General features: G+C 36.1%; 5 protein-coding genes, 1 long non-coding RNA gene and 1 pseudogene across 48 annotated transcripts; 6 read left to right on the top strand and 1 right to left on the bottom strand.

Moving 5' to 3' along the window:
• Nucleotides 1–5,726: 5,726 nt before the first annotated feature.
• Nucleotides 5,727–9,713, bottom strand: LOC110879047 (ubiquitin-like-specific protease ESD4). 19 transcript variants are annotated; one of them, XM_022127451.2, is made up of 11 exons: nucleotides 9,477–9,709; nucleotides 8,618–8,722; nucleotides 8,331–8,463; nucleotides 7,954–8,108; nucleotides 7,296–7,820; nucleotides 7,030–7,077; nucleotides 6,618–6,719; nucleotides 6,428–6,535; nucleotides 6,283–6,352; nucleotides 6,065–6,163; nucleotides 5,727–5,918 (listed from the first exon to the last, which is right to left on the bottom strand). In XM_022127451.2, the coding sequence occupies exons 6-11, from the start codon at nucleotides 7,032–7,034 to the stop codon at nucleotides 5,820–5,822; spliced, it is 483 nt and encodes a 160-aa protein (XP_021983143.1). In that variant the 5' UTR covers nucleotides 7,035–7,077; nucleotides 7,296–7,820; nucleotides 7,954–8,108; nucleotides 8,331–8,463; nucleotides 8,618–8,722; nucleotides 9,477–9,709; the 3' UTR covers nucleotides 5,727–5,819. The 19 variants fall into 19 exon arrangements, 14 of the variants coding, with proteins under 14 accessions (XP_021983143.1, XP_035833624.1, XP_035833632.1 ...); XR_004867589.1 differs by having other exon boundaries at nucleotides 5,727–6,163; nucleotides 6,428–6,515; nucleotides 9,477–9,708; XM_035977731.1 differs by having other exon boundaries at nucleotides 6,618–7,077; nucleotides 9,477–9,711.
• Nucleotides 9,714–24,451: 14,738 nt separating this feature from the next.
• On the top strand, nucleotides 24,452–29,417 carry LOC110879049. Of its 25 annotated transcripts, XR_004867585.1 has the most exons (14): nucleotides 24,453–24,773; nucleotides 24,866–24,996; nucleotides 25,183–25,241; nucleotides 25,349–25,387; nucleotides 25,542–25,639; nucleotides 25,721–25,844; nucleotides 25,938–25,992; nucleotides 26,086–26,141; nucleotides 26,457–26,600; nucleotides 26,702–26,773; nucleotides 27,575–27,645; nucleotides 27,806–27,903; nucleotides 28,486–28,611; nucleotides 29,191–29,417. XR_004867585.1 is itself a non-coding variant. In XM_035977729.1 (6 exons), the coding sequence occupies exons 3-6, from the start codon at nucleotides 25,510–25,512 to the stop codon at nucleotides 26,479–26,481; spliced, it is 483 nt and encodes a 160-aa protein (XP_035833622.1). In that variant the 5' UTR covers nucleotides 24,456–24,996; nucleotides 25,183–25,241; nucleotides 25,349–25,509; the 3' UTR covers nucleotides 26,482–26,536. The 25 variants fall into 25 exon arrangements, 1 of the variants encoding a protein (XP_035833622.1); XR_004867580.1 differs by having other exon boundaries at nucleotides 27,575–27,989; XR_004867583.1 differs by having other exon boundaries at nucleotides 24,454–24,996; nucleotides 27,757–27,903.
• Nucleotides 29,418–31,032: 1,615 nt separating this feature from the next.
• LOC110879050 (protein trichome birefringence-like 19) lies at nucleotides 31,033–34,606 on the top strand. The gene is made up of 2 exons (XM_022127459.2): nucleotides 31,033–31,631; nucleotides 33,588–34,606. The coding sequence occupies exons 1-2, from the start codon at nucleotides 31,107–31,109 to the stop codon at nucleotides 34,392–34,394; spliced, it is 1,332 nt and encodes a 443-aa protein (XP_021983151.1). The 5' UTR covers nucleotides 31,033–31,106; the 3' UTR covers nucleotides 34,395–34,606.
• An 18,715-nt stretch (nucleotides 34,607–53,321) lies between these two features.
• LOC110874785 lies at nucleotides 53,322–55,167 on the top strand. The gene is made up of 3 exons (XR_002556217.2): nucleotides 53,322–53,454; nucleotides 53,966–54,031; nucleotides 54,996–55,167. It is a non-coding gene; the product is annotated as an uncharacterized LOC110874785 (long non-coding RNA).
• Nucleotides 55,168–58,897: 3,730 nt separating this feature from the next.
• On the top strand, nucleotides 58,898–64,345 carry LOC110879053 (annotated as a pseudogene).
• LOC118482171 lies at nucleotides 63,298–64,340 on the top strand. Its single transcript, XM_035977728.1, has 4 exons — nucleotides 63,298–63,324; nucleotides 63,426–63,534; nucleotides 63,656–63,747; nucleotides 63,846–64,340. The coding sequence occupies exons 1-4, from the start codon at nucleotides 63,313–63,315 to the stop codon at nucleotides 64,005–64,007; spliced, it is 375 nt and encodes a 124-aa protein (XP_035833621.1). The 5' UTR covers nucleotides 63,298–63,312; the 3' UTR covers nucleotides 64,008–64,340.
• A 2,861-nt stretch (nucleotides 64,346–67,206) lies between the features above and the next one.
• LOC110879051 (transmembrane protein 33 homolog) lies at nucleotides 67,207–69,783 on the top strand. Its single transcript, XM_022127460.2, has 9 exons — nucleotides 67,207–67,491; nucleotides 67,716–67,824; nucleotides 67,946–68,037; nucleotides 68,235–68,360; nucleotides 68,441–68,561; nucleotides 68,656–68,740; nucleotides 68,810–68,923; nucleotides 69,020–69,059; nucleotides 69,398–69,783. The coding sequence occupies exons 1-9, from the start codon at nucleotides 67,324–67,326 to the stop codon at nucleotides 69,548–69,550; spliced, it is 1,008 nt and encodes a 335-aa protein (XP_021983152.1). The 5' UTR covers nucleotides 67,207–67,323; the 3' UTR covers nucleotides 69,551–69,783.
• Nucleotides 69,784–71,784: the final 2,001 nt, after the last annotated feature.

Here is a 71,784-nt window from a genome sequence, read left to right as displayed (position 1 = left end):
TGAGTTCCATCGTGATAGATTCGTTCTTTCTTCAACGTACGCTCGTTAAAGCAAGCGTGTTGTGCTTCGCGGATGAGAGCTTCGAGGTTATACTGAGCCTGGATGTTTCGAACACCTATCACGTAATTCCTTCTGCTGAGGGCGTCTGCAACTACATTCGCCTTGCCTGGGTGATAACGGATCTCACAGTCGTAATCGTTGAGAAGTTCTACCCATCGGCGTTGACGCATATTGAGTTCTCTCTGGTTAAAGATATGTTGTAGGCTCTTGTGATCGGTGAAGATCGTACACTTTGTACCATACAGGTAGTGTCGCCAAATCTTCAAGGCAAAGACAACTGCGCCTAGCTCGAGGTCATGGGTTGTATAGTTCTTCTCGTGGGTTTTGAGCTGTCGAGATGCGTAAGCTATAACCTTGTCTCGTTGCATGAGAACACAGCCAAGTCCAAGGTTTGAAGCATCACAATAGACAACGAAGTCATCGCTTCCGTCCGGCAGTGTAAGAACTGGTGCATGGCACAGCATGTGTTTGAGGGTTTGGAAAGCAGTCTCCTGCGCGGTTCCCCACACAAAAGGCTTGTCTTTATGAGTAAGGGAGGTAAGTGGTACAGCAATCTTTGAGAATCCTTCGATGAATCGCCGGTAGTAACCGGCTAATCCGAGAAAAGAGCGAACTTCTGACGGATTCTTTGGCGTAACCCATCCCTTGACTGCCTCAATCTTTGCAGGATCAACGTGTATACCCCGACTATTCACAATATGACCCAGAAATTGAACCTCCTCCAACCAGAATTCACACTTGGAGGATTTGGCGTAGAGCTGGTTTCCCTGAAGCAACTCGAGAACCAATCGCAAATGCTGCGCGTGTTCGGCCCTCGATCTGGAATAGATCAGGACATCGTCGATAAATACAATGACGAAACGATCTAAGAACGGTTTACACACGCGATTCATCAGATCCATAAAGACCGCGGGTGCGTTGGTCAAACCAAAAGGCATGACAACAAATTCGTAGTGGCCGTATCGGGTTCGAAAAGCGGTTTTGGGTATGTCTTCCTCTTGAATCCGCAACTGATGGTAGCCTGAACGTAGATCAATCTTGGAGAAACACTGAGCACCTTGTAGTTGGTCAAACAGATCATCGATTCTTGGTAAGGGGTATCGGTTCTTGATGGTCAGCTTGTTCAATTCCCGGTAGTCGATGCACATTCGGAACGACCCGTCCTTCTTTTTGACGAAAAGGACTGGCGCGCCCCATGGAGAAGTGCTCGGGCGAATGAAGCCTTTTTCAAGTAACTCTTGGAGTTGGTTTGAGAGTTCTCGCATCTCAGATGGAGCGAGTCGATACGGGGCTTTGGCCACTGGGTTGGCTCCTGGAATAAGGTCGATTCGAAAGTCGATATCACGGCTTGGAGGTAATCCAGGAAGATCATCAGGGAACACCTGAGGAAATTCTCGGACAACGGGAACATCCTTGACTTCAACTTTCTTTTTCTTGTCCGTCTCTGCTACAACAATGTTGGCCAAGAAGGCTCGATATTCCTTGCGGAGATATTTGCGAGCTTGAAGACAGGACATGAGCTTGAGATCTTTCGCAGTAGTTTCACCATAAACACATAGAATATCACCACTAGCTAGCACAAAACGAATCATCTTATCGGCACACACAACTTCAGCATGGTTTTCACGAAGAAAGTCCATGCCTACTATGACATCGAAACTTCCGAGCTGCATTGGAATGAGATTAATCGGGAATATATGATTGTTGAGCTCGAGAGTACAATCACGGAGCACAGAATTGACAGCAATGGTTCTTCCGGTAGCGACTTCTACTTCGAAGGGTGTCGAAAGATAAGAGCGCTTACGTCTAAGAAGTTTCTCAAACTCAAATGACACAAAGCAGTTATCGGCTCCAGTATCAAACAAACATGATGCATATATACCATTCACAAGGAACGTACCATTGACCACGTTGTTATCAGCTTGAGCCTGGCGTGCGTTGATGTTGAAAGTTCTGGCGTGAGCGGCTTGTTGTTGAGGCTGCTGTTGTTGTTGCTGGGGTTGTTGAGCTTCTTGTTTCACCACCCTGTTCGGGCACCGGTTTGCGAAGTGGTTAGGGTCACCACATGCAAAGCAGGTCCGAACATTGTTTGCCGGGGCCTGTGCAGCTTGAGGAGCTTGAGGAGCAGGTAGCAGGGCTTGGTTAACAGCGGCTTGAGCTTGCGTTTGACGAGGACCATAGCGGCAGTTTGCAGTGAAATGCCCGTAAACGTTGCAGTGGGCACAGTAACGGCAGGCCACACCCACCGGGTGATGATAAGAACATGTAGCACAGAGTGGGTGGGGGCCGGTGTACGCACGCTTAGCCGGCGGCGCATTGATCACTGGCGCAGTGCGCTGTGGTTGCTGCTGTTGTGGCGGTACTGACTGAAGAGGAGCAGCATTGGTTGCGGCAGCACAACCCTTGTTCTTCTTTCTTCTTCTTGAGGACTTGGAAGCTTGAGCAGTAGGGTTGTCGGTTGATGCGGCAGTAACTTGATGCAACGACTTGGATGGCTTATCCCAGACACCAGCCTTAACTCGCTTGTCGTTAATCTCAGCAGCGAGTAGGTAGGTTTCTCGATTGATGCGGGTTTGGCGGCGAACACATAATCTGCAACACAATCCGGAAGAGCACGGATGTATTTCTTGATGGTCATCTCGGGAGTCTTGACCTGGTCTGGACAGATAATGCTCAGTTGTTTGAAACGGGCGGTGAGACCAGCATTGTCTCCCTCCTTTTGCTTGATACTCCAGAACTCATCCTCCAACTTTTGGCGTTCGTGGGGAGGACAGAACTCGTCCATCATGATCGCTTTCAATTCTTTCCACGTCAGCTCGTATGCAGCGTCGTTCCCGCGCTTGTTCCTTTCTGCGGTCCACCAGTCCAAGGCTCGCGACTGGAAGACACCGGTAGCATTGAGAGTACGGAGGTGATCTGGGCATCCGCTTTGACGAAGGGTGACTTCTACCGAGTCAAACCAATGAAACAGAGCCGTAGGGCCATCTTCACCGGTAAACTCTTTTGGCCCACATGCCTTGAATTGTTTGAAGCTAAAAGTAGCTTTGTTGGAGTCTTTGGGCGTGAGGGTTCGGGATTCCTCAGATGACTTGCTTGCGTTCTCGAACACATCACTGACGGCTTTTGCCACAGACCTTGAGATGATCGCGGCGAGACGTCGATCTCTCTTTTCCTGACGGGTAAGAGGTTGGCGAGGCCTTGATGATGACGACATGGTCTGCAATAGACATCGCCATAGGGCTCAACACAACGAATTCGAATCTCGCACGTCTTAGTTTACTAAAGCTTAGAATCACGTCGCATCTCACGTCACGTAACACATATAAACACATAAGCACATAATCATAGAGGCACATAAGCACAGAAGCAATTAGAGCACATAAGCAATTAAGCAAATAGAGCACTTAATTTCCTAAACACGTACGAAATTTTATCACAGAGGTAGTCAGAAAACAGAAACCTATAACCACAAGTCGAGTGTCGTTCGTTTTGCGTATCGGAAAGCATCACATTGTATCGTCTAACTTAGTCGTATAGCGTAGCATGGCACACTGGTTTCGCTTAGATCACATCAACAGGGATTTGAATCGAGATAGGATAGCAACAAAAGTCACGCAGATCGACAACAAATGGAGTAACCAACAAATCTTAAAATACGTAAACAGGTAAATCATATAAAATCAACGAAGCAATACTCAAGATCGGAAAATGGATTGTCTGCGGCTACTAGACTTTGACTAACCATGGCAATTTAACTATTCACAGTTGACTTGTCGTCACTTTCGACTCTAGGGGACATGTTTCTGCCTCGATTCTTGGGCATTATGCATGCGCATTCTAGGCCATACTTGTGAGTTCAGGTCGTTGGAGTCCGTCAATTGCCTTGGCGAGATAAAATAAAGTCGGAATAACTGCCAAGGTTAGGGTTTCACCCCTAGCTCGGCAATTTCTTCCTTGTTTTAAGAAAATCTAGAGGAAAATTTTCATCAAATTACGGGTTTCAGCCCTAATTTGGTATAATTCTCCCCCGTTTGTTGATAGAAAATTGCACAAAATAATTGGCAAAAATTTGTAATTTAGGCAGGAATTCGTGGGTTTCACTCCTAATCCCGTCCAAATTACAAAATTTGGCTCGGAGTTCGGATGTAATGATAGAATAGAAGGAAACAACATAAAATAAGCACATAAACTTGGTCTCTTGGTTCCTAACTATAGTCTAGGTCTCTAAGACAGCGATCCGGACTAGATCGTGTCTAACCTAATTCCCTATAGTTATGGCTCTGATACCAATCTGTCACACCCCAACCGATGGCGGAATCATCGGGGCGCGGCACTGAGCGAAACAGATTGTTCAGAAGTTTCCACAACAACTATCATACAATTCAGTTATATAACACGTCCCATACCGTGTCCCAAATAATAACAAGTTATCATAGAAATCAACTAAACAATATGGGAACTGTTCCGACAACTCAAATTCTTAATTATTACAGACCGAAAGTAAATATTGTTTTAAGACTTCTAGACGGCTAACTATAGATCTTACTGACTACAGGTGCCAGTACAAGATCTACAGATAATTATGACCCTGGAGCAGGTATATGGACACTGTCCTAAGGTCACTGGCTCCTAGAAGCTTATTATTGCCTCGCTTCCCTAGCACGCTAGTAGCTTAAACACCTGTCACATACGTTAAAATAAAAGTCAATACATATAATGTAAAGGTGAGTACACAAGTTTGATATAGCATATAGAGTTCGAAAAGTTTACGCATAACCAAACACGTACACAAGGGCAAACGATGCATGTAAATTATCAACATGGGACCATCGATACCAATGACTTCAAGTTGACTGTCCGAGACAGTTCGCAATACATGATTACCACCGTAATCCATGCAAGTAATTGTCCTTAGCAACCCCCGTGTGAACGGGTGCTGAGTCCAAACTATAGTACTACGTTGCTAAAGCAGGCAGATAGCACTCCACGTGTAAACATAATAAACAGCATTCATTTAGACAAGTAATACATGCAAGTAGGTTAGCGTTCAAATAGTTTGTGTTGTTTGTGAATTTGATAGATTACGTATGTAACACCCAAAAGTGCTGAAAGCAAAAAGGGATCGAGTATACTCACAGTGGTTGATTGTGGATTGAAGGGAGCACTGAGAATAGGTTAGCCTGAATAGTTCGATAACACAACGATGAGTAACGCGGAAAAAAGTAAACAATGTACTTGGATCAAGTAGGCCATTCGATCGGACAGCAGTTCGATCGAGTGGGCCACTACTAGAAAAAACACCTTTCTTGACATGCATTGCGTGTCATAAAAGGGTCTTTATGACACGCAAATGCGAGTCGTTGATTGAGGAGTCATAAAATTAACATGACATGCATTTGTGTGTCATGTTTTTATGACACACATTTAATGACACATTTAATGACACGCATTCATGACACACATTCATGACACTCATTTTATGACACTTTTTAATGACACACGTTCATGACAAGCATTTATGACACATACGTATGACATTCATTTACGCGTGTCATGTTTTTAATTGTATAAATTTTTTTATAAAATTACTAATTTGCCCCGGATACATGTATAATAACAAAAACAATAAATCTTTTTCATAAAACAAATACACACACATATATATATATATACCAAAACAATCCATTACATAATCATTTGTCAAGTATACTACAAATATTTTAACGTTAACAAAAAAAGAATTGTTTGTCATTACATTATCAACACCTAAAATACGATTTATAACTTAAAAATAGAGTTAACCGCATAAGTCGACCAATCTTCACGATTGCCATCCATATCCGCAGCCGAGTATTCTTCTACTCCTTTCCCAGCGTGAGATAACAATTAAATAAAATAAATCTTAAAAATCAGAATTTAATCCTAATATATGAATTTAAGCATTTGTTTGGATATATAAGTACATATTTCTCTAATATACAGACTTAAATATGCCTAAACTTACATTATCATTGTCAAGTATTTCAACCCCTTCGTAAGCTATCTCCTTCATGAACTTCATCACATAGTAGCCGCATTCAGTACCTCCTGGCTGACGTGGACACTACCACAATTAAAAATATCAAGAAATGTGAAACCATTGCGATTTAAGTTTAAACTAAAGGGTGTCAATATTTACAATATCATTACAACCACAATTTACATAAGGGATTAAGTGCTTACCCTAGCGTTAATCCATATGAGTTTAACCCTTATGTTGGCACCACTTTCTGAAGCATACACGGCCATTGCCCTGTAAAAAATCAAAATTATATCAAAGTATATTCCAACTCTTTTATCATCCATTATGATAATTTGTATTACTTACATATCAATAATTTGCCTCAACTGCTCATCAACACTTCTAGGCCGTAAGGAATCAAGATAATAGCAAGTAGTTGTTTTCAGATTTAGTACTGCCAACACCCAATGGTTTCTTCAAAATCCAAAATTCAATCAAAATAAATTAATTAAGATAATAGGTCTTAACAGATACTTATTTAAAAGTAAAATCAAACCCGGGATTGTAGGGCAATAGGATGATATCATTGCCCGTTCTTTCATACAATCGATCTGCAACCGCTCTACGTGCATCCTCGATGTGTTGCTCAATTTCGTACCTGTTATCAAGAATAACAACAAACTGAGACCATAACCTCGTACGACCCAAACCAAACGACCCCTTTTTTAAACCAACCCGTTTTGACCTCTGGTTGGAACTCATTAAGACCCGAACCTCCTACGACCTGGTTACCACGCCCAACGCTATGAACAAGGTGCATAAAGCCTCTTAAATCATTTCACTCAAAACATTAGATTATTGCTAAAATACATTACTTTTTGCGTCATATTTGACACTAATTAATCATAAGAAATAATAATAGAAAAGTTAACAAAACTTAATATTATAACAAAAGAACAGAAATTTACACCATCAAAAGAGCATTCTCAGCCACTGGCTACTATAGCAGCTATAACCTATAAAAACATAACACAAAATTAGTTAACAACCTATTTTTAATAAAAAGCATCAATGTATTAATAAATGTTTCAAGTCTAATCTTAAATGCCAATGTGCCTAAGCTTTCACAATTCTGAGGAACATTATTGCAGATAACACCACTTATTGAAGCAGAAGTTGAAAAATGACCGATAATTAAAACACAAGACAAATGAAAATAAAGACTGAATTTAACCTGTCTCAATTCTTGTGCCTTATTTTTGTCATGGTCTATGAGATACCTACATGCATATGAACCACAGAAAAATGAAGGTCCAATCATGGCTAGCCACATCACCCCACCACCCGCCCCGCACCAGGCTCCACAGCGACGCCAAAAGGGCAACGCCGACACCAACGCTGGCCCGGAGTGGCTTAGCCAGCGTTGGCTGGGTTCCCCCGCCCAAACAACGCCACCACTCCCTGCGGTCTAATGACAAACAAAGAAAAGCCTGTAAAGAAGCCGTTTCTATATTCTATAATAACTTCAAGGTAAATACAACACACGACGACCCAATACTGTAACCAAGAAAGATAGTGACAAATAACGAAAAAACTATAAAAAGCCACTTTTGTGTTCTAAATAAATCTTTAACTTTGTACCAACATCTAGTTACTTTGGTTTTGTTCTCCTATGCCCTAATTTCACAGGTCCTGTGTAATAATGAACAAATAATAACATATCTGCAACAAAACCATTCCAGGTTTCTTCTTTCACCATCTGCAAAAAAACAGAAGCTATATAACACCACTTCTGAACTAAATTATTTATCAAAGAAGTATATATAACACCATCACAGGTTGATTCACTGGTTATCTAAAAAAATAGTAAACAGAAAGTAGGAGAAGTATACTCTATAACTAACTTGCTAGAAGGTGTTTCAGCAAGCCACTTCACAACTACAGAATATACGTCAGCTGCTTCCCCATTAAGCTTGTAACTTTCATATATATGTTTTGCAAAATTAATTGCCATTTCATGCTGACCTTGCGCTCGCAGTAGCTTATTCTGCCAAAGTTACAAAATGTGTTGGGTTGGGTCAAAATGAGTTACTCTTCAATACAGGGCATGCACTAAAACTTTGAGTAGTCTCAAATAGAATTACAAAAATGATACATCACTACTATAAGAATCTCCTATTTTAATAAAATGTTTTATGTTGGTATAAGCATCAAAATCAGCATAAATGGAAATAACCAGTAATGCTAAAAATTTACACAAGGAAGTTACCATCTCTAGTTGGGAGAAATTTGGATCTGGACTCCCTAATGTGAGGCAGTAAAATGTTCTCGCTCCCATATATAATACCGCAGTGAAGTATAAGCCGTAGCCCTACCAATTGTCGTGGGAAGCAAGTCACAAACTGGTAATAGCAAATAAGATCTGGATAAGTTTTTTTCCTTATTTTATACATAATTTAGCATCACGAGGGATTGTATGGGTGGGTCAGGCCGGGTAGATAAGCCAAAACTTGTAAGTAATTGATGTATGAAATATAGAAAGATCACGAAATTTACCTTTGTTCTTGTTCTATGTCCATTTGCGCCACTTCAAATGTAAGGTTCAACAACATTTGGAAATAAAGAGGACGCACAAATGTCAAACTGTAGACAAAGTTGCTGCTACAAAATATCAACAATATTTGGCCTTTAGATGCCAACATTAGATTTAAAATCTATCAAAACAAAATAATTTCACAGTTAACCCATTGGTGTCCGTTTATTCATATTGAGAAGCCATGTTAAATCAACTTAATGAAAAACAACTTTCTAGTTTGTACATAAGTAAATAACTGTAAAACAAAATAAGTATGTGCATCCTTAATGGAGGCAATTCATCGAACAGTTTGTGGGCATGTAGCTCATTGCTTGTTAACAATCTAAGATCAACACATCGATTTCCACTACATGTAGGGATGAGCTCGGTACCGTCCGGTACTGAACCGGTATCGAAAATCCCCAAAAGTGGGTACCCGTACCGGTACCGAATATAACCGGTTCGGTACCGGTATTTGAGAGTAAAAACCGGTACCAAACCGGTACCGAAAATGCTAAAAGTCAGTACCGAATCGGTACCGAAAAAGTACCCGGTTCGGTAAATTCGGTACCGGGTACCGGGAACGATTTGCTCATCCTTAATTTCCAGCCATACAATACTTCATGGTTAAGTTATAAACATATACTAAATCACAACATAATAATGAATGACTACCAATCGAGTTGATAGAAAAATGCATAAGAAACACAACAAGTTGTTAAAGAATCCTAACTATTATGTCCATGATACTACTCAAGGACAGTCCGAAAATAATCTAATCAATCATTAAACAAAATTTTTTAAAAACACGTAAGAAATATCCAAATTGAGGATACTAACCTGCGCCCAACAAGTGAATTGGACACCAGACCTTAGAGTTTTTCAAATCGAAGGTTTCTTTTGCTAAAATGAGTTTATGGCGACATTGTCTCTAAGTGTGAGAAACTTGAAGTAGAGGGGATATGGATAAGATTAAGTATAACTAAATATAGAAGATGAAATTCATGGAGGGATTTGGGGGCGGGAATGAAAATTTTAGGATCTAATAAAAATTTTTGAATTATATGTTGACTAATAATTTGAATCTGGTTGAAAAAAGGTTATGGATGCTTAAACATACACAAGGGGGAATGAAAATTTTGGGAAAATGAAAAAAAAAAAAAAAACTTTTGATAAAAATATGGAGTCACATGTTTTTTTATAAATATATTTTTTTTTAAGACCGTGGGGTATGGTGGGGTGGGGGTTGGGCTTGGGTTGGGGCATTAGTTGACACGTGGCTTGGGGGCAGACATGGGCTAACCCACATTCAACACGGTATGGTGGGGCGGGGGTTTGGGGCGTGGGTTTGGTGGGCTTCGCTGGGCTGACCCGCTGGGCTATTTGAATATTATTTAAAACAACAAATTTAATTTTTTTAATATTTTTAAATAAAGAAAATTACAAAAAAATGCCTAACTTTTATATTTGTTTTTTATCTCTTCTATCATCGCTAAGATTAGTTGTAACTCTTCACCCTTTAGGTGATCAATGGGTTGGGATAGAAATTTCAAATCATCCTGTTTTTGTTTCTGGGCATCTCTAGCGGCATCTCTAGCTTCTTTGCTATTTCGTATTTCGGCCCTTTGTTGTTGGAATACGTTGAATGTTTCCAACTTGCATGAAATGTCATCCAACTGCTCGCTGTATATTCCCCTACGCGAGCCCGAACTCCCAGCTGAAGGCGATGCCGTACCAGATCTTGATTTTTGAGCACGCCTTCTTGTGGCATTTCTTCCATACTCAGGCAGGTTTGGGCTTGGCGAATCATCCAAAAGGTCCTCAAACTCTTGATCTCGTGCATCAGATTGGGCTTGGGACGAGGCCCTTAACCTTTTGGAAGATGAGTTAGTTTCGCTATCAATGGGGATATTCGCCCACTTTGGATGGAACTTACGAATCTCCCAACAATGCATGAAACGGAAGTCGGTCCCCACATTTGATTTGAATGTGACCACTGCATTTGTCACAATGTCGGCTTCGGTTTCACCACTTTTTGGGTTTTGCTTTGATTTATTTAAAAAACCACTATATTTTGTAAGTTGGGTGCTTATCTCGCTCCACTTCGAAGATAAGCTATCGTTTTCACGATAAGCCTCCCTTCCCATTTCTTCATGGAATACTCTACTAACCGCTTCCCATAGGGCGGTTCGATGTTGAGAATTTCCTATTTTAATAAAAACAAAATTTAATATATTACAAAGTTATATAAAAAATAACCATTAATAAAAACAAAGTTTAAGAATACCTAAGGACGGTTATAAGGAGGTTATAAGGGCATAGAAGAGTGTATGAAAAATAGACGAGGCATTGGACGATTGGGTGGTGGGCTAGGATTATTTTCTTTGAATGTATACGAGTTGTTCGGGTCATAAGGACGGCTATAAGGATGCATTTTTTTGTTTTGTAGAAGGAGAATTGAAGATGATTATAGAAGATGTGGTTGAATGTGGTAAAAAATGGAAGAAAAATGTGAGTTTTATTGTGAAAAATTAAATTTTTTTTAACATAGCCGTTGGCCAACGGCTAGCCCAACGGCTATATTGTTTTGTCCATACACAGCCCGCCATGGCAGCTCGCTTCCCCCGCCCCACGCCCGGCTTGAAACCTAAGCTCCAAGGGCCACGCCCCAACCCAAGCCCACCAGGGGTGGTGCCTTGGGTGTTTTCCCCCAACCCACGCCCCAACCCAAGCCCCATACCCCATAGCCTAATGCCAAACTTTCCTAGCCTCCTAGGGGCAAATGCTAGCCGAGCTATTCAAGCTAGTCTTGTAACGAGCCACCACCCGAGCTTAAACAAGCTTAAATCTAATCCCAAGCATAAAAATAAGATTTTTTAGTAAAAAGTAAATGAGCCCAAGTTTAGGCTTCACTTATCGAGCTCAAGTCAGGCTTGCGAACTTAAACGAGCTCATTATTTATATAATTTTTAAATAATATATTAAATATAAATCTAAATAAAATAGTTATTATTTATAAAATAACATAGCGTATGTATATGGGAAATAGTATTGTTAATGAATGTAGTAGGAAGATATAAGTAATACTATATTGCATAATGGTTCTACTAATATCAAGTGGTAGTTGGGATGGTAATTGAACGGGTTTAGGTAATCCTAAACCCAATTAGTTAAGTTTGTCTTAAGATTTTGGGGGTTAGATTGAAGCGGTGGTTATTCGTCAGCCACCAGCTCATATGTGAGGGGATTCGTCGTCATAATTTTGCTGGTGGTTGTAAAGTGAGAGACAGCTTATGGTTAGAAAAGATGGAAGGTTAGGAAGGGAATGAGGGAAAATAAAAACTGAATTAGGTGAGTAGGGATAACGAAAATGAATGGATGGTTTTTGAGCGGTCCACACTAAAATCGCCCAAAATCTAATGGGTCTCTCAAAATATGTATATTTTAGTCGGTGGGCAATTATTTTAGGCGGGTTATGATCTAGAAAAATTGTGAAACATTATTTTGGGCGGCTTAATGGTATAGACCACCCAAATTTATTTTATTAGCCACCCAGAATTTTTATTTTTTAGTAGTGATAGGGTACCTTCCAAAACCAACACCAAACGACATGGCCATCCCAAAACCACTAAGACAAGCCTAACTGTAACGAGTTTGAACCTAAAAACAAGCTCGTTAAGTAAACTAGCCCGAGCTCAACCCAGCTCATGAGCCTAAACGAGACATTATTAATATAATTTTTAATTAATATATTAGATATATATCACTTTTCATAAGTCTGTACAATTTTTTTCTCTAACAGTTTTCAAGTTTTCCCGATAATTTGCTATTGGAAATTAACCATATGATGTCCATATTACATATACAGTAACTGCTATAGGAAATTAACCCTTATGTTTATATAATTTTTTTATAATGCTAAAAAGATGACATACAAAAGAAGTTTCATAAATTTATTAAATTTTATACAACTATGACATTTTTTCTTGACACGCATTTAAATGTCATAAAATAAGCGTGTGTCATTAATCGCGTGTCAAGATAGATCTTGTTTTTTTATGACGCTAAAAGGATGACACACAAAAAAGTGTGTCATAAATATATTGAATTTTGTAAAACTATGACATTTTTTTTTCTTGACAGGCACTTTCGAATGTCATAAAATGAGAGTGTGTCATTATTTGCGTGTCAAGATAAATCTTTTTTTTTTTATGACGCTAAAAACATGACACACAAAAAAGAATGTCATATATTTATTAAATTTTGTAAACCATGACATTTTTTTCTTGACATACGCTTTTGAATGTCATAAAATATACGCGTGTCATTGTTCGCGTGTCAAGAAAAGTGTATTTTCTAGTAGTGGGCTGTTCGATTGGTTTGAAAGTCCGTTCGAACATCCATTCGATCGGCCGGCTGGCTCGATCGGCTGGTTCCTTCAAGTGGATTGTTTCTTCCTTTGATGTGAAGGATGTGTTTGTGTATGATGGTTTGTACTACCTTTCAAGTTGGTCGATCGAACAGCTGTTCGATCGGTTAGCCCAACCGATCGGTTAGCATTGCATTGTTTTCAAATATGTCATTCGATCGGTTGGTATGCTCGATCGGGTGACATTCCAATGTTTCGAAAAGTCTAAGTGTTTTGAAGTATAGTATCTCATGATTCGAGCAGTAATGATCACAATCGAGTGGCTCGATCGATCGAACAGTACCTCGTCAATACTACACTTTGTGAGTTTGGTGGGTCTAAGTGCTAGTCGATCGGTTAGCCTAGCCGATCGGCTGGCATAGTCGTTCGGTTGGGCTGTTCGATCGAACAGCCTAGCCGTTCGGCCAACTTCTCGATTCGGTTAACCTTTCTCTTAACACTTGGTTATTCCCGTTAATTGTTGATGTTTTAGAGATATTTTGACTACGAGTTGAACCACAAAACTGAAGTCCCCATTTAGCCTACTGACTTGAGCAGGAATCACCCAAACTCGGTCAGAGACGGTTTGGAACCCAAGTTTAACGTTTAACCCGAAATCGGTATATCTCTCGGTAGAACCCGAATCTTGAACCATGTGTTTGTTTAGAATGGTTTGTAAATCGGTTCAAGTCTCGTTTTCACCTTTCTGAGTGTAAAGGAGTTGAAAGATAGATGAAAACCCATCTTCCAATCCTTTTCCACCGTGAAATGTTAAGATCTTTGGTAGATTTTAAGTTATTGATGTGGAAATCGGTTAGATCTAGCTTATTCATGGTTGAATGAAGTCAAGAACATGAAGTTCTTGATGAACACCAAGAACACCATGATGACATCACTCAAGAACACCTAGATCTTGGTGATTTCATGGTTGAAATCCAAGTTTTGAAAGATAGAAAGGTGTAGAATCGATTAATGAACAAAAACGTACAAGGATTAGAGCGAAATACTTACCGGTTTGAGAGAAATCTGAGATTTAGTGAGAAGAAGAGGCTGGTCGGTCAGAGCTTTTCCAAAAGTGGAAAGTTTGACAAGGACAGCCCTATTTATAGGCTTCCAAAAGAGGAAAGGGGTCAGCTGATCGAACAGCATCCCTGATCGAGCAGCTGTCCGATCGAACAGCCTGTTCGATCGGCTAGCCTGTTCGATCAGGTTGCCCTGTTCGATTGGCTAGCCTGTTCGATCAGGTTGCCCTGTTCGATCGGCTAGCCTGTTCGATCAGGTTGCCCTGTTCGATCGGCTTGCCTGGTTTTGAGTGTTTCGCGACGATTTTTGATATTTCGACTTCGATGAACGATGATTTGAGGATGATAGAATTCCTAATCAAATTACTTTTAGTCTCAACTACTATATCTAACATACAAGCATCCTTACAACCATTTCGGGTTCGATTTCCATTGAGTTTGATTCACCTTTGAGTCTTGATTGATTTTGATTGATTCACCACACACTTTAACATAAAAGTAAACATGCACAAGTAACACATAAGGCACACACACACACGTATAAAAGTACTAAAATCCCCACACTTGAGCTTGATGATTGATTCGATTCACCTTGGTTATTGATTGACTAGCTTTATTGCATTGTTACTTCCTATCATTCACAGTCGGTCGTTGATTCACAGTTCGATTATCGGTCGATTAGTTTGATTATACAACACTTACTCCAAATAATATGAAAATCAAAATGAAACTAAAATGAAATTAATCTTTATTAATCTTTAATTCCAATAACAGTCAACTCTTGACTTTGACTTTGACTTTTGGAAAACACGGGGTGTTACAATTCTGATGCATCACACCTTGGTCATGGGTGTGTACTTATGCAAAGGAATAAGGTAATTGCCTATGCCCCGAGGCAGTTGAAAGTTCATGAAACTAAGCACCTAACTCATGATCTCGAGTTGGCGGTGGTGGTTTTTGCCTTAAAAATGGAGGCATTATCTGTATGGGGTGAAATGCACCATTTTCACCGATCATAAAAGCCTAAAATATTTCTTTAACGAAAAGGAGTTGAACATGAGGTAACGACGTTGGCTAGAAACGATTAAAGACCACGATTATGAAATTCATTATTACCTGGGAAAAGCCGATGTACTGGTGGATGCGCTAAGCCGAAAGGAAGGATATATTCCTATTCAAGTACGGTCTATGCAACTAGTTGTGACTTCAAGTTTGCTTGACCAAATCTGAGAGGTCCAATCGGAAGCAACAGAAGAATAGAATTGAAGAAAAGAGTGAGTAAATGGTCAAGTGAAATATATTGCGGATGGTGAAACGGGTTGAAATCCCGATTTGGTAGAATTTGGGTTCCAAAAACATCCGGTGTCAAGAACATCTTACTTGACAAAGCCGATAATTCTCGTTACTCAATTCACCTGGGGGTGACCTAGATGTATTGAGACTTAAAACGTGACTATTGGTGGCCCAGGATGAAATAGGATGTTGCAAAGCATGTAGAGAAATGCTCAACTTGTTTGCAAGTCAGGGCGGAACACCAAAAGCCTTATGGCAAGCTCAAGCCCTTGGACTATGAAAATGGAAACATATTACTATGGACCTATTAACTAATATATCGAGAATGGCTTGGGGGTTTGGTGCTATTTGGGTGTTCGTGGATAGGTTGACTAAAAGTGCTCATTTTATTCTTATTCGTGAGTGCTACACATCCGAAAAGATGGCGGATGTGTACATGAACGAGATTGTGTCCTATCACGTGGTGCTAGTATCCACGGTATCCGATAGAGATACTCGGTTTACTTCTCATTTTTTGCAAGATTTTCAGCAGCAAATGGGTATAAAGTTGTTACTTAGTATAGCTTATCACCCATAAACCGATGGGCAAAGTGAAAGAACAATTCAAACATTGGAAGATATGCTCCGGGCTTGCATAATAGATTTCGGCGGTAGTTGGGACACCTATTTACCATTGGTTGAATTCTCGTATAATAATAGTTACCATTCTAGCATTGTCATGCCCGTGTACAAAATGCTTTATGGTCCGAAATGCCGAGCCCCGTTGTTTTGGGTGAGGTGGGTACTCATGAGCTTACTCACAAAGATATGGTTAGGGCCACGATTGAAAAGATCGACGCGATCCATGCCCATTTGAAAGCGGCTTAGGATCGACAAAAAAATCTTATGCGAATAAGAGACGAAGACCCATAGAATTTCAACAAGGAGATAAAGTTATGTCGAAAGTGTCTCCTTGGAAAGGGATAATCCCTTTTAGAAAGAAAGGGAAGTTGAGCCCCCGATTTATCAGGCCTTTCAAGGTAATTGATCGGATGGGCCAAGTGGCATATCGTTTGGAGTTACCAGACAAATTAAGCGGTATCCACAACACTTTCCATGTTTCATATTTCCGAAAGTGTTTGGCCAACGAGGCGACTTTTGTACCCCTCAATTACGTGGCGAAACTTATTGCAATCCTTGGCCGAAAGATTAAATGTTTTAGGAACACGGATGTTGATCAAGTCAAAGTAAAGTGAGATCACCTAAATGGGTCGGACATCACATAGGAGTCCGAAGAGGAGATGAGAAGCTCTCTTTGGTACGTAAACTAGGTTTTGGGGACGAAACCTCTTTAAGGGGGTAGACTTGTAACACCTGAAAATGCTAAATTTGAATATCACCTTTATTATAATGTTTAACTTGAAATATGTAAATAGGAATGTTTAACCTAGTTAATAATATTTGACTAAAGTAAGAAATATCAAGGGAAGACCAAACCAAATTAAGTGATGAAACTATAGGGGCTAAAATGACACTTCTAGAAAGTTGAGTATATAAAAGATGGTAAAAATTAAAACACTATATGTAGTGTGTGCGTGTGTGTGTTGAAAATTAGAGAAAAAGAGATAGGTTTTCGTATACAAACCACATTTATTAACTTGTATAACGAGGAGTAGGATCAAATATACAAACCACATTTCGTATATAAATTGTAAGAACCATTTAAAAAATGTCATATGACACCCAACAAATTATAGAAAAATGGTAAAATAATAACCTAAATAATATAAATTATATTGAATTCCTTTAATTATGTTAACAACCAATTAATTCTTTATTTGGATCTTTCTTTTATTTTCAATATGCTGATATAAAGAAAAATACTGATATCATTCACCAATGTGCTAAAATCAATTATCTTGATTAATTTTCGTGTGGTAATATAATTCAAAAGTGCTACTTTTATGTGTGTATTGTTTTAGTATGTGCTAATTTAACTTTTTTTTAGTGCTAGGGTCTGTTTTTACGGTTTGTATGATAAATATGGTTTGTACCGCAACCAACCCTTGCACAATGCTTCTAATATACATAAAATAGAAAATTAATTTGAGTCGCTATATTTTAGGCCCTAAGTCCTTGCTTTACATGTTGTTAGCATTGAGCCGGCCCTAAAGATTGATAGGGTTTGAAAACCCGTTCATCTTTCGACCGATCAAAATCCTGGACGATATCCAATATTATTATTTTTCTCGTTGCATGACATGAAATGAAATGAGTTGAAGCAAATGCTGGCATAAATATCTTATGATCCCCGTCCTCATGTTATGCATACCTACGAAAGAAAAAATTAACCTTTTCTGAAGCTATTTGTTCACGCCATTTTCTAATTTTAGAGTTAAAATAACTAGGTTAAAAAAACTCATTTTACATATTAGAGTTAAAATAATAACTAGGTTAAAAAAACTCATTTTACATAGGACTTTACATGGAAATAAGTTAATAATTGTTGAGACAACCGTAAACACGCGCTTGACACGTTTAGGTTGATAATTTTGAGACAACTTTCCAATATTCTTTTTCTAGATCTCAAGCAAGCATCTCTCATACTTTCCTTACTAATAAACAATTAAAAGAAATGTATCTATCTATATTTTTATGTTAAGAATCGTTTAGAACAAATTTGATTGTCGGCATTGTCATTGCTCTCTCGTAACTTACTATTCATTGAACACAACACCTTATACTATATACCATATACAATATACGTCTTTAATTTATTTAATTTCTGTTCATTAATTTTTTTTATGATAGCTTTCATTTGCTAACTTAAAAAAAGCTTAATTTGCGGTAACAAAGATAAAAGACTAAAAGTGTCTAGTTGATTTGTGGAATCGAACATGTAGCTGTCAAAAGTAGCAATCAGTTTGACTTGTGGATGAACAACACGTCAGTTAGGCCGCAAATGCAGTCCATAGAGTTTTAATCTTAGACCAAGCGGTGTGGGGACGACCACCGCCCCCTAGGTGCGTCCCCGTCCTCCCCGTCGCCTTTCAGACGGTCTTGTCGGGCCTCCTCTTCTCACACACACATATACATACAACACACACACACACACACATATATATATATAGGGCCAGGATCATTTCAGAACCATAAATATTTATAGAACTCGCAGAACTCCTAATAAACAATCTTTTTATTTATATATTTTTATGTTTAGGATAATTTTATCATTTATTATGTGTATTTTTACGATTACATACATGTTAAGAGTAATTTTATCATTTTTTATTTGTAATTTTATAATTACACATATGTAAACTAGTTTTTTTTACATATATGTAATTAGTTATGACACATATATATAATTTTGGCAATTAAACATATGTAAACTACTTTTAACATGTATGTAATCAAAGAAATACATATAATAGATGATAAAAAGATCCTAAATACAAAAACTTATATATAAAATAATTGTTTATTAGGAATTCTGAAAGTTCTGTAGTTATATATAACTCAACCCTATATATATATAGGGCAGGGTTCCAGCGTGAACAACCTCCCAAGAGTGAACTGCGTGAACAAATCTGGACCCTTCATTTCCTTTTTAGTTGTTAAGGGTAGGATTGTAATTATATAAAAAAATTAGATTTAAATCATTATTTTAATAATTGAATTAAGTTACCTCTTTCCTAATTTAAATTCATTATCTACATTATGTTTTATTTATTAATAAGATAATTATCAAAACAAACAATAAATCACCATATTTCAATTTTAATTGTTATTTCAAATTTCATCATCAGAATTCAAATTTTGATTTTTAAGATCCACGTAACCTTCATATTTCAACGATATACGCATGTGTACTTGGATATAAATAGAACAGTACACATGTGTACTCAGCATCGTACATATGTGTAATTAGCTACATAATACATACATAGAAACAATACCTGTAAAACTATTTTATATTTAACAAATTACAAGTTCCATAATGTTTTCCAAACCAAACAAAAAAACAAATAATTACAAGTTCCCGTTTCGTAAAAACAATAAACCCAACATAATCGAAAAAACAAAAGACATAATCTTTTACAACTATTCGTCACGTTGTATGCTGAAGCATCCTTATCAACCTCATACGTGAATCATCCTTATCGACCTTCAATCTTCACTTTTCTCGTTAACGATATCTCCTATAATAGCACAAAAAAACTCAGCAACTAATACTTTCCATAATTCACAAGTGTACATCAACAACTTCACACATTCAATACACAAAAAAAAAAATATATCACAAAAGCAGACGCTGTACACATGTGTACATTAGGTTAAAATTAGAGCAAAATCAGAATACACATGTTTACATCGCATTAAAACAGAGCAAAATCAGAATACACATGTGTACATTGCGTTAAAAACAGAGCAAAATCAAAGAATTGAACAAAAAAACTCAGCAACTAATACTTTGCATAATTCACAAGTGTACATCAACTACTTTACACATTCAATACACAAAAAAAAAAAAAACTGAGATATCACAAAAAACAGACACTATACACATGTGTACCTCTTGGAGACGGGCACCATTTTACACACCTAAATACCGTTGTTCCGCTAGAGGGTCAAAAGGGTAAAATAAAATAAAAAATAGCTTAAAAGAAAAGGAGTCGACAAGTTGAAAGTCACCTAAAGTTTATCTTTGATAAACAACACATCTTAAATCATCTTATAAAAGGATTATTACTGAACTAAAACAATTTTGGTAATCATATTACTGAACTAAATCCAGTTGGAATTAAATTGTTAACAGTTCTTTGGATGATATAAACAAAGGCCGAACCATTATGAGAATAACAAATCAAGCATTTGACTTGAAAAAAAGTAGAAGATTTTGTTTGGTGGGTCCGTATCTCATTTTCTATTTCATTAAGAAACTTACATTTCTTATACAAAAGAATGCGGCATTTCATCGAACACTTGGCGTACAAACTTACAGACAAGAAAAAACCCCAGGAGTGTATAAGAAAACTAAACACCATATAAAATTAATCATTAATTATTTTCAATCATCTTCTCGAAAGCATCTTATATAAAATTAATCATTTATTTCAATCATCAAAAACAGTGAAACCCAATATACAGTTATGACAAACAAATCATTGAACATACCTGTGGTAGGATGCGGCTGTTGATCTCCAGAAGAACCAACGACTGTGATCTTCTCTTGTTCATTCATTGTTTTTGAAAATTTGAACAGAAAATTGGAACCGAAAGAAGGTCGTTCGTCGTCAGATTCTTCAAAATTTCAAATTCGTTCGGGTATCCGTCTGTGAAGATGGAGGTGGCCGGCGATGATGAAGATCGAAGTGGCCGGCGGCGCTGATATGTCGGCGGCGCTAGGGTTCCGATAAAACATGAGCGGGGATGCTGCAAATTATATTTGAAAACGTTTTAGAATAAGTGGGTGTTGATGATATTAATTTTTTTTTCAACAGCAATAATAATGATTGTCGGCATAGTCTCCTCTACTTCCGACGGCATGCAGGTTGACGTCGCCGGCGATGATATGTGAGAGAGAAAGATATTTGTGATTGAATAGGAGGTGATCAAAAAAACCTAAATGTAGATATAAACGGGATTTATGCAATCAATTTAATATGGAAAATTACACAAATACCCTTATTCACTTAATTAAATAGTAACAAATAACCAACTAATTACCATCATGCCATTCACTTAAAATCTCAAGATCATAAAAATCAAGGGCCCAGATCAGTTCACGCAGTTCACTCTTGGGATTTTGTTCACGTTTGAACCTAATCCTATATATATATAATTCCCTTTAGGCTCATCCCCACACCTACTTACGTGGACGTCTACGTGACGGATCATCCTTTGAGCACTACTCTCCTCAACACCCTATAGTCTTATACCATCTCATGACGAGGAAAATACATGCAACTTGTAGCCTATGTTTTGCAAATAGATATCATCATGATAATCGTACTTGTATTGTACCACCTCAAATATCATTGTGTTCTAAAGCATCTCTAGTCAAATATCAAAACTCTAGTGTCGATTGAAATGGAGGCTTAACATTTTCAGGAGTATGTGATTGTTGGATAACTGATAAGTCGTCTACCCCAAATGATGATTTTGGTATGAGTTCAATTTATTTCTAGATTTGCATTTGTTTTAAATAAATAATAATTTGTTTATTGAATGATTTTGTATGTTTTGTGTTATAAATTTATATTGTTTATTTTAATAGAAAGATGTTACTCATACTCTTATTTACACCACAAATTCTAAACTATTTCTCTTACCCAAATTTAAACTTGAGATCACTCCCCTAAATGACATATGTCTCTACCAAGTGGAATAACCACATCAGCATAAATTATATTGTTGATTAACTCATTCCATGTTTTTACATCATATAAGAACCTAGTATGTTTTTTTGTAGTAAAGAACAAAAAATTCACAACTAAAAATATAATTCCATTTCTTTATCTTATCAACCAATTTCATAGTTAAAACAATATCCTTAAAGTTAAAGCCAACTAAAAATATAATTCCATTTCTTTATCGTATCAACCAATTTCATAGACTACTAAAACAATATTCTTAAATTTAAAGCCGCACCTCTAAAAAATCTTTCTTTCACTTGTATTATTAGGGGATAGGGGCAGCCTCCATGGATGAGGGTTGGGATGGATTGGTACGGAAATTACCATCGCCGCAATCAATGTAGGATGGGATTTGGGATGGAAATTTTGGTTCTTGAACCGAACTCGTCTTCAAAGAAATAGGCCAAAAGTTGCCTTCGAGATTGAAATCTTGTTGACTTTGGCCTGAATACCGATTTGCACATTAATGCAATTAATTTTGAAAGGATTTTAATAGTTTTGGTTGAAATAATGCGGCACTTCATATTCATATATTGGTTGTTTTAGATGAGTTTTGATTCATTAAGGTTGCCCCAGTGGTTTAGCATGGGTCGGTTAATTAAGTTCAACATAAACTTCTAACTTTTTCTAACAATATACACAACACAACTACGTGAGATATATGTTTTTGAGTAATATAATACTTTTCTTTTTTTGTTTATAGTAATAATCATAGCAATAATTACATCTATACTATATAATAAAAGAAACCTGTTTTGAGACACTTGGCATTCTCTCATTTAATTGATTAAAATTATTAATAATACTAACAATAATAATATTTATCTAAATTAATACAAATTTTTATTGTTAATAATATTTAATCAAATCTAAAATCGAATCTAATACAAATTTTTATTATCAATATTATTTAGTTAACAATCCACGTATGTAGATGAAATCATTAAACCCGTTAAAATATTTTATCTATAATTAATACAAATTTTTATTATTAATAATATTTAATCAAATCTAAAATCGAATCTAATACAAATTTTTATTATCAATATTATTTAGTTAACAATCCACGTATGTAGATGAAATCATTAAACCCGTTAAAAATATTTCATCTATAATATCATGTATATTTCCAGTCAGCAACCTCTAAAAGTGGAACTTTTTCCAGAAAATTCATTCATATAAAAAACAAAAAATGATAAATGAAAATTCATTCATACAAAAAATGATAAATAAATTGTTTATACTATTACTAGATTAGAACCCCGTGTATTACACAGGTCGAATAAATGTAATTTATATATTAAATAATAAAAAGTTATATCTTTATGAACGCCGTATATTGTACGGGTTAAATAAATATAATTTTATATATCAAATAATAAAAATAGTTCCAACTTTGGGACACATGTGAGCCATCTATTTTTTAGTTTTCTCATCTCTATCTCCTAATTAATTATAGATAATTAATATTAATTAAAAGATAATTATAAAATTAAATTTAAACAATTCGAATAGGAGCACTTGGCATTCTCTCATTTAATTGATTAAAATTATTAATAATACTAATAATAATAATATTTAATCTAAATTAATACAAATTTTTATTATTAATAATATTTAATCAAATCTAAAATCTAATCTAATACAAATTTTTATTATCAATATTATTTAGTTAACAATCCACGTATGTAGATGAAATCATTAAACCCGTTAAAAATATTTTATCTATAATATCATGTACATTTCCAGTAAGCAACCTCTAAAAGTGGAACTTTTTCCAGAAAATTCATTCATATAAAAAGCAAAAAATGATAAATGAAAATTCATTCATACAAAAAATGATAAATAAATTATTTATACTATTACTAGATTAGAACCCCGTGTATTACATAGGTCGAATAAATGTAATTTTATATATTAAATAATAAAAAGTTATATCTTTATGAACGTCGTATATTGTACGGGTTAAATAAATGTAATTTTTTATATCAAATAATAAAAATAGTTCCAACTTTGGGACACATGTGAGCCATCTATTTTTTAGTTTTCTCATCTCTATCTCCTAATTAATTATAGATAATTAATATTAATTAAAAGATAATTATAAAATTAAATTTAAACAATTCGAATAGGAGATAATATAATCTTTTAAAATATTTATTAGATTTCAAAATTATTTATCTTGACATTAACAAAAGATGTACACTAAATATAAATTAATATAACGTAAAGAGTTAAATGTCATTTTAGTCCCTGTGGTTTGGGCCATTTTATCAGTTTAGTCCAAAGGTTTTATAATACACAGGGTGTATAAAAATATAATAAGATATATTTTTTATTGATTGGTATATAAAATTACATGTGCTCAACCCATACAATACATGATGTTCTTAAAAATGTAACTTTTTTCATTATTTAATATATAAAATTAAATTTACTCAACCCGTACAATACACAGGGTTGTTAAAGATATAACTTTTTTATTATTTAATATATAAAATTACATTTAATCAACCCATGTAATAAATAATATTTTTAAAGATATATTTTATATTATCTATTACTTATATTAAAACAAAACAATTTTGGCCACTTGGCATGTTCTTACACATGTAGTTGACACGTGGCATCTGAGTGTTTCCCCAATTTTGTCTTTGAGCGGCAAATTGAATTCGTGGTTTTATTCTACGTTTCATCTTACACCACAATAATTCCCAAATCCCTCACAATCTTCTCTCAAATCACCTCCAAATTATAAATGAGTTTCCATAATTAACTAGGATTGGTATCAAAAACATCTTTGTTTCCTTTCACAAACCCTAAATTTTCACAAGACGACCTATCATCCAGTTTCGATCTCTCATCCGAACCAAGAAATTGAATTGGCTGACGCCGGAAATCGTGGCCGGAAAACATGGTGGTGCTTTGGGAACGCAGATTCGACACTCACACACATGTTTCATTCATATTTCTCTCTCAATATCAGTTCTTGCTTGTGTAACCTCATGTGTCCCAGGTAATAGATTTCAAGTTTCTGTTAAATGTAGCAAGGGTTTTTGGTTTCTCAATCAAACACAATATTTTGTGTTGTCTCACTTTTGATTCGAGATTTCCCCAAACAAACATATCCTACCAGTAGCAATAACTACAATTCCGGCTTGCATTGTGGTATATGTCCGGCGAGTGGCAATACACGGCCTAGATGAGTTCGTGTTCAACCTCTCAGCCGTACTTCTAAGGTTGTTATTGGTTTTATGTTATTTGTTAATTTTTAGGGTTTAATTTGTGAAGATTGATAGGATTGGTGTTGTTAATGGATTACCTCTTAATTTGTACACATGAATGACAACTCTTAATTTGTTGGTATCTTATGAAAAAAAAAACCTTTATTGTATATGTAATTTGATACCATTTTTATGTGTTAGATGAGAAACAACAGTTGGATATTTGATATCCATTGGCTTATAGCAAGGACGGAAACCTTGTGAGTCCCTTAAACTGCATAATTCATACTTTCAACTCTACTATTTTACTTGAATCACATTTTTGTTTTTTCAAGTCAATAAAGAGAAACCTTGGTGATACATTTAGGTGTTTCTAGATGGAGGATTGAACTAACAAAGAATGGGGGTACATGCTCTTTTATCTCTTGAAGATACATTATTTTGGTTCTTTTATCTATTTAGTTTTTATTTCCTATTTTATTCCTTAAAGTTCTTTCTCGAACATGGTTCTTATTTGTTGGTTCCTTAATGCCCCTTTTGAAAAAACCGAACAAGGGTAGTGCGAGTATGGTAAGTGGTGGCAGCAATCCATCGCTGCATCAAGCTCTTAAACATCTGCAATTATCAACTAAATCTGATATCCAGTCCGAGAAGACAGGTAATTTACTGTCAGAAATTTTATTTCTACAATCTGCTCCAAATTTTCAAATCATCTTGATGCTTTATGTTGCATTCACAGCTCAATCCAGTGCTATGCATATGCCAATGTCTGTGTCGAACTGGCCTCCAGTGGGTAAGCTTTTGTCGAACTGGCTCAATCGAGTCCTGCAGATATGGTTGGCATCGACTGTAGGCTTATGGTGGTAAGTTTAACTGTTTCTTGGTCTAAGTCTCCATCTTTGCATAACTAAATTTGTTTATAGATTTTAATCTTTTTTTTTTCGTTCGGTCATTAGGGTTTACCCAAGGAAGGAGAGCAGAGAGCTGGAGAGAACCGATTCACACAGACATGTAATAGTTTCTCGAATCCGTAACATTAATTTACTTTACAACTTATTACCCGGTGAACCTAATGTCGCAAATGTGGCATGGGGACGCAACAAGAATGCACCAACCGAACAAAGCACCCCCACTTCAAGGTTATATCTCAGTCACACAAGGTTAGTGAGTGATTGAAATCTAATGCATAAACAAGGTTTTAAATGACTTCATCATTAAAAAGAAAGTTGACATGACTAATCCTCCATTATTTGCAATATGTATACATTACAATTTAGTAGGGAAGTTTTTGTAGCTGTGAATGTACTAGAGGTATTTAGTTGCTCGAGTCATAATTCATAGATTAATTTTGCTTTATGATAGCAATGTAAAAGGAGAACTATTAGATGTTGCAAAATGGGTTACTTGACTTACTGATCAAAATGGTATTTTATAGGCATATTTTTTTTATAAAAATAATCCTTAATATTTTTTAGGTTCCTGCGGTTGAGAGATTTCTAAAAAACCTGCCATTGGACACAACAGAAGCTCAAGCAAGGGTAGCAGCCGTGGCAGATCCTCGGAGAAAAGTCGCATAACAAATATTTTTAGTTACATCATACTTGGTTGTCTCAATGCTGGTAAATTTCTTATCTTTCTTACACAAATATTGTTGGGTGTATTATAAGACTTTTTCAAGTATGTTTATGTGTATAACTGAAGTCACCTTGCAAATTGACAGCCTACTGGTATGTTCTGTAGCACCCAAGACAAACATGCTACTTGTGGCAAACCAACTTATCCTCTGGGGAAGGTACATACTGATCATATAAAACATATTTATATGATATATATGATATATAAAGTTGGTTTTTAAATGCACGAGCATAGCGCACAAATCACATGACGCAATAGCGAGCATCGCTGCAATTGATGTGCACATAACATGAATGCGGTCTGACGTGGCACCTTATGTAGTTAACCCGTATTTGAACAAATTAGATCGTCGTTTGGGTTTGAGTTTTTTTTTTATTTTTATCTGATTAAACAAATTTGACCATTGATTAAGCAATGGGTTTGGGTATTTGAACAAATTAGACCTTCGGTTGAGCAAATTTGACCATAGATGAGAATATCTTATATCTTAGTGTTTAGAAGTTATAATCTAAAATATTATCTATAAATAATAAATAGTTTCTAAGATTCTTTTTTAAATAATTAACGCCTCAAATACGTGATATTTGTGCTTCGCGCATCGGCGTTTGGGATAAAAAGCGCATGGGAGCACCACACGCTTTTGAAAACAAGGATATAAAACTGGAATTAGAAAATGGGCGGGTTGAATAACGGTTCAAAATCAAAATAGTAATTATTGGACCTAATAGTATATGGGGTTTATTGGTAACAGTGGAGAACCAAATATACCACAAGTCATGTTTCAAGTGCTCCCTTAGAGGGTGTGTTTTTTTATCTCTATAATAGGACTCAAACTCTCATTAGTTGACCAAAAGGCTTAAACGTTCAAGTTATGGTTTAAGGTATTCTAACCACATATTACCTTGGATTTGGTTATATAGTACATGTTTAAAATAACATGTTAATCGGTTTGATACAGAAAGCTGGCACCGGACCGCCGATCGAAGGATTTGGTCGTTAATTACATCAAAACTCGAGCAACGACGGCGTGTAAGGCTCTCAACGCTCTCCTTCTTTAAATTCATAAATTTTGAAACTTTTTAACATACATGTGAACTTGATTTAAAAATCTATCATGGGTTTCTCTTTTCTTGAGGAAAGTTGTTGACTTTTAGGAATCTTTGACCCTTTATATATGTGGGACTCAAAGCATGGAGAAACTCTATTGACATTAGCGGTTTGAACCCTTATGCATCCTGTTAGTAATCTGATGTTGCAATGGTCTATTTGTCAAGACTCCCTCAACAGGTTTAGACTTGCTATTATTGCTACTTAGTTATCATGCAAATGGCAATATGGTAAATTTAGTAGATTCAAGGATTTAATTTTAAAAGGTAACATTCCAACTAATGTGGGAAATTTCAAATCAAAATTGTTATCGAGTAAAATGTCATTTTTGTCTCAGAGGTTTAGCAAGTTTTGCGACTTTCGTCCCTGAGGTTTGTTTTTCTGCATTTGGATCCAAAAGGTTTCAAATATTGACATTTTCATCCGGCTCGTTAACTACATCCTTTTTCTCCGTTAAGTCAGGGGTAATTCCGTTCTTTTTGTTAACTTAAAGGGCAATTCGGTCTTTTTTAGGGGTATTCGGTCTTTTAACATATAGTGAAAAAGACTGAATTGCCCTTTAAGTTAACAAAAAAGGGAAGTACCCTTAACTTAACGGAGAAAAATGGATGAAGTTAATGAGTCGGATGAAAATGGAAAGATATGAAACCCTTTGGATCCAGATGCGGAAAAACAAACATTTGGATGAAAGTCGCAAAACTAGCCAAACCTCAGGGACGAAATTGGCATTTTACTCATTGTTATTTTATATATTTTTGTCAGAATCAGATATTAACCGTTTCCTATGCTGACAAATCCAATGAAAGTCGCCCTATGTATGAGAAGCTGCAGTCTCACCCAAATGTGGGCATGAGCAAGAAAGCGCGACAGTTTGTGTTCAACTTCTAGGTGAATATAATTTCTTCAAAGTTTTTTTTTTTGATTATTAGAAGTGTATTACAAATTCAGCTAAATGATGTTTACAAATGTCTCCTTAAATTGAAACGGGATGACAACTTACTGCATATTAGGCAACTTATATATACATTTCAGCGTATATAAATCTAATTTTAAGTTGATACACCATGAGTTTTCATATATTCAAGCGCAAAATATAGTGGTATATTGTGATTTAGTTCTGACATACTTCATCAATGCTTTATGTTACCTTTTCATTCTAAAGTTTTGTTTGGTGCTTTAATATTTGGTCGATAAGGTATCTATCTGGCAATTCATATTATTCGAAGGTAAACATATGTAATTTTGTTGCATTAAATGGTAAAAATGGTAAGTATATTGCATTCACAGACATTTTTTTAATGACAGTTGTTATTCATATTTATTATCGCCTACTAAATAATATTTGTATTTGCAGCATGTAATGAATATTTAATCCTATGTTTATTTTGACTTTGACTACATATGTTTATTTTGATTTTGACTATATATGTTTAATCCTATGTTTATTTTGACTCCCTGTATTTCCAGGCCTAAGTGCGAACATGATGTTCATCCAATTGGCATTATTTGGGATTACGTATCCGCGGGTTTGATACATTACGTACCTGGGGTATAGGGATGATTTCGTTACTTGAACGTTTATTTCTTTCAAATGATTACTTCAATAAATTAAACTTATTCATTTGTGTTTTAGTCCACCCGCGAACCTCGCGGGTTCTTAAACTAGTTTGATATATAAAATTACATTTATTCAATCCGTGTATTACACGGGGTTCTAACCTAGTAATTAAATAAACGAATAGAAAAGTTTTACTTCAGCCGTATTATATGATAAATATGCTTAGAGCATCCATAATGTAGATATTTTCTGAATCTCAGGTCATCTCAGCAGCACATCATAATTTCAACCTTCCCTAAAAAAACATTCGCATGAAAGAAATAATAATAAATAGTTGATAGGATTGCCGTTAAAAAACAGTTGATCGGATTAATTATGAAATGGTACAAAATATCAGCTATTGTACAAAATATTTTGATAAAAGAAAATATCGACATAATGATCTTTCAATGATCTTTCAAGTCTAAAGACTTGTCTATATTGATGTGAAATAATCCAAACTATATTCTCGTGAATCTCGTACACTATTTGAATGGTTTTTTTTTTTTTTTTGCAATGTTTAAAAAACCCGTTGAACCGTCTGATAAAACCTATTAAACCGCCCAATACACTCGATTAAACCATTTTAAAGCCCAATCCGATAAGGTATAAAAACCGTATTTTAAAACATTGGTTTTTTGTTACATAAGTTTATATGCAGTAACTTCGTAGGGATCATTTACTATATATAGAAAGAAGTTATTTTTAGTAGCATAAGAAGACTTTTAGAAAAGTACATATATACACATAGTTTTTATACTATTTGAGGCGCCATTATAATTAAAATCATAACATAATAAACACTCTCCTAAAACATATGTTCGTTTTAGAAAAATATATATATAGTGGAGGGTTTAAATGAGAAGAATTTTTTTGTAATAAGAAAAAAAAAGAAGTTTCAACCAATAAGAATGGTTCATTTTACTTCATTTAATATTTGCATTTAATTTTAATATAAGGGTATATTGGTAAACTTACAAAAATCATTAATTTGTATTCTTCACCTTTAATAACTAACTAAATTAAATTTGTAACTCCTTATCAAAATATAAATTTTTTTTCAAATTAAAAAACAACTTAATTTAAAGTGTAAAATAAATTACTAGTTATGTAGGATAAATTACGAGTTGTGTAAGATATATTTCGAGGTGTGTATGATAAATTTCGACTGTGTAGGATAAAATTCTATAATGTGTATGGTATATGTAGGAAAATTTTGATAAGTGTAGGTTTTGTAGATTATATATAGGATAATTAATGATTAGTTGACTAATTAATAAAAGAGAGAAAAATTAATGATATGAGTTATAAATGAAATAGTATTTTACTAATATGCCCTTTCTTCTTTTTCTTCTCACATTAAATTTCTTCTCAAATAAACCTTCCCACTATATATATATATATATATATATATATATATATATATATATATATATATATATATATATATATATATCAAAACTTATATCAAATTGTAAAAACATAAAACGCATAACCTCATTAAATATGTCTTTAATTTATTTCTTAATTATCTTCCTTCAATAAACACAAGATTTGATGTGCTCATAATTTGTTTTATATGATTATTGCCACATTATTTTTCAGTAGCGTATCTTTCAATAATCGACCTAAAATATTATTATTCATAATAATCCCATACATAACTATTATATATAAAAAAACCTTAATTAAAGATTTTCCATAAAATAAAAGCCACCCACCACCTTTGTTTTGGGACTTGTACCCCATCTCTCTCTAACCCCTCCCTCTCTCTCTAGATTTCTTGATGAAGGTGACAACAGGAAGTGATCAACTTCCTTATGGGAAGAACAACAACAATCAAGGTACAACCCTTAAAAGCACATCCAAAACCCTAATATTAATAACCCTAACACTCATTATCCTCACAGTTGTACCTTTGTACTACCCACTCCATAGATACCCATCAACCCATGCTTCCACCGGTGACGCAACCGTCGTCTCACCGGTCTACCACCCGCAAGATGAAGTCATCACCATCAATGACAACCACCATAAATGCGATGTGTTCTCCGGTGAATGGGTACCCAACCCGGATGCTCCATATTATAATAACATGACATGTTGGGCCATACATGAACACCAAAACTGCCAGAAATATGGCCGACCCGATTCGGATTTCATGAAGTGGAAATGGAAACCCGATGGGTGTGATCTACCCGTTTTTAACCCGTATCAGTTTTTGGAGATTGTAAGAGATAAATCTTTGGCTTTTGTTGGTGATTCTGTGGGTAGAAACCAAATGCAATCCTTGATTTGCATGTTATCCAGGGTAAGTTCATCGGTTCATCCCCATCGTTCATTTTTTATATATATTATTTAGTTATCACCTCTATGTTTTTATTCAAGATCTCGTATATCGGTATATTTCTTTTACGTTAAAGTTAGTAAGTTACATTTTTTTGTTAAACAACTTGTGTGATATTTTATCATGGGTCTGTCAGTATTGATGACTATTAGTTTAATAAATATTACATTTCTGTATTTAATTTTTATAGGATAAATAAAAAAAACATTACTTGATTATCCTCTCATTTTCCATTTTTTTCCAATTTTGTACGTGGATATTATAATATATTTTATATACAGACGGCCTCATTTAGGTAGGGTGGGTATTGACTTTTGAGTTATTTTTTAATAAAAAATGTTTTGAAATTATATATCTCGAAACAAATAATTTTAGTAGAAATATATAAAATAAAAAGAAAAATATATGAAATGACAAATGAAGAATGGACAAAAGAAATATCAATAATCAAATATGAACTCATTGTAGTTTTATAATCTAAGAGTTTAGATGGCATCTTATGCAAATTATGCACATGGGTGGGCCCCGTTGCTTACGTGGATCTTATATGATTAACAATTGGTCCTCATGTTTCTTATCATCAAATTTCCAATTCAAGAGTTTCATCCTAATCATTTGACATTCGAATATCTATTAAATGTTTTCCCTTAATTTTCCAATTAGTTGTTTTACGTACAACAATGATGTGTTTCTTTCATTTTTTCCATTTAATTTTATATATATCTTGTGTGTGTTTTTATTTTCTTTTATGTGTGTCAGTGTGTCTGGATTTTTTGTTGTAGCGGTTGAGTGTTAAGTGAGGAAAGTGTTTGTACATAAAGTAAACACATTTTGGAAAAGAGAGTCGTGAAATTTTATTATTCGTAAGGAATTTTGTCCTTTTATTATTGTTCTCTTTCAATAATTAATATGCTTTTTTAATATTGTGTGGCTATGGAATCAAACATGCAGAAAAAAAAGAGTAAATGATTAAAATTAATTTAGCATTATAAAACATAATAATTCGATCAAATAGCATGTTGTGGTGACATTAAAACAATTTTAATGAAATAAAAACTAAACTCTGAATTAAAGAATACTATATCTATATATATTTTCTGATCTAACTTACCCTTCGAATTGAATCAGAATTTAATTAAAGACGTGTGTGAAAGTATCTTTAGCATGATGATGATGTGGGTTGTTGTTTCGACGGCTCTTACAAATCATATCAAAAAAGGAATACAAAACAAAAACTATTTTTTTTTTTTTTTTGAAATTTGATTTCATTTTTATGAATAAAAGCGAAAGTAACATGCAGTGTGTATATATGTGGATGGTCATTTTAGAATTAACAGCTAATAATAACAAATATTGAGAATAGCGATAACCGTTTTAATCTTTGTACAATTTATTATATAAACCTTTTCGGTAATTTAACCTTGCAATTCTTAACATAATATTGTTTGTATGATAAATATAGTTTGTACCGTAACCAACACCGTTTATAGAAATATTCATGCTAGTTTGTGTACGTGTATTAAAGCTTGTTTATTAATAAAAAATTCTCAAAATATCAGTTATATTAGAATAAGTAAATTTCTGTTAAATTATTTTAAACAAGTTTAGTTGAAACATATATGTCTATATTAATAAAATATATTGGTATGATTAGGTTTGAACTTTGTAGATCTGGATTATATTATATTATATAATTTAGTTGGTGACAATTTTTAGGGAACATAGTTTTGCTGGCAACCTGTAGCCCATGACTCCTTCAACCATTTTTAAAACATCAACGTGTTTAGTGGATTTGTTCACCGAATAATAATAATAATAATTTACATCTTTTATTATAAAATATTTTATATTGTGTATTTTAGCTTTTATTTTCACATATCCTAGATAAATAATTCATAATTTAGATTGTAATATTTCCAGGTGGAATATCCTATCGATAAATCAACAACAAAAGACGAGAATTTCAAACATTGGTACTATGTCTCGTACAACTTCACTCTAGCCACATATTGGTCACCATTTTTAGTAAAGGCCCAAGAGGCCAGTTCCGATGGGCCAACCCACACTGGCCTCTTCAACCTTTACCTAGACGAGTTCGATGAAAAATGGACAACCCAAATCGATGGATTTAATTATTTGATCATCAATGCGGGCCACTGGTTCTGGCGACCCGCACTGTACTATGTCAACCGCCAAGTGGTTGGTTGCAGATTCTGTCAGCTGGAGAACATCACTGACTATCCGATGACATTTGGATATAGAAAGGCGATAAGGACAGCGTTTAACGCGATCAACAGCCGACAAAACTTCAAGGGGATAACGATTTTAAGAACATTTGCGCCGATGCATTTTGAGGGTGGTGAGTGGAACAGTGGTGGAGATTGTGTTAGAAAGATGCCATTTAAGAGCAATGAGATAACATTAGAGGGTGTTAATTTGGAGTTGTATATGACACAAATAGAAGAATTTAAAAGGGGTGAAAAGATGGGAAAGAATAAAGGTTTAAAGTACAGGCTTTTGGACACAACACAGGCCATGTTACTGAGGCCCGATGGCCACCCAAGTAGATATGGACATTGGCCCAATGAGAATGTGACTTTGTATAATGATTGTGTGCATTGGTGTTTACCGGGGCCCATTGACACGTGGAGTGATTTCCTGCTTCATACTTTGAAGATGGAGGGTCTAAGATCAGCAGAAGAGAAGAAATCACATCCCAAAGGGTAGTCTCAAATACAAGGGGAAACTGTTGTTGAATGTAAGAGTTGCTTATATTTAATTTTTCACTTGTTTTCCTCGTTGAATTTGGTCATATTTTTTGTATTATTGTTAAAGAGGCTTTTGTAATGCCTTTTATTGAATATTGTGGATCTGAAATTTGTATGTAAGTTGATTATTTATCTCACATGTAGTATAAACATGACTATTGTTGCGAGTTATATTATTCTTCTTAAAAGAAACTATAAGCATTTTGTACGTAGTGTTATTCATATATAGACATATAGTGAGAGATAGAAAGAAAGGCAGTTTATACAACGCTACTAACTACGTTATGTATCCAAGTTAAAACATGTATAAGTGTTTATGTAAGTGATCAGTCCTCTTTTGGTTCTTTTTCGGATTATGGGGTATGGTTCAATGGCGGAACTTGAACGAAAACTCAATGGGGGCCGGACTCTCAAAATTCAAAGGTGGAGGCCGAAATCTTAAAAATCCAATATTTTAAACTAAAAAAATCCAAAAATTTTTGGAAAAATTAACATTACGAACGTAAAATCGATTTGAATCGAGGCAATCCCGGGCCACCATTATCCTTTACCCATGGTATGGTCCACACTCTACTACATCGGAAAGTGGAAACTACCACATTGATCAGATTCCACATTGTTTTTACTTTTTTTCACATTTAGGGGAGTGGTTTTAGTTTATGATACAAATAATATTTAGTTTATGATTTAAAACTTTGTAAAAAACATTACATAACTATAAACATCTTTCTATACTAATAAATAAAAATCTTTTTTTAACACATGTGCCTTCTTATCTTATTTTTCAATTTTTTTCCTATTAAATAATAATTTAACTAAATATAATTTAGATAAGTATAATAACTTTTTTAATCAAACTTTGAATTAATAATCTCCTTATCTTATTTTTCAATTTTTTTTCTATTAAACAATAGTTTAACGAAATATAATTTAGATAATGATACTAACTTTTTATCAAACTTTGAATTAATAATAACATATAATTTATATTTTCTCCTTTTTCATAGGAGATAGAAAAAGTTTTCTTCTTTTTTTTTCTTTGTAAAATCAGACAAATATATAATTTTTTATTAATTCTCATTTAAATTAGATTTAGTTAAATTATTTTTTAGAGTTAAATGACATTTTAGTTCGGCCATTTTACCAGTTTAGTTCAAAGGTTTCATTTTTCGCCTGTGGGTCCAAAAAGTTTCACCATTGTCATTTTAGTCCACTAGGTTAACTTCATCTATTATTTCTGTTAACGAGAACGGCAATTCGGTCATTTTATATGGCCGAATTGCCCTTCTAGTTCACAGAATTACATATAAGATGACCGAATTGCCCTTCTTGTTAACAGAAAAAATGGATGAAGTTAACCCAATGGACTAAAATAGCAACGGTGAAACCTTTATGGACCCACATGCAAAAAATGAAACATTTGGACTAAACTGACAAAATGACTCAAACCACAAGGACTAAAATGATATTTTAAATACTATTATTATTTAATATTTAATAGAAAACAGAAAAAAGAAAATTATATTAAATCACAAACTTCATGGGTCTCTCTTATTTATTTGTTATTTCTTTTATTTTTCCGCTTATTAATAATCATCTAATATATCATTAATTCTACCACATGTAATACACATATTGCTAACCTAATAATAAATAGAAAACAAATTAAAATTTTTATAAGTAAATAGTACATCGAATTTATCATTTAAATAAATATCTTGACGATCGTATGTGTTAACCGATTACATTATATTTATTTAACTCGTGCAATATACAGGGTATTTTAAAGATATAACTATATTGCTTATTATATAAAATCAAAATTTTGCAATCCATATAAAACACGGGCTCTTAGCTTGTTATATAATAATTAAAAAAATTGCATAATCTAATACTAATAAAAGAATACTTCAATGCCACATGGCATTTTCTCCTCTAATATCCTTCAAATTAATGCCACATGACATTTTCATCTTTAATTCATTTATAATACATAATAATTAATATCTAATTCTAATTTAGGATAATTTATTAATAATATATAATAACTAATATTTGTTTCTAATTTATGATTAAAAAATATACATAAATGATCTATAATATTTAAACCTATGATTTTAGTACTTCTTAAAATAAAATAGTTTAAATTACAAAAGAAAAAAAAACAAAAACTGTTATCCACATCTGAGATTATCTATAAAACCAATATATGAGTTTTTCTAACATATAAATAAAAGCTAAAAAAGAGTAACTAACCAGATGACTATCTCGCAACAAGACTAAAATTTTATTGAACTCGGTTTTAAGATGATAGACGGAGAGAACTTAACCTTTTGAAGATGAGATAATATTAAGATTTGTAGCTACATTGATTTATGATGTGTTTTCAATTTAATAGAGCTAAGAAATATATATTAATTTCATTTTATACTCATTTGTGACATAGTCAATAACCTTTAATAATGAAAAGATTCATTCATCATATATAAACCTTTAACTTATAGCATAACTTTACAAATACAATTTATTAATTAATTTCGCATAACAATTATTAGTAAGAATAACAAATCTAATATATGTCATACCAATAAGATTGCTTTTTACTAACAAAGAGAAAAAGAACAACTTAAATAATGAATTTTGTAAACAGAATTGAAGTTTTAAAGATTTATTTTAAATAAAAGTTATATTTAAAAGATACACAATGATAAAATTATTATTATTTATACATTGTTATATGTAACGCAATACATAATTTCATTCATATTAATAATATATAAATTTGTTTATTACATGTTTTTCAGTATTCAAGTTTTATAATACACGACTATTATGGTATTTTCAGTATTACTAATTAAGATGGGTCAATTTTTGTGATAAATTCAAGTTAGTTGTGTGAACCTTTATATGGTAATGGAAATTCGTATATATAAAGTTTCGTTACTAAATAACATAGATCGTTAGTAATATAAAGTTTTTACGGATTATATAACTATATTATTTATATTATACAAACTCGTGTAATACGCGGGTCTATAAACTAGTTTATAATAATTAAAAACATTGCATAATTGGTTGTTTGGGTCCATTTGTTTTTAAGAATCGGAAGAGAGGGTTTGAAAGGTTTCGGAGATAATGGATTATTTTTATAAAGGTGGTGTAATATATATATAAACGATTTGAGTAATAAATATTTATTTGACCGTTTACCAATGGTTATATTTTAATTGTTTCTAATTGCTTGAGGAAATTACTAATGGGATGGTGCTTTATTGGCAAATGCAAAGCCTTTAAAAAAACATAGGTTGTAAAGGGGAAGGTCTTAGATTCATGTCTCACAGACGATAGCGGACTAAAGAAATTAGCCGTTCAAAAAAAAAAAATTGCTTGAGAATGCCACACCAGGGGCGAAGCATTATGGTTACCCGGGGGTGCACCCACCCACCCCAATGTTTCGGCTAGAAGTGTGTCTATGGTCCGATTTTTCGTCCGAAAATTTAAAATTTATATAGGATCGCCCACCCGATTATTTTTCCTAAATGGTGGGTAATTTGGTAAATATATTTTAACTCTTATTTTATTTGTTTAACCCTAGATTACCCACCACACAACAAACTTAATACCAAATTATTAATTATCAAATATTATTTATCTTTTTCCCAGCCGCCGTAGCTTTTTGTTTCTGCAATCCTGCCGCAAGACTTTTGGTTCTGACTTGTGTTTCTTCAGTTCCCCGGTAAGACTTTTGGGCCAATTTCACAATTTGAGAAGTGGTGCCATCCTTATCCATTTGCAATTCAGTGATTCACGGTTCCACCAACATTTGGGTAACAATTCTTTTCTTTATTCTTTTATTTTATTGTTAATTGTTAATAGTATTATAGGAATGCAATAAAATGGCAGATGAATATCTCACAAATAGCTTGGTGATTTACATAGAAAAAGAAATTGCTGATAAGTTTGATTCGGAAGACATAATTGATGAATTCAAAAATCTTTAAGGTCGCCGGGCTAAGTTGTAATTCTTCGTCCAGGTTCCATTTATCTCGTATCATTATATATATATAAGTTTTTTGTTTGTTATACAATATTTAGTTTTTCTATGTGCAAGAACGGTTCCTTTGAATGAATGAATTTTTTATTAGTTTTATTTGGAACTACTATTATTTGACCCGACTGGAATCGAATAGCCGACCTGACCCGACCCGACCCGAAACATAACGATAGGAAAAAAAATTTTCGGTCCCATCACTTTACGCACCCTCGAAACTTTTGGTCAAGCTCCGCCACTGTACCACACCACCCAACCATACCATTTCGACACCCATGGAAAAAGCCATGTCGGTAAGCCCCATTGTCATGGTCCACGCGCTTGTGGCACAGTATTCCACGGCGTGGTTTTAAGTTAGGTCGGACCACACCGGTACTCCACGCTGGTATACCACATAGTCTTAGCTTTTAATCTTGACAAGTGATTTTTATCTTATACAACTCAAATAGTTATAAAATGATCATCAAACATTAAGCCGGTAAGATTAGAAACATGAAATACATTCTATCGAAACATGGTCTAGGCGTCCAGCGCATCCTCGCCCGTCATTCTGATGCCTTCACATCTCCCCAAAGGCCTTTATCGATTAACCTGTTGATCGACCCACAAGTTGTAACATACAAGAAAACGTTGCATACATCTCAAATGTACCATTTAATGATCATGTATTATTATATTAATCAAATAATCAACTATGATGGAACTTTGGAATTAGAGGTATTAAACAACAATAAGTCATGTGAATTGGAAAGAAACAGATGGATGCAATAAACAACAGAACAATTTGGTTACCTGTCACCTCTTTTGTTGGCTAGTCTTCTTCTTTCATGTCATTTTCTCTATATTACCTTTATTGTCTGTCACTTCAGTTTCTTTGATCTGCCATGATTGGCTGCTGCATATAGTGAACATGTAAAAATTTAAAACAGAAAGTTATCTCAAGTACCATGCACATAATACATGTGACATGAACAGTGAATGTCTTGCTAGTCTGTTATTCGTGTGGATTATTTTTAAAAGGTGAATTGTCCTCTTCTTAGATCACATTATGTTGGATCTCATGTCAATTTATATATTCCATCTGGTTCATGTTCTGGTCAATTTTCCCACCCTTTAGGATAATTAATGAGCTAGTAACATGGAATGATATTGCAAGGATTTGAAACCTATTTTTAGCAAAACTTTTCAAAATTGTAAAAAACTAGTAAATTGCCCCGCGTGTTGCCGCAGCATTGTGAATTTTTTTTACATCAAAACGTAGACCAATTGAGAACGTACATAAAAATAAACACGAAAACGTATAATATTTGACTCGACTCATTTCCGGAAAAAAATAAAATTTACGTCAAAACATAGGCCAACCGAAAATATATATAATAATAAGCAATTAACAGAGCCATCCCTGAGAACTCTCAAAAAAATTTAGGCCTCGGGCGACAAAAAAAAATTGGGCCCAAAATATTAGTTAAGAGGAAATGAATTAAAAAAAATAAAACCTTGGTGGTGGAGCCTAGACTTGAACTTGAGACCTTCACATTATTTTGTGATGACTTTTCCACTCCATAAACCAACGCTTTTTTGCATAATAAATTGATCCATAAATTACATATATAATTTAGTATATAAAAAAGCTTATAAAAACCTTTCGGGCCCTTTAAAAATTTGGGTCTCGGGCGACGGCACGGGTTGGTCGGCCCTGGCAATTAAGAATAAGAACATATTATATTTGACCCGAACGTAAATCAACTTGAATTTATATCAACACGTACATAAACATTATAAAGTCTTTGGAAAGTTAAGGGGTTGTATGTGTCAATGCTGAGAGTTGAGGAATAAAAGTATACAAAAATAAAATAAAACATAAAAAAGGTCAAAGTGTATTGTTCACCAAAGTTGATAATTGTAGTATATATATAATATATAATATAATATAATGTAATTGCAATGTGGACCAAACCATATTGACTAAAATTACAGTTTACTCGGGAGTTTACCCATCCTAGGACTGGATGGATTAGCCAAACCAATTAACCGGAAGTGTATCTTCATCAGTTGTGTATTGGTTTGATTAAACCATTAGGTTCTGGCAGAACCTGGTTACCCCTAGCAGCGACTGGACCGGTTGGTGGATAACTAGATATGAACGACTGATCTGAACAGTGGTGTTTGGGTGCTCGTGGTGGACTTGTGATAATTTTTTTTTCTGAACGACGAATTTTTTTAATCTTTGTTGTCTATGGAACTTGAACCCAAATACCTCCCCTTCCAAACCTGAGGTGTTTAAAGGTTTTGTCTTTGCCAACCACCACCCATTGGTGAACTTGTGATTATTTGAGGGATTCAATTAAAGTAATGGGCCAGCCTTATGCATATATATGTGAGGCTTACTTCTTTAGGCCCAATCTTGGAGGACCCAAAGTTATATTTTCAAATATATTTAGTTAACTTATTATTATTAATTAATTAATTATACATATTATCTTTATTACAATTATATATTATCTTTATTACATATATATATTAGTTTTTATCTTGTAGACTATAAAAATTGTAACCTGTCGTTCTCTTAACTAGAGACTAGTGGGAAAGTTTGCGCGTTATAGCGGGTATCCTGACTGATATCATATTCATTTATGATATGTATTATAAATGTTGACTTTTAAGCATGACGTTTGTTAGTTACAAAACCCAACATGTGACTCTTATCTTACAAAATGAAACATGTGAGTTATGATAAATTAACTTGAAATGCGTAACAATGGTTGGATGAAAGAACAAATATAACATATTACCTAGGACTGAATAAAATTAACTGGAAATCAGTATCATAAATGAAATCTAAAGTTAAGGTGTAATCGTTGTTGGCCTGCAGTTTGCATGGTTTGTTTCAGCTGGTTTATCTTTTAAAGTATTGTGGTAGTATCATTAATATATCAATTCATGAATTGCATTAATGACATAAAAAACCAAGAATACAATAGTTGGTAAACGAGATAATGGAAGTGGAAATTATTACCAAACTGGACCTCATGTTTCTTTTTTCATTTAGTTATTTGTTTGTTTTTTTTACCACTTTAGTAGTAGGCTTGTTTATTTATTTAATTTTTTTAATATGGACTTCCCAGTTTGTTTGTTAAAAAAGTGATCATTTGATTTCTGGCCAAATGGCCCAAAAATGTACTAAAATGCTTAAAGGTAAGAAGAAAGTGTCGTCTGAAAGTCATTGACAAATTATTTTAAATCAGGGGACCATAGTAACCACGTCGAACGAGATAGTATAATCAATTTAAATAAGGTTTGAATGTCTCCTTGATTTCGTCCATATTGGTTGTCCACCGTTCATCATCCTCCCAATCGTCTTGTTCGTTAGTTTGCTGGTGAACTGGGGTGTTTAGTGGTGTGGACGTCGTACCAATACATCCATGGGTCTTCTCTATTTCTTTGATTATGTTGTATGTGTGTGTGGACATTGCTAAGAAACCATTTTTTTTGTTAATACAAATAACGTGGACTGTGTATACGTCGTAAACTATATGAATAGTGAAAGTTGTTGTGTACCAGGTGGGTTGTTTTTCTTTTGTGAAAGTTGTTATGGGTGTACCAGGTGGGTTGTTTTTCTTTTGATTTGTTGGTGAATCCTTTGGTTGATGACAATCACTTAAGGTTGGTTCAGTGGAAGTCGTACTTTTCCCTTTGTTATCCTTAACTTGTGGGGTTGTTTCAGTGGTACATGCGTAATATGAATGTTAACGTATGCAATACAAATTATTTGTGTACCTATTTCTTTTGAAGTGTAGTGGGCGCTGTTGATGTACCTAACTTATCCAAAATGGAACTAAGGTATCTGCTACAGAAAACAAAATCTGTCTAACCCATTGATGATTCTAAAAGGTCTGTGTAATATCTTTTATGTGATCGCAAAAAGGTTGGGCATTCAGAAGACGAGATAGCATACTCGGGACGTACGACCGTGCACCAGGCCGCATGCCCGTGCGCTTACTGAAACGACATCAGAATGTCGTTAAATCACTGTTCTGATGACGGGACTTGAAATTTCTTAATCTGCTCGCATTTTATTATGTTCCTATATGCAGATGAACCACCCTTTTAACCAATTCGACCCCGAAAAATCAACGGATCGACCTTGCGTCAATACGATGCAATCACTATGGAATTGTAGGGGTCAGATTGGGGAACCACGAAGACTAAGTTGGGCTGTTATGCAGGCCCTGAACCAATCAGAGAGACTAGCCGAAATGATCTCCTTCCCAATGTCTAGGTTGTTGAACATTCAACAACCCGTGTACCTTGAACTTACATTGGAATTTTTCGCTTCCTATGCATACGACAAACCACAAAGCGATAATCCAGATTTTCATCATACAAAGATGGTACAGTTTAGACTAGGCAGGAGATGGCATAAGTGGTCAGTAGCAAAGCTCGGGAGAAAGTTAGGAATATACACTGATGAAGATATCAACTCCGAGCTCTTTACCAACATCTACAAATTCAGCAATGACCAAGAAAGAGCCAACTTTTGGGCTCAGGTGGCAATCGGGCCACCATACGAGGCTAGGAAGGCTAAGGCTTCAAGGCTACGGGACTTGCTTCTGAGGGTTATTCATCAGGTTATGAGCCACACGATTTGTGGTTGCATGGACAGTTCAGGGAACTGTCCTACTCCGGATGTGCTCTTCTTGTACTCTATAGTGAATGGAGTGCACGTGAACCTTGCCGCACGAATGGCTGAATTCTTCTTAAATAGTGCGAGGAGGTCCACAAGTAGCGAGATCCACAGGGGAGAATATGTGACCCAACTAGCCTATGCCATTGGGATCATGTCCGACGATGTGGTGAATGGTCTCACACTGGTTCACGCAGGGGGGGAAGTGGACCTTCGGTCCTTGAAAACGATAGGTTTGATGGTGGATACCCAACATGGCCCGAGACTGAGGGGCCTTAATGGAGAGATTTGGGATCCACTACCACCACCATCATCACCACAGGAGGAGGACGAAGACTTCCACATGGTTCATGAAGAAGAGGTTCACGAGCCACAACATGAGGGAGGATTATTAGTACCGCCACCAAAGCACCAGCACCGGTACGGTTATCAACCGCAACAGGATTGGCCGACTGGCATCCCTTCGTACCCCGAGTTTTATCGGCAGTTTCGAGACATGCAGGTGACTCAAACGATGATGAGAGAGGAGATGCATGCAGGATTCTCGTACATCTTCGGAGGACTCCACGACGCCTTCCCAAACTACTTCAGAGATCCTCCACAGTTCCCATTCGGGAACCCGACTGGCCGCGAGGGGCCATGCAGATATGATGGGGTGGGTTCATCTAGAACTCGTCAAGACGATGAGGGGGAGGTTGGACAGGTGAGGGAGCGCACAATTCCAAGATGTTGGTGTCTTATCTTAGTATTCCGGCTTTGCTTTAAAAACATTTTAGTAGTGTGTGTTTTATTTTGTTTAAACTAGTGGATATGGTTTTCGGTTATCTAATCATTTGATCAATAGCGTTGTTTTCTGTTTCGGTTAGTGATGTGCTTTGCAGGTATATAAGGAACGCACACAGAGTTGAAAAGACTTATATTCAAAGTCCATTCAGACAAGTCTACTTCAACTCTAAGGGAGTACTTTTATCCTTTTTCACACTTTAGTTTAGCTCTTCATAATCGCTTAACTAATATGTGTTTCACATTGGGGACAATGTGAAGTTCAATTGTGGGGAGGGGTTTAACTTTGTTTGTCCTTGTTTTTGTAAAAAAAAAAAAAACTTTAAATATATAAAAACGGTCAGTTGTGTTCTTTAGAAACCATCAAGCCAAATTGATTTTGAAAAAGATAACTAAAAACGTGACAAACAAAAAGAAAGACTTGCATATTTATCTTTACATTCATACCCATTCCTTCCGTTTATGTGAGCATATTTTTGAGTCTTTTACTACTTTCTTGACATGCTTGTTGTTTTTGCGGAATATGAGTGAGCCGGATGTTTTATGCAATTTAGAACTTGTCATTAGCATAGTTTGCAAGATCATGAATATGTGAAAATGGCATGAATATGATAGAGGCACCTAGGATACCCTTCTTGTGTTAGCTTTTTTCTTTGTTTATATCTCGCACCCAACATTATCCATTAGTTCGCCATCTTGAGCCTATTTTCCGTATTTTTCCAATTTTACCCAACTACTTAGCCCACTTAACCAAATTTAGCCTTTTAATTTTTAAACCTTTGTGTTAAAACTTGGTCAAAGTTATTATCTAACTAGCTTGTTTGTAATGATTTCCTTCTAATAAAAAAAGAAAAATAAAAAAACCAGAAAATAGCGATCGAAAAACAGATAAAAGACGATTAAATTAGAGCAGTTATAAGCGCTGAATAGTAAAGATTTGTTGTTTAGCTCGAAAAGGGTAGAATCGTCTTTATATGTGTTACGTATATATAATTGTTGATTCATTTACGCTAGTTAGAAATAACCACCGAGTTTTAACCGTTTAGCCACTTTTAAATATCCATTCCACACCCTTAACCATAGCCTATCAATACAACCATCAAATACCTCTTGATTTATGCTTGAAGGGGTAAGGTCCCAAAAACCTCATATCAAGTACTTATGACCATACCACAACCTCGCCTTTTAACCCTCTTTAGGACTTGCGCGGCTGCGCACTGGCCCCACAAAGAGTCTAGAAGAAAGGCAACAGACAATACATGCACGCTAAAAGGAAAATGCATAAATCCCTGCACCACTTCTCTATAGCAAAGGGATAAAAATCCCAGCAAATACGTCCGCTTAAATAATACCTAGACTTGGATATTATTTACTAAGCCGATACCACACAGTAAGGAGTCACACTGGATTATGGAATAATCTTCTAGAAGACTCAATCGTGCACCACCAGACGATTATAACCGTCTGGGACACGTGTCATCACCCCAGGCCATCCTGAAATCACGATGATGGCTTGGAATTGGAGAGAAACCTCCACTTGCCCACTTCCCACGTGGAAATCCCCCAACCTTTGATTAAGATCGCGATCCGTGTGCTTCCACAATCCGATCAAAAGAATTAACGGAAGGAAAATAACCGCTTACGGGGTTAGCATCTTCCGTTAATATTTCAGCAACGAGTTTTCTCGCCCAAACTCCCGGCTATAAATATGAGAGTAAATCAGGTATGAATTTCAAGTTACACTCACTTCGTCAATACTTCTTCTTCTTCATAAACACATACTTATTCTCATGCCGGAGTCGGGTCAAGGAGAGAACCTCCCTTCTCCCCTTGATGAGGATAACGGTGTTCTGTTTTGCAGTGTTCACCGGAGAAGAAGATCTGTCCCTTCGAATCGAACGAGAGAGAACCACCCCCTTTATGCAGAACCTAACCCCCTGGATGACTTGATTCCGGTTATTTATCCAGTATTTCTTCATTGGCGCCCACCGATCTCTCTATTTCTTCAGTTTTTTCTCGTTTCGATTTGTTTTCCTTCATTCTCTGTTTTCATATGGCAGAGAATTCATCATTCCACCCATCAAGTCCTCGATCTAAATCCAAGGGTTTTGCAACCCAGGATACCCAGATCGACGGAATCATGGGAATCAAAGAAAACAACAGCCATTCAGTGGGAAATGACTCTATAGTAGAAGCAGGAGTTCATAACCGTACAGATCAAAGAACTCTGGAATACTGGTTTGGCAGATTCAAGATCGTTATGAATCAAGTTTTTAAACAAATCAACAGATCTCAGTTGCCGAATGTCAGATCTAATACTCTGACAGAAGGTAAAGAGAATTTTGACACTACAGTATTGGACCCACAGACACCTGATCAGTGGTACATCCAATCTGGTAGTCATGACAAGATAATTAAAAAATCAGAAGATACCAATTGTCAGGGAACCGAATCAAAGCAGATACACATGGTGCAAGGAGGTCCTTCACGAAGGCCAAATAAACGAAACCATAATCAGCATTGGAGGGAACAGCAAGTTGTGTTTCCTATTGTCCCTGGAGGCCCTCAGGAAGAACGACCAGTAATCATTACTAGCATCTTCGGCCACTACAGAACGGACTATATGTTTATAGATCCAGGAAGCTCGATGGATATCATATATGAGCAGTGTTTCAAAAAGCTTGATCCAGAGGACAAAGCACGCCTAGAGCCGGTTGATTTCCCTCTCACCGGTTTTTGCAATGAAGCTGTATTTCCATTAGGGCAAATTGCATTTCCTGTGACTCTATCAGATGGCGAGCATTCGCGCACAGTCATAGTAAACTTCATGGTCATGCCAGCAACATCGCGCCACGATGTTTTGCTAGGAAGAAGATCACAAAGAGAATTCAGCATGATCACTTCTACTCCACATGCTGCGTGCGGGTTCCCAACAGAAACTAGAGTTGCAATTCTGTACTCAAGCAAGGAGGTCATGTACGTTGATGATGAACCACCAGCAAAGATGGCCAAACCCTCAGCACCAAATGAGCCGGAGAAATGGGTCTTAAACGAAGAATATCCAGAATAGACAATCTTACTAGGGCACGCCATCTCACCGGCAATACGAATACAATTGAAGGAATTACTTTCAAACAATAAAGACATATTCGCCTGGTGCCCAGCAGATATGACCGGAGTTCCGCGAGAAATAGCGCAACACTGTCTAAATGTCAAGCCCTCAGCAGAGCCTGTCGCGCAGGGAAGACGTAGTCTCAGCGCAAAAAAAAGCGGAGGCAATGAACGAGCAGGTCACAGAATTGCTCAAGGCCGGAATCCTGCGCGAAGTACAGTACCATACCTGTGTCGCTAACCCAGTCATGGTTCAAAAACACAACGGTGGGTGGACAATGTGCGTCGACTTCAAAGACCTGAATAAAGCTTGCCCAAAAGATTGCTACGCGCTTCCAAAAATCGACAAAAAAGTTGATTTTATGGCGTCTTTCCGATGGAAGTGTTTTCTCGACTGTTACAAAGGCTACCATCAGGTCCTAATGAAAGAGGAAGATGAAGACAAGACAACCTTCCGAACCGATAAAGGTATCTTCTGCTATACAAAAATGCCCTTCGGGTTGCGCAATGCCGGGGCTACTTACCAGAGATTGATGGATACGGTTTTTGGAGAAGACATCGGGAAAACAGTTGAAGTATACATGGATGACCTCGTCATCATGAGTCACGAAGAAGAAACTATGCTCGAAAACATTCAGCGACCGTTCAATTCATTACGCAGCATCAACTTAAAGCTCAACCCAACAAAATGTTCTTTTGGGATGGAAGAAGGAAAAGTTTTGGGTTTCATAGTAACAAGGGACGGCTTTAAAGTTAACCCGGAGAAGGTGCAAGCCATCCAGCTGATGCCGTCTCCTGCAACAGTAAAAGAAATGCAAAGACTCGCGGGACAATTAGCAGCCTTGAACAGATTCTTGGCAAATCATGCTACAAAGTCTTACCCGTTCATTAGCACACTGTGCAATTGTGCCAAGAAAAGTCACTTTCAGTGGACGCCGGAAGCAGAAACAGCCTTCAAACAAATGAAAGAGTGTTTAATTCAGCTACCAACACTAACAGCGCCACGAGAAAAAGAACCGCTAATTCTGTATTTATCCGCAGCAGAGGTGGCAGTTGGTGCAGTGTTAATGGTAGAAACAGAAAACGTCCAGACCCCAATCTACTACATCAGCAAGATGCTCACTGGTCCAGAAACGCGCTACTCAATGATAGAGAAGCTGTTCCTCGCGTTAGTACATGCATCTCGACGGCTTCTCCGGTACTTCTCAGGTCATGTCATTACAGTTCTCACCAACTATCACTTGGGGCAGATTTTATCCAAACCCGATGTCGCGGGTAGACTAGCTAAGTGGGCCATAGAACTAGGAGGATACAATATCCTATATAGACCACGACCAGCAATCAAGGGGCAAGTTTTAGCAGACTTCGCCACAGAATTTCCCGTAGATAAAGTGCAGGAATGTGAAGCAATCCAAAACCCTGTTCCCGTCTTTTACGACAGGGTCTGGACTCTGCACACAGACGGGGCTTCTAATGACGATGGAGCAGGCGCAGGTCTCCGATTGGTCAGCCCAGACGATCACGAGCTTACATATGCGATACGCTTAGATTTCCGAAGCACAAACAACGAGGTAGAATATGAAGCGTTTCTAGCGGGCCTCCATTTAGCTATTAAAATGGGAGCGAAAAATCTTGAAGCTAACATTGATTCAAAACTGGTGGCTGAGCAAGTTAATGGGCACTACGATGCGAAAGGCGAAGCTATGGCGTTATATCTGGAACAGGCGCGAATGTTAATTAGCCAATTCCAAACGTTTAAAATAAATCACATAAACAGAAGCGAAAACAAGCACGCGGATGCACTATGCAAATTGGCCGCCACCAGCTTCAGACACCTAGCAAAAAAGGTACGCATCGAGGAATTGTCCAACCCTTCCGTTCCTCTCAAGCAAGTAAACATGATAGAGATCAGCAGTCCATCCCGGAAGTCCCCGATCATCATGTACCTACAGCACGGCAAACTTCCGGAAGGAAAGACAGAAGCCCGGAAAATCCAAAACAAGGCAATAAACTATGAGATGGCGGACAGAATTCTGTACCAAAAATCGTTCTTGGTACCACTCTTGCGCTGTGTTGACAAAACAGACGCGCAATACTTAGTCAGGGAGATCCATGAAGGCTTATGTGGAATACACGCTGGTCCGCGCATGGTACTAGCTAAAATCATGAGCGCAGGCTATTATTGGTCGGGGATGCACGTGGACACGGTGGAGTTATTACGAAAGTGCGCAACCTGCCAACGTCACGCACCAAAAACCCTCCGTCCAAAAAATCCACTCGTACCAGTCACATCTGCCTGGCCCTTCCAGCAATGGGGCATCGATCTTGTTGGTCCATTCCCTGACGCGCCTGGCGCAGTAAAGTTCATTATCGTGGCAGTGGACTATTTCACAAAGTGGGTCGACGCCAAGTCATTAGCTTCAACCATAACAATGGTAATCCACAAATTCATATGGGAACATATTATTTGCATATTCGGATTACCATTGCGCATCATTTCCGACAACGGCACCAACTTCGCCTCAGAAGATCTTCAGAAGTGGTTCAAGGAAATGAAGATTGAACACAACTTTGCCTCTGTAGCGCATCCACAGGCAAATGGGCAAGTTGAAAGTGTCAACAAACAAATAGTTGATGGCATAAAGGCAAGACTTGGGACGGCGCGCAGAGGATGGATCGACGAGCTCCCCAGCATATTATGGGCTCATCGCACCATGCCAAAAACAAGTACGGGAGAAACCCCATTCAGCCTTGTGTATGGATCAGAGGCGGTTATCCCAGCCGAAATTGGCCTTCCATCACCGCGCATGCTTGGCATGGAGAAGCAAAACAATGAGAAAGAGCGAAGGATGGATTTAGACCTTCTTGAAGAAAGGCACGAAAAACGCCGCCATCGCAGAAGCAAGATACAAATCCAAACTGGAAAAGTACTACAACGCGCGAGTACGCGTGTCTACTTTTGTTCCAGGAGACTTCGTCTTGCGTGACAACGAAGCTTCCAATGCGGAAAAACTGGGCAAGCTTGCGCCAAAATGGGAAGGGCCATACATTATCAACGAGGTCCTAGGCAAAGGGGCATACACTCTCAAAAGAATCGATGGAACATCAGTCCCTCGCACCTGGAACGCGCAACAATTGCGCAGGTGTTATATATAGCCGAGCTGTTCAGCAAATCAAATCTATACAGGCAATGTATTTTTCCTATTTTACTTTGTATAAATTGGCTCTGCGCCTTATCAATGCAACAATTATCTTTACACATGTTATTGTTTGTTACAAATCGCATATAATTCTTTTGGTTTACGCGAAAACAATATGGTGAACATTGTACGCCTCATGAACAGTCTAAAGAAGCATACCCTTGCGCGCATTTTAGACATACGTTCACATATGAGTACAATACCATTCTCATTCGCTCTACCTAAACAAAGCAATTAAACATATACAACATATTGTAATCCAAACTTAACTTATGAACCATCCAAATAGATATGCACAGCAGTGCATCACAAAATCATTAGTGCAACAAAGCACTTTAAACAAGCCATTTACAAAGAACACAACAGTGTTTCTTAAAAAAAAGTACTAGTTACAAAATAAGAACAACCTAAGAAAGCTGATCTAGCACCCCATAAGGAGTATGAAGAACCTCACCATACTCGGACAAAGGATGAGGATCAATAATCCATGGGTTAACATCTTCATCGTCCCCAGATACCACAACCAGAGGAACGGCACGAGGACGCCGCCAGTAGACAATCGGGGAAATAAGTGGGTCACTGTATGTGCAGACAGTCGGGTAACCCCACCGTTGTTGTCATTTGCAAGATGAAGACGGAGTCGATCCTCCGAAGCATCCTGGCGACTTACATCGCTAAAACCTTCATCTCCGACATGAAGATCAGCCAACGGATTGGAATGCAGAAGCAGAGCATCTGCGGCTTCAAGAACTTTCATAACTTCCGAAAGCCTCCTCCATCGAGTCGGTCGCCTATTCTCCATTTTTTTCAAAATTGGGAAGAGAATATAATACCCAAAGTGAATATATAAACCAAGAATAAGAAGCTTTAACATCGAGACAAGAATTATGATGATTGAGTGTCAAATCAACTGCCTTCTCAACGGCGCTGCCACTGTAACTGTCACATCTCATTTAAAACCCTCTAACAGGGTCCACACGTATTCCCAGAAACTACAGTTAAAACCAGAAGACGAAGGGTCAGCACAAGCTATAAGAAGTGATGTAAGCTATCGTCAGCTGATAATTACACATACTCTTCGCCCAAGATTGCAACAGTTCAGAATAAACAAAGGTATAAATACTTTTTCTCATGGATTATACATCTTACCCAAAGTCAAAGATCTCCAAATGACAGCATTAATAAGAAAAGTGTATCTTCTCATAAAAGATTCTTCACCTTTGCGCCCAAAAGCACTACAGCAAAAACATTTTCCTCATATAGTCCAGTGCTCCACTTATTTGCATAAGAGCACCACTAGACTGGGGGGACTTGAAGGGGTAAGGTCCCAAAAACCTCATATCAAGTACTTAGGACCATACCACAACCTCGCCTTTTAACCCTCGTTAGGCCTTGCGCGGCTGCACACTGGCCCCACAAAGAGTCTAGAAGAAAGGCAACAGACAATACATGCGCGCTAAAAGGAAAATGCATAAATCCCTGCGCCACTTCTCTATAGCAAAGGGATAAAAATCCCAGCAAATACTTCCGCTTAAATAATACCTAGACTTGGATATTATTTACTAAGTTGATACCACATAGTAAGGAGTCATACTGGATTATGGCAATAATCTTCTAGAAGACTCAATCGTGCACCACCAGACAGTTATAACCGTCTGGCACATGTGTCATCACCCCAGTCCATCCTGAAATCACGATGATGGCATGGAATTGGAGAGAAACCTCCACTTGCCCACTTCCCACGTGGCAGTCCCCTAGCCTTTGATTAAGATCGCGATCCGTGTGCTTCCACAATCCGATCAAAAGAATTAACGGAAGGAAAATAACTGCTTACGAGGTTAGCATCTACCGTTAATATTTCAGCAACGAGTTTTCCCGCCCAGACTCCCGGCTATAAATATGAGAGTAAATCAGGTATGAATTTCAAGTTACACTCACTTCGTCAATACTTCTTCTTCTTCTTCATAAACACATACTTATTCTCACGCCGGAGTCGTGTCAAGGAGAGAACCTCCCTTCTCCCCTTGACGAGGCTAACAGTGTTCTGTTTTGCAGTGTTCACCGGAGAAGAAGATCTGTCCCTTCGAATCGAACGAGAGAGAACCACCCCTTTTATGCAGAACCTAACCCCCTGGATGACTTGATTCCGGTCATTTATCCAGTGTTTCTTCAATGCTTTTCACATGTTAAATTGGTGAAGATTAGATCTTGTGACAAGCATATAATGTTGCATGATTCATTGACTTGGCATATAGTGTTTTACATATACACATTACATGTATGGTTCATAAATTTAACCGAGTGTATGTGAACATTGTGAGAAATGTAAAGATTTGCATGATAAGTCGATCGGAAGTTGAATCATTGCTTTTTGGTTATCCTTGCCTATATTCACATATGCTTGTTTGGTTTAAAATCTTTGATGTTGACTTTTTGGAAACCAATCGACCATCGAATAAATTAGTAGCTTCGTAAATTATTAACTTCGTTTCCTTGCTTTGTTTAAAGTTTGCCTGAGGACAAGCAAAGTTCAAGTGTGGGGATGTTTGATATTCGTTAAATTATACATGTTTAAGTCCCCCATTTTACTTCCGTTTTATGCGTTTTTGACCAAAACTTCGTTGTTTAGGTATTTAATCAGGTACATTTCCATTTTCAGGTCTTAAACAGTGCGCCCAAGACAAAGTTGGAGAAAAAAGGGCGATTTAAGGACGTTACATATGAATTTTTCAAATTCCGATGAACTTCCAGATGATGCACGGCCGTGCGTGTAACACCCCAAAAATAATAAACACATAAATGTATGAATATGTATATATATACATATTTGTATATATGTACGTAATTAATGGCATGTTAGTTATAAAAATATGAAATAAAAACTAGGAAGGTGTAACCTAATTAACAATAAGAATTGATAAAAAAGAAAAATATGAGATGGGTTTCTTTTATAAAAACTCGAGTAGTTGAGGGACTAAAGTTGTCAAAGTTGAAAATGGTTTTAATTTAATAAAATCAAACACCAAAACACACACTCATGTGTGTGTTCTGGTCGACCAAATACACAGACAAACAAGGGTTCTTCCATTTTAACCCTAAATCACACAAATCAACCAAATTCAAGAAGGAAATCAAGTGCAAATCGAAACCAAGCTGAATTTAGTGATCACTCGAGTTAGAGGATCACAAGGTATGTCAAATTTCATCTTTTGGTGATGTTTTGAATTCTTGGTGAATTCTCATAATCGAAATTATTGCTTAAATATTGAATGTATGAGTGAAATTATGATGAATCCATGTCTAAGAACAAACCCTAGTCGAAAATTTGATGATTTAATGATGAAAACTATGAAATTGATAATCACCCACATAGGTGCTAAATGGGTTTTGTAAAGAAAGGATGAACACTAGAATTTTAGTTATGAATTGGTGATACTTGATTGTGATGAAACAAGTTTAGGTGTTGTTGATGCATACTAGACATATGAGCTTGAAGATGATGTTTAAACATGGCTAAATAATTAATCATGAACTTGATTATAGATTTATAAAAATCATGCCCACAAGGTGTTTGTTAAAATGCCTAAACGAACGCTAATATGTTGAAATTTCGAATAAAATACGTAATTTTATAATAGGGAGAATTACGCATGATGAGTAATGATATGAGTTCTAAACAAGTTGTTAATGGAACTTTATAGGCAAAACGGGTGAATCTTCGGGCGGCCAAGTCGGATCGGACGCGCGCTTGAAGTATAAGCTATAAGGTACGCGACTTGTAGTTTCGTTACATTGTGTATATACATTGGTTGTAATTATGTTAATGTTGTTATAGCGTAATGTATGAGTTTGGTATGTTATTGAAGTGACGAAGCTCACTCGACAACCAAACGGGTCAAAATAGATGGTTAGAACATGTTTGGTATGTCATTGAAGTGACGGCTTTCACTCGACTACCAAATGGGTAAAATTGATGTTTAAAACGATAGTGTTTTGAAGTGACTTGAATGTCACACAATAAATTGGTATAATGAGTGCGTAAGCCGAGAAACGGACACACCAAAACTTGATTTAATGAACCCTTGGATTTGGGTCAAAACTTAGAAACATGATTTCGTTGATTTTTGATTAAATGTGCATGCTTGAATTGTAGATAATAAGCATGATGTTAATGCTTGCGCAAACCATGTGATGGGAGCGAAAACGCTAATGTTTGACAAGCCCGGGAATGGGTAAAAATGACTAGAAACAATCATTGTTAATAAACATGTAGTATGTTGCCAAAATGAAACGGGTCAAATAATGGTATAAAGGATTTATAAGTCGCCTGCTTATTAATCAGCTTTTAATGCGAATCAAGATGATAAACGGATTCGTAATCTAATTACGGTCGCATAGAAACAAGAATCACGTAATTTGGATAAATAGATCAAAAGTTATGAAACTTTGAAATTGGAATTTTGGTTAAAATCATAGCTGGGCATTTTGCAGCTGAAAGAAGGGACCTTTCTGTCGAAAACGGTTTGTCGCGCTACGCGACCATGAACCACACAAACCGTCGCGTCACGCGACCTCGGTCGCAGCCCGCGAAGAGAAAGGCCAAGCCTCTCGCGGCACGCGAGAGGCCTAATGGCTGACAAATTGTGTGATTTTGTTTGTTTTGATAATAAAACTTGTTTAAAATGGTTTTCAAAGCCTTATAACTAATGTTTATGTTGGTTTTAAACATAGGTGAACGTTATGAGTCTCCGGATGACGATCAAGCGAAGAACAAGAACCGAACACACAACTAAATGAAGCTTCCGCATTAATCTCATTTTGTTTTATGAAATGTGAAATATGTAAACACTTATAACATAGTTTTTGAATGTTTTAAACATGTGTGAATGTTTGGATGAAAAAGTTTTTGTTAAGTCACATTTTTATATAAAATGCGTATTTTAATGATATATTTATGTTAAATCGGAACGAGTCTTACAGTGCGCCCCAACTGCACGCCCGTGCATGATCGACGACGCCAGAAGCACAGGGAGTGCACAAGCCAGTGCAACTGATTCCTCGGAGCGAACGACAGTGCGCCCCAAGTGCACCCCCGTTCACTACCCGACCCTCAATAAAACTGTGATTTCAAGGCATTGCACTACCGTGCGACCGAAGTGCACGACCGTGCACATCTTAGTGTCAGAAGTCAACTTGCCCACTTGTCCACTTGTCTGACCCAACGAAAAATGATGTCACCCAACAATTGTTGGTGCACGGCCGTGCAAATATGAAAAACCACTATAAAACAGAGCATTCATTACTGATCAAATTGTTGGGTTTTTCTCCAAGTTTCTGGGCGATTTCCGAGGTCCGAGAGCCTTCTGTTCTGATCGATTTCAAGCCTCAAGATTGAAAAGAAGCTTTACTACGATCCAATCCATCAAATCCTTGCTTGTTTATAGTTTGATTTCTTGTTCTTAACATGTATTTCTGATCATATCTTCAAGTATTGAGTTGATATCTATGTTTATGTTTATGTATTTGTGTAATAGTATTAATGAACTTGTTTCATGAATAATCTTTAGTTTGTAATCTCATTTGTATGAATCTTTCGCAACTTTTTCATGTTTGGATCTTCATTATCATATGATGAATGTTTCATTGATGTTCGATTCTTGATTATGTTTGTTTATCTTGGATGATGAATAAGTGGTTAGTTAAGATTGTTAACAATTCCTTGATTAATCATTTGTTTGTAAACTAATGTGTTTACACCATGAAACCAGACCAGGATATTGGTTTTATACAAGATAAATATGATTTTGATTAAGAATGCTTTCCTACATGTAAGGGCCCTAACGGGTTAAATGGTGTTGTTGCAAGTTCTTGACATGGTTGATGATCTTTGTTAAGTAGTTTTGGTTGAAATTGCTTTCTTGGTAGATTTATGTTCAAGACTTGTAAAATGAAATAGTTTGTGATATGATCTACTTTATGCTTGTCTCGGTGGTTGTATTGTGACCATCGGTATTGCTTTCCTTGATAAGTGAGGTTAGGATTCCAGACCAGGATCCTAACTTATCTTTAAAGATTCGCATGAGAGTATATCAATAGCTTGCTAATGAATGATTTTAGGTGGTTAACGTGTGTTTATTGCGTTAACTTTTCAAAGAATCATCATGTTAGGATTCCAGACCAGGTAACAAACTGTTTTGCAATTGGAAAGTTGATTAAGTGCTTTTGCGACATATCTGATGTAGATAACATGTTTAGGTTGTTTGCGAAACAAGATATTATATATTTTTCATATTTGGAGTCTATTATGTCTTAAATATTGTTTTAGATAATTTTAATTAAAAACTCATTCACTTATCTTTTTACCGGTAAATCAATGACAAAGATTTAGTACTCATGCTCCGCCCGTGTTCCATGGATCGATATCTGGTTCTTACCCATATAAATATTAAAACCTAGTTCGTGTGTAAAATTTTATTGTAAAAACATGTATATATATGCACACGTCAATCAGTTATTTATTTAGTTATTTATTTGGGGAGTGTTCGGTGACGTTGAGGGTATGGAAATTGGTTGCTTTTTGGCTTGGTTTACCATGGATTAGCTAGATAGCTTATATGTTCTAAAGCAAAAGAAGTCGTTGATTAGTTCGAGCTTTTTGTTTCTTGGTGGCGCTATGGAGATTCAGGAACAATAAAGTTTTTAAGAAATCAGCACAACAAGAATACGCTTTTTGATGATACTTTGCCCCTTTTTTATAACTAGAATTAGACCCGCCGCAATGCGGCGGGAATTCTTTAGTTATAACTAAGTCGGTTTAGGACGCGCATGTTATGTTGAACCTGTCAAACGGGAAAAAAATAGACGATGTAAAAACGTTCACCCACGCACGCAAGTTGCGTCGTGTTAACTCGCAAAATTTAAAACGAAACGTAAAAACGCTAAAGCAAAGACGCACGTTACGATGTGTTAAGTCACAAAATTTAGAACGAAGCATAAAGCGAAAAATTTGCGAAAAATGAAAACTATAAAGGACCAAAGTTGAAAGTAAAAAAAGTTGTGAGGATAGATTGCACAAGATAAAAAATTTTGTGTTAAAAGTAAAAAAGGAAATAGTTTTGGGTTAAAAGTAATTTATGAAATACTTTTGGGTGAAAAGTAAAAAAATCAATATTTTTTTTGAAAAAAACCCCAAAGCCAAGGTTACAAGAACCATATGCATAACCATTTTTTCTTTAAAAAACCCCCAAAGTCAAGATTACAACACATAAGTAAAAAAAATCAAAGTGGTTAAATGGTAAAAGATGGAAACTTTTGAATTAGAAGAAAAAATCAAATTAATCAAAGGGGTTAAATTATCAAAGATTAAAATTTTAAACTTAAATTGTCAAAGATTAAAACTTTAGGGTTAAAAAGGAAACAAAGATTAAAAATTTTAAACTTAAATTGTCAAAGAATAAAACTTTAGGGTAAATTGTTAAAGATTAAAACTTTAGAGTCAAAAATGAAACAAAGATAGAAGTTTAAACTTAAATTGTCAAACACTAAAACTTTAGGGTTAAAAAAGAAAATTTTCATTTTTTCTTGAAAAACTCCCAAAGCTAGCATTACAACACATATATGCATATTTAAGTTGCTTCTTTTATAGTGTTTAATTATAGGAATCGAAAATGCAAAATTTTTATGATCAAATGGCCTAGCAACCCTTTATTGTATATTTAATATTTATCACTTCCTAGCCTCTTACTAGGAGTGTCTTTTAATACCGTTGTTCCAAAAAAAAAATTGTTAGTGTTCTCTTAAATCTTGCTTTTAAAGAAGTATTATTTTTTTTTTAACTTATATTTTAGAAAATTCTTCATTAACCGCTTTAATTTAGAATGATTGTGTCTAAGATCATCTTTTTTAAGCCAATCTTTAGGTGTGTAAATGAGCTCACCTGCTCGTGAGTTACTTCATAGATATATTCACTAAAAGCTCGAATCTACTTGAGTTTAACTAAGTTTGAGCTAAAAATAAGTTTGTTTAACAAATAAGCCTTAAATCGAACTTAACTGAGTAGGATTGTAACTTAAATAAACCTATTATTTACATAATTTTTATTTAATATATTAAATACACATGTATATATTAGTAATATATATAGTTATGATTATAATAGCAAAAAAACAAGAAATTTTATGTTATAGACAAATATTAAATTAGAAATATACATTGAATTAATTACAAACTTAACCTATATAAATTAGTTAATTAATAATAAACGAGACAAACTAAATTTGAACTTGAGCTTGAAAAATCACTCACGAGTAAAGCTTAAAACAAGGTGAGCTTTCACTCTTGTTAGTTAAACACGCCAATCTCAAGTTTAAATGAGTTTGGATTTGTCTCGTCTCAATTACACGCCTGTTAATCATGCGTGCTTGTGTTTATCGAATTAAGATTTTATTTAAAATGTGATTTGACAGGTGTAGAAATAAGTATTTCTTGAAATGAAGGCAAGATTTCCTCTTATCCAACTTGATTGACATGAATTCTTTTATTATTATTTTATATTTATTTTGCTTGGTACACCATCAAAGCATATAAAAGAACCCTTTTGCAATTATGCCTTCCTTCAAATACTCAACCATATTATCCTTTCATTCACTACTTGAAGTACCTTCAAATCATCATCATCTTCAACATCACCCACACATCCAAACAACCAAAACATTATTCACTTCTAATCCAATCTTCCCTTTCCAAGTTGCCAAAACATTATTATTATGCCCTTCATAAAAAGGTTTCTTATTTTCTTTTTTCTATGAACTAATGTTTTGTACAAGCAATAACCTAAATTTAGGTGTTCTTTAAATGATTAGTTTTTGGAAACTAACTCTTTGAGTGAAGAATTTGATTTCCATTTTGCTATAGTCTTTATATTAAAGTAATTGACCAAATATATCCATTTCTCTACTCTCTACTCCCTATCAACATGGTTTTAAAGAAGATTAGGAGAAAAGTAGAGAGAATTCTCACCAAACCCTTCAAAAAACCTCCAAGAAAACCCTCTATAAAACCTCCATCACCTTGCCCATCTCCTCCACCTGAACCACCACCCGCCATCATGAACCGCCGCCCCACCCACCCTTTCATCTTCCCGGAATCCCACTCCGCCGTCCTCCCTGACCCGTCCCCTTTCTTCTCCCCTAACCTCCTCTCATCCCCTCTTCCCACAAACTCATTCTTTCAAAACTTTGTCCTCAAAAATGGCGATCAACCCGAATACATCCACCCGTATTTGATCAAATCATCTCCTTCATCCCTTTCCATATCTTACCCGCCTTTGTTCTCAACCTCCGCCTTCACGTATCAAATCTTTAACGCGGATCTCACCATCTCAGCCGTGGATAACCCGGACCCGAATCAAACCCACAAGATATCTTCTATTAATGATCTAAGTGTCACGTTGGATATTCCAAATTTAAGATTTTATCTCGTTAGAGGCAGCCCATTTTTAACGTGTCAAGTCATGCAAAGTGTCACCCTCTCATTTTCAACTATTCATGCAATTCTTGATTTTACTCCAAATTCTTCAAAAACCAAATACAAAATAAATTTCAACAACGGTCAAACATGGGTATTGTATGCATCTTCACAGATTGATCTAACTCATGAGATGTCAAAGATCACATCTTTACCCTTTACAGGTATAATTCGTATCGCAATACTACCGAATTCTGACTTGAAACTCGAACAGGTTCTTGATCAATTCAGCTCTTGTTATCCGGTATCGGGTGATGCTGTGTTTAGTTCGCCATTTTGTGTCAAATACAGATGGGAAAAGAAAGGTTGGGGGGATTTGTTAATGCTGGCAAACCCGCTTCATCTTCGGCTTCTTGATCATAATTCTTCGAACAAGATTCTTGACGAGTTTAGATACAAAGGCATCGATGGTGAGCTCGTGGGTGTTACCGGTGATTCATGGGTTTTGAAGACCGACCCGGTTTCCGTTACATGGCATTCAATCAAAGGAGTTAAAGAAGAATCATACCCGGAAATCATTGAGGCTCTTGTGAAAGATGTAAATGATTTGGATTCAATGTTGATATCGACAAAATCGTCGTACTTCTATGGGAAATTGGTGGCAAGAGCCGCTAGATTGGCGTTGATCGCTGAGGAAATCGGTCATGTTGATGCGATGCCAAAAGTTCAAAAGTATTTGAAAGATACAATTGAACCATGGTTAGATGGAACCTTTGATGGAAATGGTTTTGTGTATGATAAATTATGGGGTGGTGTTATAACCAAACAAGGGTGTCAAGATTCGGGTGCTGATTTCGGGTTTGGGATATATAATGATCACCATTACCATATCGGGTACTTTCTTTATGGGATCGCGGTTCTAGCCAAACTAGACCCTGTTTGGGGAAGAAAGTATCGGCCTCAAGCGTACTCATTGATGGCGGATTTCATGACATTGGGTAGAGGTGGGAACACGAAGTATACTCGGTTAAGATGCTTTGATTTGTGGAAGTTACATTCTTGGGCTGGTGGTTTGACTGAATTCGCGGATGGTAGGAATCAAGAAAGCACTAGTGAAGCAGTGAATGCTTATTACTCAGCCGCGTTAATGGGGCTGGCATATGGAGACACGCAACTCGTTTCAACAGTTCATTGCTTTTAGCAATGGAGATTCATGCATCACAAACATGGTGGCATGTAAGAGATGATGGCGGTTTGTATACTCAAGATTTCACACGTGAAAACCGAGTTGTGGGTGTTTTGTGGGCGAATAAAAGGGATAGCGGGTTGTGGTTTGCTCCAGCGGAATGGAAAGAATGTAGGTTGGGGATCCAAGTGCTGCCATTGTCGCCGATCACTGAGGTTTTGTTTTCGGATATGGGGTTTGTGCGGCAGCTTGTGGAGTGGGCTTTGCCGGCGTTAGCGAGGGAGGGTGTTGGTGAAGGATGGAAGGGGTTTGTGTATGCACTGGAAGGGGTTTATGAGAAGGAGGTTGCACTTGAAAAGATTAGAAAATTGAGTGGGCATGATGATGGGAATTCTCTAAGTAACTTGTTATGGTGGATTCATAGTAGAGATGAAGGTGATCAAGGTTATGAGGGAGGGGGTAAGCATTGTTGGTTTGGTCATTATTGCCATTAAATTTCAAATATATGCATATGTGTGTGTTTATGTTTATGACTTTATGGTCTCTTATGTGTGATATTGGTAATGAGGATGTTACTAATTCTATAATAATGCATGTCATGTCAACATGTTGTAAACCAAATAATTCTTCATAGACTTGTATAGTTTTATGTTTGTTGATAATGAGTCAGTTGACTAATCAAAAGCTTGAGTTTGGAAATTGATTTGGCATCAATAATTGAGGCTTATCATCTATGAACCACTAAGATGTTAACATAACATTCATTCATTATAATACAATACATAATGAGGTAAACACAACATGTGTCATGTCAAGTTCCACAATTTGAAAAATAGTATTACAATATACTGCAAATCAAGTTATGCCAACTTTTAACAAATCAAAACAATTTTAAAAGCTTAAAATAGAGTAGTAATGGAAAACAAAATTAACAGGATGTTGAAAATTTCAAATGATGAAATGATAAGTATGTAAGTTCTTATCTAACCTCCAATTGCAATGAAAATAAATCAGGTGTGAAAAAAAAAAAAAAAAGAAAAAAAGAAGTGTAAAGGAATCAACAAAAGTACTGCAATTTGATTAGAGGTTACAGAATGCACGAGGATTTAAGTTATCCAGAATTTCAGATTGAACGAAACCAAAGTCCCAAAGGAATTAATCTTTTGGGCCCAAGGGAGTTTGAATTTGGTTGAGCCATGAGCCCAAAAAGATACATGTCTTTTCTTACACTAATAGAGTTTGGATCCTATTTAAGTGGGGCTCTTTCTCGATCCGAGCCAAGCCCAAATCCGTCCAATGGTGCCAGTCCAAGTTAGGGTTTGCCTCCTCCTCTTCATGTCCCATCTCTACATTTGACCTGACTCATTTTCGAAAATATTTACATCAAACATAAATAACATGAAAGTTAAAAGGTTGTAAGTGTAAATGCTGAAATTTGAAGGGTAAAAATATACAAAATATAACTGGTTAAATAACTAAAACCGGTTATTAACCGAAACCGTAACCGGTTAATAACCGATTGAGAATAATTGATTAATGAGGAATAAAATCCTCGTTTTATAGTGTAATGAAAAAAATATTAACATATAAAAAGTCATAGGCGTTTAAAACCGCAAAATTACCAAGTTATCCTCATGTGCAAGGCACATGTCATATTTAACTTAAAATTTTAACCTGGTTAGTGCTAAAGGACGAAATGTGTAGTTTCCAAATAAAGGAGTATGATTGTAGTTATTGAAGTTAAAGGTCATACATTGCAATCTGATACAAATATAAAGAACGAAAAGTGTAATTTACCCTAAATGATTTAAGTGGGGCCCACCCCCACCACTACCCAACCATCCTCCTCCTTCTCTACACCACCACCACCACCACCCCCCATTAAGCCTCATCCCTCACCCAACCCACACCTGCAAACACTTCATATTCCAAATTAACTCCCACCTTGTACACGACTTCCTGCCACTTTATCACTAACTCCCCCCTCAAATCACTAAATCACACACCATAATGTCGATATTTCCCGATTATGCGAATTGGGTGATCTTCAAAATGTCATAGATTTGTTTCACAACTCCGAAAATCCCATTCTTGATTCCAAAACATATTGTAACATACTCCAACTTCGTGTAGAATCCAAAAGAATACCTCAGTGACAAGGTATTCCACCACCTGTGGTCTCACACACTACCACCTTGTCGTCGAACCACTACCCCAGCCGTTGAAACCAGTTTGTTCACCACCAACGACGACATCTTGGAGGTCGCGCTGCCCTAAATCAACACTTAAAACCCCCATCGAATCCCCACCGGTACAACTGAAACCACTTTCATACCACCTGAAACCGTTGTTGAATCTTCTGAAACCCCCATTGAAACCACTGAAAACCACCGTCATATGTTGTTTCAGGTTTATTTGAGTTTAATTTGTATGTTGTATTGGTGATGTTGTGTTAGTTTTAGTCATATGTTGTGTTTGACTAGCTTTATGTGATTGGTGTTGGGGTTTAGGATCCTGATCTTGTTGTGGAATCAATGACTACGAATAGTACCTCATCGCCTGCTGCGAGGTCGTCGGCATCATCATCTGCAACCGAACGCAGGCCGCCTGCCAGTTCAGGTAGAAAATATGGCATCTGACATGGATATCTTGGAATCTTGGGTCGTTTATTTATGGTTTAATGTCATTGCATCATTACCTCTGAATTCTTTTTTGATTGGATGCGATAAAAACATTGTAGGGTCCACTACGAGAGCTGCAGGGGCATCGACTCCAAGTTCAACGCCTTTGCGCTGGGATCGACAAACAATTCAGTTTTCTGTCAATGCTTGGGTAATGCATCAAATCTCTCTCTCTCTCTTTTTTTTTATATGCTATTAGCATAGTCATCTTGATCTCACCACTTTATGCTTATCGGTAGTATACTCAAGATTTCACACGTGAAAACCGAGTTGTGGGTGTTTTGTGGGCGAATAAAAGGGATAGCGGGTTGTGGTTTGCTCCAGCGGAATGGAAAGAATGTAGGTTGGGGATCCAAGTGCTGCCATTGTCGCCGATCACTGAGGTTTTGTTTTCGGATATGGGGTTTGTGAGGCGGCTTGTGGAGTGGGCTTTGCCGGCGTTAGCGAGGGAGGGTGTTGGTGAAGGATGGAAGGGGTTTGTGTATGCACTGGAAGGGGTTTATGAGAAGGAGGTTGCACTTGAAAAGATTAGAAAATTGAGTGGGCATGATGATGGGAATTCTCTAAGTAACTTGTTATGGTGGATTCATAGTAGAGATGAAGGTGATCAAGGTTATGAGGGAGGGGGTAAGCATTGTTGGTTTGGTCATTATTGCCATTAAATTTCAAATATATGCATATGTGTGTGTTTATGACTTTATGGTCTCTTATGTGTGATATTGGTAATGAGGATGTTACTAATTCTATAATAATGCATGTCATGTCAACACGTTGTAAAGTAATAACAGATGAAAGGAAGATTTATCTTATTACAATTTCATGTTTATTTTCTTGACTAAACCAAATAATTCTTCATAGACTTGTATAGTTTTATGTTTGTTGATAATGAGTCAGTTGATTAATCAAAAGCTGGGAACAACAATTTTGATAACTTCTTGTTCAATTTAATAATAAAGTTATTAATTATTCTAATTAACTTGATAATATATAATAATTTACATCGAGATAGTTGGTAAACGGGCAACAAGCTGATCCGCTACCCCTTTTTGAATAGCAAAACTGAGTCTTTTAAAAACTACGCCCATAGATCTATGAACCATTAAGCTTGAGTTTAGAAATTGATTTGGCATCAATAATTGAGGCTTATCATCTTATCATCTATGAACCACTAAGATGATGTTAACATAACATTCATTCATTATAATACAATACAACATGTGTCATGTCAAGTTCTACAATTTGAAAAATAGTATTACAATATACTGCAAATCAAGTTATGCCAACTTTTAACAAAGCAAAACAATTATAATAGCTTAAAATAGAGTAGTATGGAAAACAAAATTAACAGGATGTTAGAAAATTTCAAATGATGAAATGATAAGTATGTAAGTTCTTATCTAACCTCCAATTGCAATGAAAATAAATCTGGTGTGAAAAAAAAGGAAAAAGAAAAAAAGAAGTGTAAAGGAATCAACAAAAGTACTGCAATTTGATTAGAGGTTACAGAATGCACGAGGATTTAAGTTATCCAGAATTTCAGATTGAACGAAACCAAAGTCCCAAAGGAATTAATCTTTTGGGCCCAAGGGAGTTTGAATTTGGTTGAGCCATGAGCCCAAAAAGATACATGTCTTTTCTTACACTAAGGTAGCGTTCGTTTCATGGAATGGAATGGAATGGAATGGAATTAGGAAGTTTTTCTTTGTAAAATTGATCTTGGTTGGGGGAGGGAGGAATTTGAAATCCAATGAATTTCTTTAATCAATGAAATTTGTGACTATTTCAACATTCCATTCCATTCCTTCATTTTGAGTGAAGGATTTCTAAGGAATGTTGAAATAGTCACAAATTTCATTAGAGTGAAGGATTTCAAATTCCTCCCTCCCCCAACCAAGATCAATTTTACAAAGAAAAACTTCCTAATTCCATTCCATTCCATTCCATGAAACGAACGCTACCTAATAGAATTTGGATCCTATTTAAGTGGGGCTCTTTCTCGATCCGAGCCAAGCCCAAATCCGTCCAATGGTGCCAGTCCAAGTTAGGGTTTGCCTCCTCTTCATGTCCCATCTCTATATTTGTCCCGACTCATTTTCAAAAATATTTACATCGAAACATAAATAACATGAAAGTTAAAGGGTTGTAAGTGTAAATGCTGAAATTTAAAGGGTAAAAATATATAAAATATAACTGGTTAAATAACTAAAACCGGTTATTAACCAAAACCGTAACCGGTTAATAATCGATTGAGAATAATTGACTAGTGAGGAATAAAATCCTCGTTTTATAGTGTAATGAAAAAAATATTAACCTATAAAAAGTTATGGGCGTTTAAAACCACGAAATTACCAAGTTACCCTCATGTGCAAGGCACATGTAATATTTAACTTAAAATTTTAACCTTGTTAGTGCTAAAGGACGAAATGTGTAATGAGTTTTCCAAATAAAGGATTATGATTGTAGTTATTGAAGTTAAAAGTCATTCATTGCAATCTGATACAAACATAAAGGACGAAAAGTGTAATTTACCCTAAATGATTTAAGTGGGGCCCACCCCACCATTACCCAACCATCCTCCTCCTTCTCTACACCACCACCACCCCAACCCCCCACTAAGCCTCATCCCCCACCTAACCCACACCTGCAAACACTTCATATTCCAACTTAACTCCCACCTCGTACACGACTTCCCGCCACTTTATCACTAACTCCCCCCTCAAACCACCAAATCACACACCACAATGCCGTTATTTTGCGATTCTGCGAATTGGGTGATCTTCAAAAGGTAGATTTGCTTCACAATTCCGAAAAAACCCATTCTTGATTCCAAAACATATTGTAACATACTCCAGCTTCGTGTAGAATCCAAAAAAAATACCTCAGTGACAAGGTATTCCACCACCTGTGGTCTCACACACCACCACCTTTTCGTCGAACCACCACTTCAGCCATTGAAACTAGTTTATTCACCGCCAACGACGACATCTTGGAGGTCGTGCTGCCCTAAATTAACACCTAAAACCCCCCATCGAATCCCCACCGGTACAACCCTGAAACCACTTTCGTACCACCTGAAACCGTTGTTGAATCCCCTGAAACCCCCGTCGAAACCACTGAAAACCACCATCGAACTCCTGAAACCACCGTCTACCCCCCCCCCCCCCCAAATCACCACCATAGACCCCCCCCCCAATTGAATCACCACCGTCGAACCCCCCTGAAACCTATTGTCGAACCCCCTGAACCCCACCGTCGACGCCCTATAAATCACCACCATCGACCCCCCTGAATCACCACCGCCCCGTTGAAATCTTGTTCTCCCCTGAATCTTGTTCTTTGGAAGGCTGATTTTGTATAGAGGACGTTGTGTGATTGGTGCCTTTGTGCGGATAAGAGAGAGATTATATTTAGTAAGGACAATTTAGTAATTTCACATCAACTTAACTTATCAAACTAACTGACATTTACCCAGGAACTATCCGAATAACAACATAACAAACCGTAGAAAGTATAGCTTGCTATTTTCAAAAGAGGGACTATATGTGAAAAACGTGAAATCACACGCACTATCCGGGCAATTAACTCCAAAATTTACCATCCCAATTAATTCCACACCAAACCCGGGTGAAGAAACACCAAATTCTAACTCGCGAAGGAATCTACGAATAAAGCTAGCAGCGGCTGGGCGGCACCAACAAGGAACTACAACCACAACCACGATCCAATCATGAGCGAAGATCCTCAGAAGTTGAAGAAGATTGCAGCTTCCGCCTATGACTACGATAACGATCCCAGATGGGCTGATTACTGGTCCAATGTCCTCATCCCCCCTCACTTGGCTTCTCGCTCCGATGTTATTACTCACTTCAAGCATAAATTCTACCAGCGTTTCATCGTACGTACCCACCCCTCTTCATACACTTTACTTTATAATTATTTGCTACCTCTTGTTGGTTATTCAATTCACTTTGTTTTTAAAGTTAGGGTTTTTATAGTTATGCCCTTTTGTTTGTTTCAGGTTTATTTGAGTTTAATTTGTATGTTGTATTGGTGATGTTGTGTTAGTTTTAGTCATATGTTGTGTTTGACTAGCTTTATGTGATTGGTGTTGGGGTTTAGGATCCTGATCTTGTTGTGGAATCAATGACTACGAATAGTACCTCATCGCCTGCTGCGAGGTCGTCGGCATCATCATCTGCAACCGAACGCAGGCCGCCTGCCAGTTCAGGTAGAAAATATGGCATCTGACATGGATATCTTGGAATCTTGGGTCGTTTATTTATGGTTTAATGTCATTGCATCATTACCTCTGAATTCTTTTTTGATTGGATGCGATAAAAACATTGTAGGGTCCACTACGAGAGCTGCAGGGGCATCGACTCCAAGTTCAACGCCTTTGCGCTGGGATCGACAAACAATTCAGTTTTCTGTCAATGCTTGGGTAATGCATCAAATCTCTCTCTCTCTCTTTTTTTTTATATGCTATTAGCATAGTCATCTTGATCTCACCACTTTATGCTTATCGGTAGTGTACGATTATTCTTATTACTACTCATTTGTAGGCGTATATAACATATAAGTAGATGACGTTTTAGAATTGAAATTGATAACAGAATTAAAAAATTCTTACTTGTGCAGGTTCTTGTTGTGGCTGTGCTTGCTATGTTCCCACTCATACCTAAAAGCCTTTCTAATAGGGCGTACCGACTCTCATTTATGGGGACCGCATGCTCGTCATTATATTCACTCTACTCTCTTTATGGGGTAATGTTTTAGTGCTCATTATATAATAATTATCTTAACGATTATGATTTCTTGATCTTATAATCTCAATTCATTTGCAGAAACCAAGGGCATGGAATTTGCAGGAGGTGCAAATTTGGCTTCAATCAGTAATCGCAACAAAAGATTTCATCTATTTCATTTACTGCCTCACTTTTGTCACCTCAAATCTTCGCCTTACATGTTAGTTAATAATTTGTAGTTAGTAGTTAGTAGTTAGTACTATTTCACACTTTCACGAATCACGACACTTCTTTTAATATTAAATTTTTGGCAGTTGCTTTACTGCCCATCGTATGCAGAAGCTTAGAACACACTGCAAAATTCACTAGGCGTAATTTTGGTCGTTCCGCTTTATACAGGTAAATTTTTTCTACTTTTTTCTTTAATCGTAAAACAATGTGATCCGAAATTTAACGGTAGTTTAACAGGAAATACTTGGAAGAGCTTTGTGTGTGGGTAGAATCAAACACGACGACACTCAGCATACTGTCTTCTCAATCTGAGATTGGAGTTGGCTTCCTTTTGATCATCTCTCTTTTATCGTCAGTAATCATGTTCTTATTAGTTATTATCGTTCTCTTTTTTTATTTTAATTTGATGTAAGCTGTTGTTCTGAATTCGTTATTTGTAAATTGCAGGTGGCAGCGTAACATAATACAAACTTTCATGTATTGGCAGGTTAGTAGATTCTTTTAAGTAGTTGGGTTCCCGATACCGTCCCGATCCCGAAAATACCGTACCGATTTTTTTCGGTACCGGAAACGGTATCCACTTTTTGGCATTTTCGGTATCGGTATTTTCGGGATCGGTACCGGTAAAATACCGAATTTTACCTTCAAATACCGCTACCATACCGATACCATACTGATACCGTACCGTACCGACATATTTCGGTATCGGTACCCAGTTTTGGCGAAATTCGGGATCGGGACGGGATCGGGATTTGCTCATCCCTAGATGAAACTGTATAAGTTACTATTTTTAGCATAATCTTACTGGAACTTATATTGTGGCAGCTATTGAAGCTCATGTATCATGCCCCTGTTACGGCTGGTTACCATCAAAGTGTGTGGTCTAAAATCGGGAGGGTGGCCAATCCGGTTATCAACCAATATGCTCCGTTTCTTAACTCTCCAATCTCCGCGATACAACGATGGTGGTTCAGGTAGTGATGTCTTCTTCATGGAGAATAAGCTATGAGAATAAGGATAAAGGATCTATATAGAACTTAACATGATGTACTGTATAAGTTATATCTTAACTTGATTGTGTTCAATGGTGGGGATGGTCTCTTTGATAATTTCACACAATTTTAAGTTCATAAGTTGGAGATTTTATGTGATGTTTTGTCGTTGAAAGACATTTGAGTTTTCAAGATTATGAAGATCACAGTTCCAAAAAATTTTTGGTAATACATTTATGTTAGAATATTTGAATTATGATTGAATATGAGTTTGGGTTTGAAAGTCGGTTAAACATCTTTATTTGCTAATTATATGTTTTAAAATAAGTTAGTTTAGTAATTTATTCCACATATACTTTGGGTAGCCTGTAAGAAAATGATGTATCTAGGCCATCTATTTAGAAAATAAGCTTGTTTAATGATAAGTTATGCTAACAGACCATCTATATTTACAGGTTTTTAACTGTTTTTACTATATAAACATAATAATAATTCATTACAAGGGCAATCTTGTAATGCAATTATTGTTAGACCCTTTGTTATGCTCCGTGGCCATGAAAGATCTCGTTCCCTTTCTTTGATCCTCGTCTCTGAAACCTTAATGAAGTGGAGAATTCCTTGGTACTTGAGTGTCGCAATGAACCCGTTGGCAAGGCCTTACTATTTTCACACATGACATGAGGTTGTCTACCTCACTAGTAGTTGAACTAGAATGCCAGGCGGAGGAGGGTGGGCAGTTGGCAGGCCAACACAGCGCCGCCCCTGCGTGGTGTGGCCTTGAAAATGGGTGAGATCACGCTCGTGAAGGAGACCATGAAATCATGAATGTGTTTTGGTGAAAGATGAAACAAATTTATTTTTTATTTTTTTATTTTATTTTAATTTTTTTTTTATAAATAAGCAAATGAAATCACACCATATGTTATCTCACTTTCATGTTCTCTAAACATAACGCCCTTCAAGTGATGTTCCTTCGACTACCTGGCGCAATAATTAAAATACACGATGTTACATTTTTTGAAGGGATATAATTTTTATACTAATAATTATGACTTAACTTTAATTCTTTTATCAACTATATGTCTATTTTTGTAATATTTTATTACGTTTCATAATACATAAAACCACTAAAACATAATTAAGCTTCTAAGAAATATATTCAGTGGTTTTATTTTAATTCATAAATAGTACTAGTCTAAGTACCCGTGTAATACACGGGTGGCTAAACAACAAAAAATTTATACTTTAATACGTAAATACTTTATTACAGGTTCGTTCTAAATAATATCTTATAAAAATTAATTAACGATTACATTTCTTAATAGATTTTAAGAAATATGAATAATTTGTTAGGATTATAGTGTGTCATGAGTTGTCGATTTTAATCGCACGTCCCTAATACTAAGAACCAAAATAGATATATATTATTTTGATTATAACTAAGAACCATGTAGCAATGATTTGAAACAGAGAAATACGCCAAATTATTTGATGTGAACAAAGCTGCTAATTGTCATCGTCGTAAACTTGATACATAGTACGTTCGCCATTGTGAATTATCACCATCTCCTCGAATACGTTTAAGTTTTGCTGAGTTAATTGTTGATCGTCAAACGTATATAGTTCAATGAGTTCAATAATAAAAGATACATAAACAACATTTTCAAAGTCATTAGTATCTTCTTTCCCTTCACACAATAATTTATTTGTTCAGTTTCATCAGTATTCTAAATTTGTCTCCATGCGTATTCGTAGTTTTCGTGTAAAGCTAATAACCTTTTAATTTTTAATGAGATCTCAGTTAAAAATGTTTCGTAAACTCATACAAAATGTTATATTTTTTGTTTTTAAATTATATTGTATTATTCTTTTAGTTGAATTCTCAACTAATAAAATTCAAAAACATATTATAAACAACGTGTTTTTGGAAATTATATGTATTTGTTTTTTTTCTTTTATTAAGGCTCATCGATTAATGTCAAACTTAGTACTCTGATCATTGTGATGAAATCCTTACACGACAAATGATAAGTTGATAAAGTTAAAAGGAAAAAAATATTGGTTAAAAAACGATAGATTTATTCATATATATAAAAAAAGCATATAAAGATTTTTAGTTCGATTTCATAAGTATCCCAACTTTGCCTCCATATGTATTCAAAGTTTCTATGTAAAGCTAATTCCCTTTTAATTCATAATGAAACATAGTTACTGAAAAAC

The sequence above is a fragment of the Helianthus annuus genome, chromosome 9, assembly GCF_002127325.2.
Source record: "Helianthus annuus cultivar XRQ/B chromosome 9, HanXRQr2.0-SUNRISE, whole genome shotgun sequence".
In the NCBI taxonomy this organism is placed as follows: domain Eukaryota; kingdom Viridiplantae; phylum Streptophyta; class Magnoliopsida; order Asterales; family Asteraceae; genus Helianthus; species Helianthus annuus.
The sequence above is the reverse complement of the archived record's forward strand: the minus strand, read 5'-3'. Positions and strand labels throughout refer to the sequence as shown.

Excerpts from the sequence above, each read along its gene's own strand:
- LOC110879047 (XM_035977737.1), bottom strand. The coding sequence starts at position 6,823 with ATGAGTTCCAACCAGAGGTCAAAACGGGTTGGTTTAAAAAAGGGGTCG. Across the intron at positions 6,536-6,617 it reads CTATTGCCCTACAATCCCGG|AAACCATTGGGTGTTGGCAG; the intron begins GTTTGATTTTAC and ends TGGATTTTGAAG. Across the intron at positions 6,164-6,282 it reads TCATATGGATTAACGCTAGG|TGTCCACGTCAGCCAGGAGG; the intron begins GTAAGCACTTAA and ends TAATTGTGGTAG.
- LOC110879049 (XM_035977729.1), top strand. The coding sequence starts at position 25,510 with ATGCCCCTTTTGAAAAAACCGAACAAGGGTAGTGCGAGTATGGTAAGT. Across the intron at positions 25,640-25,720 it reads TATCCAGTCCGAGAAGACAG|CTCAATCCAGTGCTATGCAT; the intron begins GTAATTTACTGT and ends TTGCATTCACAG. Across the intron at positions 26,142-26,456 it reads TTATATCTCAGTCACACAAG|GTTCCTGCGGTTGAGAGATT; the intron begins GTTAGTGAGTGA and ends AATATTTTTTAG.
- LOC110879050 (XM_022127459.2), top strand. The coding sequence starts at position 31,107 with ATGAAGGTGACAACAGGAAGTGATCAACTTCCTTATGGGAAGAACAAC. Across the intron at positions 31,632-33,587 it reads TGATTTGCATGTTATCCAGG|GTGGAATATCCTATCGATAA; the intron begins GTAAGTTCATCG and ends TAATATTTCCAG.
- LOC118482171 (XM_035977728.1), top strand. Across the intron at positions 63,535-63,655 it reads CAGGCCGCCTGCCAGTTCAG|GGTCCACTACGAGAGCTGCA; the intron begins GTAGAAAATATG and ends AAAACATTGTAG. Across the intron at positions 63,748-63,845 it reads AGTTTTCTGTCAATGCTTGG|ATTTCACACGTGAAAACCGA; the intron begins GTAATGCATCAA and ends AGTATACTCAAG.
- LOC110879051 (XM_022127460.2), top strand. The coding sequence starts at position 67,324 with ATGAGCGAAGATCCTCAGAAGTTGAAGAAGATTGCAGCTTCCGCCTAT. Across the intron at positions 68,038-68,234 it reads AGTTTTCTGTCAATGCTTGG|GTTCTTGTTGTGGCTGTGCT; the intron begins GTAATGCATCAA and ends TTACTTGTGCAG. Across the intron at positions 68,924-69,019 it reads TTGATCATCTCTCTTTTATC|GTGGCAGCGTAACATAATAC; the intron begins GTCAGTAATCAT and ends TGTAAATTGCAG.